The following is a 72,089-nucleotide window of genomic DNA, read 5'->3' on the forward strand; positions in this document are numbered from 1 at the left end:
ATATTATTTTTTACTATTTGTTACTGAAGTTATAAGAGATTTTATATCATCTTATATTACTAAAAGATTGCCATTTGTATCATATTCTAATGATTATGATTCATCATCGCAGAGTATCATTATTAATTTGTTATTTGTTTCTTGTTTTATATCAATAATATTTATTTTTTGTTTTAATCTATAGTTGTTGGTGTAATGACTTTTTTCTCCACAAATATAGCATTTGTATATTTTCTTGCATTTTTTGAATTTCTTTTGTAACCAGTTGGTTCTTTTTCCTTATCCTTTGTCTTACACTTCTTATGTTTTTTTGTAGCATTTTCTTTAAAAAAATTTGTATTTTTTAACCATTTTTTTTCCCTATTGCAAGTGTTCTAAGTTTTATGAATCTAAATTGTTCACACTAATTTTCTAATTCTTTTCGGTCATCATTTTTTGTCTCTTTGGTGATATTACAACAATGGTCAAGATGGGGTTACAACAATGGTCAAGGTAAGACTACAATATTGAGAAGAAGGGGAATACAAGGGAGTTTAGGAAACTAATTTGAAGTGCTGCAGTATTCTCAAGTTGATATGCCCTCCTTAGTCCATCACTTCTCCTTTTATAATTGGGAACACTTCATCTGTTGAAATCGCAACCATTCTTTTTACATTTCTTCTTTTAATCCTAGTCATTATTTTTTCTATTGCTTTAAATATTGTCGGAGCATCTATAAGGCCTATGTTGTTTTAAATCTTGTTGGATCATCGGTTAGGCATCTCTGGCTTTAAATCTTATCAAAGCAATTTTCAAGCATCTTTTACTTTATGTCTTGTCGAAGCATCTTTATAGGTTGACAAATTATCGTCTCGTGTCGATGACATCAATATTGAAGAAAATTAATTCCAAAGCAATTGTCTTCATTGTCCTTAAGATAATTCATCTAAGAGGCGTTTTCTTCACTGGAACAAGTAGACATGGTCTTGTTCAGTATCCGAATTATTTGTTCTTTGGATTTGACAGCAGTGAGCTTTGCTTGCATATGGGTTTTTATCATAAAAAATTCTATTTGGTCATGAGACTTGTTAAACCATGGATTTTGTTCTAACCATTTTTAAATGGTAGACTTTGTCAATTTGCTTAAATTCATACCATTACACCATTAGATTTTTACTTATCTTCCAAAATATGAGACTTTGTGTTGTCTCATAATTTTGTCTTGAATAACATATCTCATCATAACAATCCATGTTAAATCGAAAATTTTGTAAAATATGAATAATGTTGGAAACCCTAACTAGTGGTCAGGAAGATTGATATTGTCACTCCAAAACTTGAAACTTTCTTGAAGTCTATAAATGGTCCAAATTTATCCCTCCGTTCATGGAACCAATGAGGGATGTCAATTGTCATATTTTTGTCAACATATATAAACTATGGAAAAGAATATCTCTTATTTTGTCGAGTTTAGTCATTTTCTTATACTATAAGATTTTTTTTCAGAAATTGAAGACATATTCAAAATAAAACAAACTCTAAACCCAATAGGATCAACAAATAAGGCCACTAACAATTATACTATACCAAAATCTCAAGCAAAAATTTATTATCCTAGATAAACAACCCCATACTTGCAGTTTGAAGAAAGTCAACCGTTTATAGCTTATTTAGGAAATACATGTTATTAGTGGAATATTGATGGACTTCCAGAATATAAAATTTACAAATATTTTCAATAGAGCAAATTTATATTCAAAAACAAAAACAATTTGTCTAGAAGTTATCAAAGCCTTGATAATGGGATTTGAAGGATCCCTCTATATTTGGTGGGAAAATTACCTTGCGGAAGATCAAATAAATGCAATAATTTTCTTTGTAAAGACATAAGTTTACAGAGAAAATGGTTAACCAATTAAGACAAAAACTAGAAATGTGATATGTTAAGGAATAACTTCCTTGTGCATGACTCCCATTTTGATAATGAAAAATATCTGTGTATCTTATCTTTGCCCTGAGTTTGTGTGCAGAATCTCTCTACGCATGAAATGGAAAAGGATCATATCACTTGGTGGTGTATGGAGAGGCTTAAGGAAAAATGAAGACAAAGTGTTTACATTTGTATTTTATATTTATTCATTTGGGTCTGTAATTATTATCAAAGGTCTGTAATAATTAATGCATGACATATATGGTAGGAACTATAAGCTCAGAGACCTTAGATCGACCCTAGGTCCCTACACATGTAGCGACCCGAAGAATAATGGTATTTAAATAATAAAGAGAGAAGAAAATGGAAACAGAAATAGAAAAAGGCAGTAGACTTCGTCGACGAACGCTTTGCGTTTGTCAACGACGTTACACTTTGGGTGTAATAACCCAGGAATTTAATCAAGGACTCGTCGACGAATACAGGGGATTCGTCGACGAGGATAACATAGGGTCTCGTCGACGAGGGCATGTTTCGTCGACAAGAAGATACGGAGAGACTGTTTTCTTAATTCTAAAATTCATCAACGAGGAGATGGTGTTTGTCGACGAACCTTCTTTGTGACCTCGTCGACGAGATGACGTGGCTTGTTGACGAAGGCCGCAGTATAAATAGTGTTTAAACTTAAATTTTATGCAGAAAACGGCAGAAATTCTCTCTCTCTCCTCCCGACCGTTCCTCTTCCTTCTCTCTTCGATTTCGGACCTTCTGTTCACCGGATCGACGATTTGAAGCCACCATGACGCTCCTGGGAAAGTTCTCCCTATGTCTGTCAAAGCGGATCGTAAGTGGGATGAAGTTGGATTTCATCCCAGATTCAGGGCAAGGCCTTCTTGTTAAAATTAGGCTTTCCAGCAGTTGTAGAGATTCTTGTAGACGTAGAAATAATAATATTTTGTTTTGAGATATTCGGTTTTCAGGATGTTAAGTGGAGAACCCTGCGGGTGTAGGATCTGTGTCAGTAGGGGATTTTAGCATGAATCAGGCAAGGGAAATATGCTATGCTAGGCAAACCTATTATGATTCAGTATAAATTATATGTTTTCAGAAAATTATTATTTAGATTATTTATACAATTTCAGAGCTTGATAATGTTGATATTTAATTGAGTGGCATGAGTTAGTATTAGCAGTTCAAGGTTTCCATAATTTTCAGAATATCGTGATTTTCACAATACGCGCAGAAACTTGTATTTTGCAGTATTTTCAGAATATTATGATATATCTATTTCAAAACCATAACATTCAATTCATACAGTAAATTAGATATTTCAGTTATACAGTTAAGCAGATATCTCAGAAACTCAGTTATTACAGTTTACTCAGCAATTTATATGATGTTATGGTTATTTCAGATGTTACACAATCATGATAAAAACAGTATTTTAAAAATATCAGTTACGTATATAGTATCAAACCCTGATGGACCATATTCAGTAGCAGAGCATGGTAGCTATATACAGTTTAGAGTGCAACCCCTATTCATATAATAGGTGGTATTCAGAAGTCGATCGTACCTATGTTGTGGACAGACTGCCCATCAAATATGGGTTGAGGGGGCCAATCTGACTGTTAGAGTTCAGTTCACTTACCTTGGTCGGCCAGCCAGGTTAGGTCCCGCCTTCGGGCCACACAACCCTGTCATGAGGGATTAATTCATGACTTCAGTTATCCATCTAGGAATTTTCACAGTTATTATTTTTATATATTATGATCAGATTTACAAACGACAGTTATACTTATAAGTGTTATTAGTATTATGAATATAACATTTTGAATAATCTGTTTATGTTAAGCTACATAAGCATGTTTTATATGATAACAGGTATTCAGGTTTTTCTCAGTTTTGTTATATATGATATCTTGTTTCAGATCAGATTTTTCCAAGTATATGACTCACTTGCTACACCCTAGTAATAGTATGTTTCTTCTTACTGAGCGCCGCCTCATCCCATTTAATTGATATTTTTCAGGTGATCCAGTTAGGCGAGCGGAACAGGCTCGCAGATAGAGGGGGCTACAGTGCTACCTTGCCAGTAGGGTGAGTGTTTTTAGGAAAGAGGGGTATTTTTGTGTAGCCCTAGTTCGGTTATGTGTGTATATTTTGGTAGTATTTAGCACTCTAGTATTGTATTGTATATGTATATGGTTGTGGATACTCGACTTCAGCTTCTCGTTGCTTAGATTGATGGTTTTTATTAATTATAAAATAACGGAGCAGTGGAATTTCATAGTATTTAGTAGTATAAAAAAAAAATTAATACGACGCTACACATCACTTGCACAAATCCCCTCTATCCTACAAATCATACCATGTGTATTAGGGGTAAACTCTAGCAATAATCTAGACCTAAACTAAAATTTAAAAGGGGCTCGGTCGACCGAACCTAGCTATGTATATTCAACTCAGTCAACTAAACTAGTCAGGGGTCAAAAGTTTGACCAAGGTTTAGCCGACCAAATGGTTTTTGAACATATCTTCCACAGTCGACCGAACTGACTTGTGTCTGACTCCCAATTATTCAGTTGAACGAACCTTTAGTTCATTTATGATTGAGTCGACCAAACTATATGTTTAGCAGACAGAACTTAAAATATAGTCGACCGAACCTCGAATGCCTTCAAAATCACCTTAATTAAGTCGACCATATCTGTAGTTCAAAAGTGTCTCAGTCGACCAAACTTGGAAATTGGGTTGACCGAACTTAAAATGTAGTTGACCGAAACTCTCAGGTTGCCAAAATTGTTAACCGCGGTAACTGAGGTTAATTAAGGGTAAATTGGATTAAAACCTTTTTAAACATATTTAATAATCCCCTCTATGTCCCAACGACCATTTTTTTTTTATAGTGTCTATATATATACCCTCATTTGCAAAGATTAAGAGAGGATTAGCACTTTGATTAAAAAAAAAATTTCTCTGAAATATTTTGAGCTACACATTCCTATACAAGCCTATATACCTCACCTTTTACTCATTCTATTGCAAAATCATATTTAGTGAAAGTATCTTGAGATTACCTACATTTGTGCTACAAGCTTATACTCTCTTGTTTGTGATTGCTTATTGATTTTTTAAAGAGAGTTAAACACAAAAGTTTTCCCCATAGATTTAATTCATAAATCCGTTTTGTGGGGAAACTTTTATTAGCTTGTAAGTTTTTGCATTTTTATTGCAAGACTCTTGAGCTTGTCTTGAGTTTTCTTTGAAAAAAATATTTTTGTGACAAACTTGTATTCTAAATATCTCTTGTGCTTGATTTTATGGAAATCTTTTTGAGATATTTGATTATACTTTTGAAATCTTTGAAACCCCAAAGATATTATCATAGCACACTCTCACATTTTGATTGCCACACTAACATTATCTCAAGTTGTAATATTGTCTTCACTAAGCTTATAGATCTTTATCATTGTGAAGTGCATTGGTTAGACTAGTACAAATCTACTTATTGGGGAAGCACCTATTTTGGTACATAAAATTTGTACTAATCATTTGCTGTATTCTAGACGTGGCCTGAAGGTGTGATAATCTAGCCGGAAGGATTGTATATAAAGGTTGAGGTCAGCCCCAATAATTGACCTGGTTGTAACTGGTGTCGCTCCACCCGTTAAGTAAGTCGTAGTGGAATCCTTAGGCTTGCGAGCCGAGACAAAGACGTAGGCACATTTGCCGAACCTCGATAACATATCTGGTGTTATGTAACATTCACAAAATTCTCACCATTATTATATATATATATAACCATATCTACGCAGCGGATATACAAGTCATACAAACATATATACTTAACAATATCAAAATTCAGTACATTCAAACTATAGCCATATACAATAATTCCCTCCAGTATCATCTACCCCAAAAATCTAAAACTCTGTCACAAACTTACCCTATAACTAAGGTAATCAAGTTAACTCTCTATCCGCAAGCCTAATCTACTTGCCTGGCTAGCTCACCTGAAAAGTGGTAAAGTAATAGGGTGAGACGACGCTCATTAAGTGAAAATATGCTATTACTAGTGTGTGGCGACCGAGTCGTAAAACTATAATATTAATATTTAAAATTGCATGATCTGGAAAATCTGTAAAACACACGTATAGTAGCTTAAAAACATTTGTATCATCTGAACTTTCTATCATTCATACTGCTATATCATACTATATACGACAAAAGCTGTAAAACTGTATACATATACATAACTGTGTTCTTTCCCTGAGACTCTGTATGTCATGATTTGACCCCTTACGATAGGGTTGTGCGGCCCGTAGGCGGGACTTAACTCTGGTCAGCCCTCCAGGTAAGTCATCATACTCTGCACTACTTCAACCCGGCCAAACTAAATCCACTCCTAAGTTTGGGACTGGCTGCTACCTTGTTAAACTAGCCCCTTCAACCCAGCGTACCGGCGAGTTGCATCCTCTCCGAGCACAGTTTGACGGTACCCACACACTATCTGAGATATATGGTTGCACTATATTTATATTAGCAACAGTACCGTACTCTATAAACTGTATCTGCATATAATCTTTCCATAGGAATATGATACTATATATATATACTCTTTTTACTGTTTTCATTATGTTCCCAAAATAACCATAACATTAATAATCTGTACTGTAAATGCTATAATATCTGTAGCATCTTGATGCTATAACTATATAATCTGTCTGTACTTTCTATCTGTGTAATCTGTCTGTATACTTTGAGTGTTATGACATTTAGGAAAACATAACATTCTGTAAATACTATGTATTCTGATCTGAATAAATATTTGTGTATATATATATATATATATATATATATATATATCTGTGAAACTATTTAAATAAAAACTGTATATATACTTATATCTGTATATTCTGTATAACATCATATACTAGAAAAACAGTATAAAATTCTACATTAAATAATATCTACTCAGGCCACACATACTTTAGAATTTCATATTCTATAAAAGTTACATAATAACTGGTATACATGCACATATATAAAATTCCTGTTAATATAATCAAATCTCCTAACATAGCATATTTCTCTTACCTAGTTTCTGAAAAGTCCTCACTGAACTCTGGCCCTACACCCGCAGGGCTCTCCACTCAACACCCTGAAAATGACATCCCCCAGAACAAAACATCAATATTTTCCTACATACAACATTTTCTATAACTGCAAGGAAAGCATATTCTGAATAAAACACCTTACCCTGAATTTTGGACAAATTTCAAACCTTTTCCATCGACGATCCGCTCCTCTGGCAGACTTACAGAGAACTTTGATAGGAGCGTCGTGGTGGCTTCAGATCGTCGATCCAGCGTGAAACGGGGTCGGGATCGAAGAGAGAAGGAGGGGTAGGCGTTTAGAGAGAGAAAGGAGGTTTCTTGCTCTAAATTTTCATAAAAAATCTGAGTTTTCACTATTTATAGAGCCAAATTTGTCGACGAGACACGTCATCTCGTCGACGAGTCCTTAAGTAATTTCGTCGACGAACCCTACCTCCTCATTGACGAAATTCAGACTGCCCAAAAACCTCCTCATCGATGAAATTCCCTCCCTCTTTATTATTTAAATATCATTATTCTTTGGGTCGTTACATGTTATCTCTACTTTACTCACTTTACTATTCTGTGCATGCTTGATTAATTTATTTGTACAAATTTAATTTAGTTGTATTTATCAGTTTATTTTATATATGCTCTAGATTGACCCTAGGTTTTTGAAATACTGCTGCTGACTATTTGACTTAAGAGAGAAAAATTTTAAAAATCCAATTCACTCCCTCTCTTGGGATTACAGTATAGTCACAAAAAATTATATTACAATTTATAAGAAATCAAGAAAAACAATCTGAACTATTACAAAACCTCGGGTGTAAAAAATCAGTAGAGTTTAAGTGGTACAAAGATGTTTTTAACTAGAGTAATGCAACGAATTAATTGCAGAGCCTTATATTGGAAATACAACTTTATTTTAGGATTATCAACTTTTTTTGCTATTAAAGTAAGAAATAAAATGAAAGATTATAAAAGAATTAGTGGAAACACGTATGTGCAATTAGATTATAAATTTATGTTGCAGTTTCAAACTATCATTAATTTTATTTATGAGTCAATTTTAGAATATTTGTCAACTTAATAAATTATAATTTATTGGAAGTTTCAAATCTTAAAATCACATTAATAAGCATTTTATGGTTGACCATGTAACTAAGTGATGTTTCACCCTCAAATTATGATAACAATAAACATGTCAACTAAAAGTTAGTTCAACATATCCATTTTACAATCTTATGTTGTGGTTAATTAGGTCTAAAAATTTGTATATATTTTAGTTCAATTATGATTTTTTTAAAAATATTTTCATTTATTTATCATTAGTTACAATAAAATTATATTATAAATTCATCATACATTTTCAAAAATTATATAAATTTGATGAATTGGTTTTGAAATAAATTCATTGTATTTACGAGTTAGGGCGACTTCAAGATAATATTTATGATTGAACTTATGCTTCTACTAATTAATAAAATAAAAAAATACATATAATAGCCCTTGTAGAAATTAATTTATATTAGTAGTTATAAAAAAAATTAATTCAATTATGATTAGTGGTTGTAAATAATTTTAATTTAATTATCATTAGCTGTTACAAGCATTAACTTACAAATTTATCTTGCAATTTCAAAATAAGAATAATTTTATATAAGGGTTAGCTTCAAACTATTAATCAACTTATTAAATTATAATTTGATGGAAAGTTTTAAATTTCAAATTCACATTTTGAATAAGTATTTTAATAATTGATAATGCAACTAATCATTAGCCATTCATCTTAAAATTATTAGAATAACAAACACATAAACTTAGAATTTGATCTACATATTCACCTTACAATCTCATATTGTGGTAATAAAGTCTTAAAATTTGTATGAATTTTAATCTAATTATGATTTAATTATATAAAATTTGAATTAACTTATTATTAGTTGATATAAAAATTTATTTTTAAAATAAATATATTTTATTTATGACCCAAGATGATTTTAAGGTAATAATTATGAATAAACTTATGCTCCCACTAATTAGTAGAATAAAAATATATTAAGGATGAGAGTAATCAATTTATGTTAGTGACTAAAATTTTTTTTAATTCAATTACGATTTGTCATTACAAAAAAAAGATTAGTTGAATTATTATTTTTTTTGTCAAAAAATTTAAATTATAAATTTATGTTAATGTTTCAAAATATTAATAGTTTTACTTCATTTTCAAAATATTAATCAACTTATCAAATTTTAATTTATTGGAAAGTTTTAAATTTAAAATCACATTTTCAATAAGTATTTTCATGGTTGACTAAATAATTAATTGGCCTTTCAAACATTGATCTCCCTATCCCCCTTACAAACTCATGTTGCAGTTAATTAATATTTAAAATTTGTATTGATTTTAATTATAAAAAAAATTAATTAATTTATCACTAGTTTTTACAAAAATTAAATTATACACAATTTTAAAATATTAATAACTTTATTTATAAGTCAATTTTAAATTATTTAATTATCTTATTATATTACAAATTTTATTGGACAACTTGAAAGTTATAAAAATAATTTGAAAAAAAATAGCTCGACACTTAAGATCTTGTTAGATTAAAATTTTAATCGAAAAAAGAAAGAAAAATAAGAAGGAAACATGTTTTCCATTATTTTTTCTCTATACCAAATTCTATTTAAATAAAATGTATTCTATTATAATTAAAAATTAAGAAAAAATAATATTAGTGATGCGTAAAATAAAAAAATTTTCCATGAAAAATCTATTTTCCGTTATATTTTTTTTTTCTCAAATCGAAAAAAACTAAAGTAGAAATTTGTTCTAATATGATTAAATTTAATAAAAAATAAAAATTTTGTGATGCTTAAAATCAAAGTTTTTGTTAATTAATTTGGTATATATATATTTTTCCCTCGCCCTCCTTTATTTCATAACTTAATATGAAAAATTCGATTCTTTCATATTTATCTTTATTTGTTTATTTATTTAATGTTTTCAAGTTCTAAATGGGAGCTTAAGATTTTTTACAAAATATGAATTTAATGAAAATATTTAAAATGCATAAAAAATGTTGCCGGAATTTTAAGGATTATATTTAATAACATGATTTTTAATTTAACACATAAAATTAAAATTTTTTATTTTCTATTAACTTATAATTTAATAATTTTATACATAACCTACTAGTATATTAATAAAATAAATAAAATCAGAAAATTTAATTTTTAGTTTTTTGAAAAACAACTAAAAAAGTAACAAGAATAAAAACTCAGCTATACAAATAAAAATATTTTCATAATTTGTTTTTTCAGAAATTACATATCATCGCGAAAATACACGTGGATACTATTAAATAATATATGAGCTGCGACACTTGCTAATGTATTTTCGTTGGATGGATTCAGAGGAACTAATTTTTTCTTATATTTTTAGGGGTGGCAAAACGGATCGGATCTCGGCGGGTGATTTGTGACCCGCATATTTAAATATGTTTAAATCGGGTTCGAGTTTTATAGAAGGTAGCTCATTTATAAGCGGGTCAATTCGAACCCGATCCGTTTAATAAATGGGTTAAGCAGATTTGAGTTGGGTACCCGCCTAGTAACTCGTTTAATTTAATATATATATATATAAATATAAAATATGTATATTATATTAAAAAAATATTTATTAAAGAGATATGTTATTTTCTACATTTTATATTTTTTTGTTAAGATATTAATAAATAAAATAAAATAATAATATTATTTTTTTAAAATGTCACTTTATATGAAATATTTAAAAAAAATAAAAATAAATAAATTATATTTTAAAATGGATTCTTAATGGTACACCTTTATAATTGAGTTTGGATTTATATATTAGTGACCTTAATAAACGGATCAACCCGAACCCGTTTAATTTATACCCGTCTACGACACAAACCCGACCCGATAACCCGTTTTGCCAACCCCGTATACTCTCTCATCAAGAACTCTCTCTCTCTCTCTCTCTCTCCTGTTAGGGTGCCTTCGCTTTTCCTTCTCAGGCTTCCTCGAGCTCGCCCTCCTCCGCATTGCCCAGGCCGCTCTCTTCCACTGCAAAACCAACTCCCGTTCTCTGAGTTAAAGTACTAGCTCAAAGTTCAGAGGTGGGTTTCTCTGGGATTGATTATCTTCGGCTTCTGCCTGCCCGAGCATGTCGCCCTCATCTTCATCCCAAGTAACTTGGTCCTGTGTGATGTTAGGTTATGAACAAAGCTAATTTGTTTATCTGGCTAAATGCTTTGTTTGTTCGCTTAGAAACCATTGGGAAAGAAAAGAAATTGGAATTTGAATGATGCTGTTTTTGTTTATCTATCTTATTTTATTTTAGTTTTTGGCAAGGCTCCTGTACAACGTGCAATGCATGTTTTGAATTAGTGGTGAACTGGTGAATTTAGAGCACTTTTCATATGAACAGGGATAAATAATTGTTCCGTTTTTAGATGATTCTGGAAAGAGATGTAAGGAAAACCTTATTTTGTTATAATTTCTACATTAATTTAGAGTGAAAAAAAGGAGAAAAGATAAGATTTTTACCCACTTCCTGTTTTGCGTTGGTTGTGTTTGAGACTTGTAAATTTTGCATTAATGACAATAAAATTCTCAGTAATGTAAAGGCCAACTGTTACTACAATGTTAAACTTTGTTTGGTTAATACATTTCGTGTGATGTTTGTTAAGGAGTGTATAAATTTTATGAGGATGTTGAATCAGATAAGTGGTGGGTGAAAAATGATAGAATGTTTGTGTTTCCTTGGTGGTGGCATACATTAGGAGGTTGAAAAACCTGTGGAATGAATCAGCATAAAGTTGCATGTGGCCGTTGTCATTTAGAAGCTTATTATGATTAGAGTATGTCTGGGCATCTTTCAATATTTGTATTTTTAGTTAGATTTTTATTAAAAAGGGGAAATAAGGAAAAAAATGTCTACCAAGTAGAATTGCCATGCAAACTCTGGTGATTGTTTACTTTGTCTGATGAAGATTTCCTATGTGTTGATCAGGATGATATCAATAGCATTTCTCTTAGGCAATATTTTTCGAGGGATCATTTTTTCTCTGCACTTCTCAAAGGATGGTTCATTGTCTAAAGTGCTTACCACCTCCAATGGATATATGCATTCATAGGCTAGTAGGTATTTCTTCGATCTCAAACAATCTTGAGATAATGTATTCTCTTTGTTGGTCTTCTAATGTTTCCAACAAAAATAAATATTTTCTTTGGAGAGTGGTTCAATGTATTTTTTTCGATGCTTGCTGTGACATCTGTGGGTTCTAATTGGGAAACTTTGGAGCATGCTCTGTGGTCCTGTGACGCAGCTTTTGTTGTCTGGCCTAATTTGGGTTTTCAAGTTCTTTAGTCCTTTCTTCTACAATTTCTGACCTGAACTTGGGGCTGGGGGGGAGGGGGGGTGGCGGGGCGGCTACATGTTTGGTAATTTGAGCAATCATTCTTAAAAGGTGCTGGGTCATTTTGTTTCAGTTTGTTGGTCCATTTGGATTCACAGGAATAGATATAGTTTCAGAAAGGCTATGCAGGAAGACAAGATGGTGTCAGTCTTCATCTTCTTCATGGGGCTTTCTGGAGGACAATTGTGTTGAAATTAACTTGGATATGGCATGAGATTCTTCCTGTAGCATTGGTTGTGTTGTTGTGATTCTTAGGTATAGCAGAGGAGAGTTTGCAAGAAACACCAATAAAGTATCTCTTCATTCCAATGCAGTGCATTGGGAAGCTTCAGCTTGTTTTTATGACCTTAAACAGGCAATGAATATTAGTTTTCAGAAGGTAGTTCTCAAGGAAGACTCTGAATGAGTTACCAGCCTGATCTATTCAAATATGGTCTGTAGCAAGCTCACTCCTGTGGTTTCACACATAGATATGAGGATATCATGGCTGAGGCTAAGACCCTGGATGATTTTGTGTATGCATGATAATAGGTGGCAAAGGAGGTGGCAAACACTTAAGTATTATGCAGAATCTTGTGTCATTGTATGGTTGGTGTATCCTCATTCTGTTGAGAATCTGTTGTTTGCAGGTTCTTGCTTTCTTCAATAAGATTCCATGTGTTCTTATCAAATAAAGAAATATCTGATCCTTTTTAGATGGAATTGAGATTGATATTTCAATAGAGTTATTTGTAGTTATTGGTATCTAGAAATGATTTGGTACCTAAGTTACATAAGAATGGACACTGATGAGACAGGACTTTGCAAGTCTAAAAACATTAGGAAATGGCATGGCGAGGAGACTATTATTTCTCTGTCTGTATGCATATAACAATAGGTTGCTTTAATATTTATATGATGCCATAAATCTTAGAAATTGAAGAGAAAAGTGTATAATGGTAATATCCTTTGCTGAGTTGGGTTTGCAGTGCATAAACAGGAACTGGGATGAGAATATGGAATGGCTTATTGGTCTCTATAAGTCACGTTCAAAAGACATTCAAAGGATGGCTTGGGCTTCTGCGGTTTATTCAACTTGGAAGTCGAGAAATTCTGCTATTTTTGCTGGAAATGAGCTTGAGTTGGAGATAATCATAAGGCAAGCTGTTGTGGATATAAAAATCAAATTTAGGTTCAAAATAAGTTGATTTGTATCTTGTTTTGAAGTTGTAATATTCAGTTTGTGTTAACATCCTGAACACCTATAGTCACTTCGAGGTGTTTCTGGAACACTTTTGGCACACTCCTGGTCTTTAGTTTTCACGCATTTTGTTGTTGGAACAATGTTTTTCATGCTCTGTGTTGCTGGACTTGTGTTATATATTTGATGGTACTTTGTCTAGCGTGAAACTGTGAAATGTGAATGCAGTCAATGCACATGGATGAAAGTTTTTGTAAAATGTGCGTTGAATATAATGCCTATAATTATTATTGACTTTATTTTACCTGATATTTTACATCCAAAAGGTAAAATCTAGTACTGAATATGGCTATATATATTTACATGCCTAAGTATTTATATGTAAAATTAATTAATGATATATCCCTGCCTTATCATATCCTACTTTTTAAAAAAATTGCTTATTCCGTGTTGGTACTGTCTTATGTAGATGTTGCACGGTGGTGTTCATGATTCTTAGGTTACTACCTATTATGAATGTAACTAAGTTAATTACACTTCTAAATCAACCATTATTGTGGTTCTTTATTGCGAATAAGATGAATGAAATTATTTTGCATGGAAGGTTTGGAACAAATTATTTAATTACTTTGAAGAAAGCAGGGTTTGTCCTAGAACAGTGGAGGAGTTCTTGGCAATATCTTTTGTGGGGTTTGGGACTAAGAGGGAAGGAAGCGCGTTATGGAATTGTGCTTTATTTGCAGTATTTTGGGGCTTGTGGAAGGAATGTAACATGTGTATATTTTCAGGGAAGAAGTTACCATATTGATTGGTGTGGGAAAAAGGTTCTTTTTATGGCTTTTTTATGCTGTGTGGGCAAAAATAAATTTCAAGGGGATGTGAATTTCAGATATTCAGCGTGGTTCGCAGTCTCTTCTTAGGGCATGTTCATTTTCTTTTGCTGTCGTTTACTTTTTGCTTTTTTTTTTTCTTTTTTTGATTTTCTTGGGGATTCCTAGATTTTGTTAAGGAGACATATTCTCTCCAGATTGTACATTCTTTATTTATCTATAAAAAAATGAATGAAATTATTATTATAATATGTCATTGATGTGTCTAAAGCGCATGTGCTCACACACACACATATATTCTTGAATAAGAAAAAATATTAAAGTTACAATCAATTACAAAAGAGCTGCTCTCCAATCCCTAGGTTGGTCCAACACTATGTAAAAGTTAAACTCAATTACGAAAGAGCTGTGCTCCAATCCTTTGCAGGTTCGACACTTACAACCCTCCAAGAAAACCCAAATGAATGGGCACAAAGAGGTTAGAAGCACAAACCTATCACACAACAAAGGAGGAGAGGTTGTGTGATACTTGAAGGTTCTTGAATTCCTTTCAATCCAAAGGGTTCATAGGATAGCAAATACTGCATAGCTGCATAAAGCTCTTCTCTTTCTGCTCCTTCCAAAATCCCAACCTTTCACTAGCGAGAAATCGCCCTGGACTTGGGGCACCACTCAAGTTTCACCAAAACAAGAGAAAAGAACAATTCAAAGTTAGTTTGCCGCCCATCAATGAAGGAGGTGTGTATTCTTTTATTGGATTTGTGGCACATCAAACACATATCAGGATTGAGCGCCTTATAGTGTCATTAATTCTGTACCAAGTCATGCGTATTAATTCTATTTAGAGTCACATTAGATGAATGTCCTAATCTTAAAAAGAACCTTTGCTTTCCAAATGATGTGGCTCCCAGGAAAATGATAGGGGGATGGAGTTTTTAAGAGCTGAATGAAAAAGGATTTAGTAGAAAAGAGACTTAAGGAGTCACCTTCCCAAACACTCTCATCACCCCTATTTAAAGGAACAAAAAGTTCTAAAAATTAAGCAAGGTGATGAATACTCCAATCTTAATTTCATTGAGATTCCTAAAAAAAAATGGAAATCTCTAGAAAGAGAACCCCCTCCGAAGAAAGGAAAGAGCTGATAGGTGCATTGTGAAGAGTAGAAATCTTAGAAAGGCGAGGGACCAGCAACTCCAACGATCTCTCACCCGCTCAAACCTCCTCCTAATCTGAATACCATTACCATCATCCATTGTGAAATGGGTGAGAGGAAAGAACAAACAGGCAACCTAGGAAACAAACTTCTAGAGGCTTGCATGAGAAGCAAACTTCTAGTGTTCCATCTATTCTGATGAATCCCAATTAATCTCAAAAGGCAACCTCCACAATCGTTTTCCAATTAGAGAGATGTTTTTATACCACATTGCCAAGGCCTAGTCCACCTTGAGAATTGGGTCTTCGTACAGCCTCCCAGCTAAGGAGGTGATCTCTCTTATTAGTTATTATCCCCAAAACTGTACCGAATAAAGGCATGTATCTGCCTCTCAAGAACCCTAGAGTCACTTAGGGGCACTCTAAACAGAGTAAAAAGTAAATGTGCATGTTGGAAAGTGATGCACTAATTGGAGTAATACGCCCTCCTGGAGATAAGTATGCCCTCTTCGACCCCAACCTCCTACCTATCCTCTTAATCACAGTGTCTCAAATGACCTTGGAATTAGTATTGCCTCCGAGAGGGAGACCTAAATAGGAAAGCAGCCAATCCAAAGAGATGCAGCTCGCCAAGACTTTAGATAATAAAATAAGTCTATTAAAAAGAAAACATAATTACAATGAAATGAGGATAAGAGATCCCCCAAGAAAATAGCACAAAAGAAACAATTTACACCAAGCTGCCTTCCAATCCCTTTGAATATCAGACAGCAAAAGATCCTCAAAACCCCTAAAAGAATGAGCCCAAAAAGAAGCAAGAAAAAAAACTTTCTCCCAAAGCAATTTTGGAGAAGTCTTCTTTAAAAACTCTGGCATCCCTTCCTAGACAAAGCAATCAAAAGATTTTAAAAACAGTGCAACCTCAATATATCCTTTCTCTCTCCTTCTTTTGAAACCCCAAAATTTCACCTTAAAACAAATCCTGAATTGTAGCAGGAACCGCCTAAACCTCACCAAAGTATGAAAACAAATTGTTCCACATGCACCTTGCTACCTTGCAATGAATGAACAAATGACTATAATAGTCTTATTAGACTCATTGCACATCATACAAATGTTTGGTCTAAAAGCTTTGTAAGGCCTCTTTAGTAGCATATCATTTGTATTGATCTTGTTAAGCATTAAAGTCCAAATGAAGGCCCGGATTTTAAAAGGAATCTTTGCCTTCCAAACAACTTTGTGTAAGAGGAAATGGCTAGCATTTGTGGATTTTATGAGATTGGAAAACAAAGACTTCGAAGAGAAAGACCTTGAAGCATCCCCAATCCAAAGCCTTGTATTCCCCCCCCCCCCCCCTAAAAAAAAAACAAAAAAAAGGGGCACAAAAGAATCCAACACACCTAGAAAATGAGTTGACTCATCAATCTCTCTTTCATTGAGACTTTGAAAGAAGTGCCGCCCTCAAAAGAATAAAAAATGCTGAAATTGGTGCATTGTGAATAATGGAAAGTCCTAACAGTGCGGCACCAACAATGCTAACAAAGACTCACCAACCCAAATGTCCCCACAAAATTAAATTTTATCCCCAATACTTGCTTTAAAATGTGTGAGAGGAAAAAAAAAAGGCTAGCAACTTGGGAAACAAGCTTCCAAGGACTAGCATGAGTGGCGTTACCACTCCTTTTCACTCTTTATTATCTTGTGTCATAGGGAATTAGATTCTAAGTGAAACCACATTAACTATTTCCTTGTTAATGATATGTTCTTAGACTTTAATGCTTAACTTATGTATCTCCTAACCAATAAGCCTCTAAAATCACTCCCACACTTTTGGTGTGCGAAAACATCCTACTTAAAACATCAATCACTAGAGTACACTAAAACAAAGACTATAGATCCTCTTGCCTAAGCCCTAAAAGCCAACACTCTTTAGGCTAATCATTAACAATAGCTGACAAATTGGTCGAACTCAAGCAACCTCGAATCTACTTCCCTCCACCCAGCCTCAAAGCCTTTCTTGACGATCACTTTTTTCCCAAGAAAACCCCAGTTCACCATATGATAAACTTTCTTGAAGTTCAACTTAACGATTAACCATGTGCTCCTTTATTAGCCACCAACACAACATCTAAGATTTGTCCATCCTTAATGAAAGCAGACTAAATCATAGTCATTGTATCCCTTAAAGCCTTCTCAATCTTTTAGATAAGACTTTTGAAAGAATCTTATAGAGGCTAGTGACCAGATTGATAGGCCTATGGTCCTCAATACTCGTTGACCTCTCTTTTTTAGAATTAGGCTTAAAAGGGTACCATTCACACTATTACTCACACCCCATTACGATGAATTTCTCAAAAAACCTCAAAATGTCCTCGTGAAAAAGCTCCTATCTTGAAAGAAGGCCATTGTGAAACCATGAAGTCCATGAGCTCCTTATTCATTTTAATTGCCATTTTTTTTTAAAAAAAATTTCATCTTTGAAAGGTCTTAAGTGACTTGAATTTGCCCCAAAGGGACTCCAATCGAAGTTCTCTAACATCAAACCATTTTGACACTCCTTTGATACAAATGCTAGTAGAAGCTCGTGATCTCATCTCCAATCTGTATATAACCCCTCATAGAGGTCCTTGAATCTAATTCCAATCCAACATCAATCTATTTCAATATTCCTCTATGTACAAATGCTTGTAGATGCCAATGATCTTGTCTCCAAAGTGTATATAACTCCTTAGAAATCTCCCACTATAATTCCAATTCTTTGATAAAATCTTTCCTCCTCCCACTAACTACCCTATAAAAGATGCCGGAGTCACATTCCCCTTGCCTCACCCACTTCACTCTCAATTTCTGGCGCCGACTCATGTCCTCCCTCAATATCAACAACTCCAAATCATTACAGAGTAGCCTTTCTAGTCCTATGCTCCTCATCTAACATGCTATAGTTCTCCAGCCTATCCAAACCAGCTATTTTAGAGAAAATACTATTTTTCATCTCTTTGACATTCCCAAGAATCTTTTTATTCATCTTTTTCAACTTAATCATTACAAACTCCAACTTTTTCATCCGTTTAAAACCCTCCTAGCCTTGGACTGACCCCCCTCCCCCCGCGTAACAAAAACGTTAAACACTTCCTGGACGAGGGGTGTGTCAGTCATGTGTTCTCAAATCTAAAGTGATCTGATCCTTCTACGCTAGGCCCCTCTGCATTAGGTTAGAATCTAAAAGCACAAGACAGATTTGAGACATGCCTAAAAATGGTTTCTTGCACCACATGTGGAAAAACTTGTTCCAGTATATTGGCAAATAGGAATCTATCAATATGAGAAGAAGCTTGTCTATCTCCAAGCACCAACTAGGTAAAGCAATCATTACTTAAAGGAATATACCAAAGCTTGCAATTCCTGATCAATAAGTTAAAAGCCAAAGAACCTTAATCGCCCAAATCTATTTCTAGAGTTGTGGATAACATTGAAGTTCCCTCTGCCACCCATCATGGACCACAAAGACCAAAAAGGCTACCTAACTCATTGAAGAAAGAATTCCTCAAGGAGGATGAATTTAGGCCATAAACTGATGTGAGACACCACTTTCTAAAACCCCTAAGCATAGAGCAAACTCGACAAAGAGGAATACCCTCTGGCCAATCCTTAATAAAAGCTACACTAGTGTCCCACATCACAGTTTGACCCCCAAAATCGCCTAATCTCTATTCCTAGAATCCCAAATACTTATGATAAAAAAAGTATCTACTTCTCCTTAGTCTCGTGTCGCAACAAGATGGCAATATTAATCTTGTTAACTAACTCCTTTACCATTCTCCTCTTACACCCTTTAACCCCTAGATTTTCCAAGAATCTTCATGGATCCCAAGGACTTGCCTTCTTTGTCATAATTGATTGACAAAGCTAACCGATTCCCCTCCCTACCTAATTTCTTACTTTTTTCCTTTCCCCACGATCCTCCCCTCAACGTGACTCTCTCTCCTCTAGTATTCACCAAAGTTAGACCAAAGTTGTCTAGGATATCCTGAGTACCCTGTTGATCACTCTCATCATATAAAAAGTCCAAGGTTTTGAAAGACCCCTTATTTGCTAACTCCCTGTGGCACAAAGGTGACTTGATTAAGTTTGTTTGAGACTTTGAGGCAACATGAAATATGGGATAACACCTTTATAAGAAGCATTGTTTACTTGTAGGGCACTTGTTTGGTCGTTTCTGAGGTCCCTTGTCACTGTATTTATATTGGAGGTTGAAGCAATGGAGTTGCTAGAAGAAAAATGTATTGAGGAGTGGATCCAGCAGGAGTTCGGTAAAGTTCTTCTTGACTGGGGATAATGTCAAAAACTATGCATCTATGAATAGTTAGGGCTGCAAAAGAACCAAGTCGCTCACACGTGGCTTGGGAGCTTGGCTTGACAAGTGCTCATTTAGGAAAATTCATTATATAAATCAGCAATTCTTAAGTCCAATTTCAGGACTCGATTAAAAAACAAGATGAACCTAAACATGAACAGGCTTGGCTTGTGAGTGGCTGAGTTACATGCTTGGTTGGGCTTGTTTCATGGGCTTGTATAAGGATTGCTTCTAGCCGCATTTAATAAGGTTGAATTAGACTTTATAGAGTGCAATGGACTTGAAAGTGGGGGTTGTCTGGGCATAGGCTTGTTTAGCCAAAACTTTATAACCTGAATTTAGTGATAAGTCTAGTGCCCAAGGCCTTGGTGGGGCAAAGAAACCCTAAGGCAGTACTAGTAAGAGTCCCTTTGCACCTCTTATCTAACAAAACTCTAAGTGCATGTCGCCATTCATATTGAGAGCGTCCAAAAGAACCAACCTGTTTGTGAGCATCTTGAGAGTTCGGCTTTTTAAGGGCTTGTGATTGTTCAATTGCATAATAAACAAGCTTGAGCAAGTATATTCAAGCTTGGTTTGAGCTTGGCTTAGGCTCAAGCTCAGTTAAAAATCTAATAAACAAGCTTGAGCACAGTAAAGCTCAGCTCAGGCCCAGCTCACTTGCAGCCCTATGAATAGGACTACCACAGGTCCACAGCCTTTGCCTGATTCCGAATCCTCTGTAACACCCTTGGCCTCTACCTCGTGATATACCTCAAGTCAGCCTTTATATCATCCCCTTGTCTTCGCAATTGTTTATCAATGACCTTTCATTCTCAGTCTTGTAACAGGAAAGATAGCCGTACTTCTCATCTTTGAAGCCCGAAGAAGACTCAGCACAATCTGCTGTCCTTTGTTTATTAACACTTGTTCTCCCAGCTGTCAGCGTTGATTTCACCCTCTTGTGGACCTTTGACAACCTTTTGTAAAGTTTGGCCCGGAAGGCATGAGTCTCCCTTCTTTCTATTCTAATGAATTCATCTTCCTTTGTTATAAAAAGACTGGAAACTAGTCACAATTTCTAACAACCATGTAGATTGAACTTGGAGTCCTGGATTTGTGTACTTTGGATGTGGGTTTTATTTTCAATGTCCAATGAGATACTGATGTGTACACATTTTGGTAGTTGTATTTGGATCTTTCATGAATTGATACTAAGAGGTTGAGGAGCTTGACGTTGTCATATCCCATTATCTTCGGGGTTCATATCTATTTCACACCAAATCGATTTGATCTTACTAGAGAACTGAAAAACAACTGAATCATTTTCGAATCTATTGGTTCAGACTTTGAATATGACAAATCGAATGAATCCATTGATTTACATCATATACTATCAAACCCGAACACTCCAAAAACAACCTTTCTTCCTTTTATTGCTCTCCCCCCCCCCCCCCCCCAACAAAAAAACACACACAATTCCTTCCATTCCTAGTCTGCTTCATAGATGATTGTAAAATTTATTTATTAAATAATGTTGCAAGCATGGTAATGAGGGAAAGGGAAGCTTGGCTTGTAATTATTTTTTATTCTTTGAGAGTTTTTCCCCATATTTTTAGGAGAAGGGAGCAGGAAGGGTGTGGGACTTGAATTTTAGTCCTACCACATTTTCCCCCTTTCTCAAGGTCAGTGCAAAAGAAGTAAATATTAGTCACATACTATTCCCATGCATGTCGTAGCCAATCTATTAAGCTTGGTGCAGTGAATTGCCTTGGGCCTCCAACATGACATACTTGTGTTAATGTTCCATCCATCTAACAACCTATAACGCTAATCATTATTCCCTTTGGGCTAGGAAGTAGGCTGCTAAGCTCCACAACTCAAAGTGACAAAGAACAAATAGGATTTTTATGAATTTGGGCTAGTGCAGCTCGCTATGAGTATCTTTTCCCCTTTATTTGACTAACCTCCTACTAGATATTCTGCATTGTCTTCTTGTAGGTAGAGTAATCTACCCACCAACTTATGAAATGTAAGCTGTCATTTACTTTTAAAATTTGTTGCATCTGTATCATTTGGAAGATTCTGATATCTACAAGTGATCATTTCTCAAAGTTATTAAAATTTATGAAGCACTTTCCTTTGTATTCTTTTGGGTGAAGGCTCTACATTTTGCTTAACCATTTCCTAGCTCTAATTTCTCTTCCAAAGAGTTTATCATACAACGCATTATCTATTTTTATTACTTTATTTTCTACAATGTGTAATTGTCACTGGATTGAAATTATTTTATTTTTTTATTATTGGAATAATGTGTAGAAGCTGTTTCCGTGAAGGAGATTGTACCAACCATGCAAATGGCTTCTTTTCCAAAACCTAGATGTCTCTCTCTCTTACAGTGTAACACAAAATCAATATGCTATGTGAAGCAGCTTCATGCCCAGTTCATCACCCATGGCCTTAAATCACCTTCCATTTTTGCCAAATTGATAGAGCACTATTGTGCAGTATCATCTCCAGATGGCATGTACCATGCCCATAGAATTTTCAACCATTTTGGTCCGCCAAATGTCTTCCTATTGAATACCCTGATCCGATGTGTTCATCCCAGAGACTCAATTTTCATTTTCGCTAATTGGGTCTCAACTGGAGACTTGGTTTTCGATGATCACACCTATATTTTTGTTCTTGGAGCTTGTGCTCGATCATCTATGGTATCGACATTGTGGGTAGGGAAACAAATGCATGCTCAAATATCAAAATGTGGTAGTTTGGCAAACATTTTGGTGCAAACTACCATTGTGCACTTCTATGCAAGCAATAAGGATGTTGGCTCTGCACGGAGAGTGTTTGATGAAATGAACCTGAGAAGTAGTATTACATGGAATGCCATGATAACAGGTTATTGTTCGCAAAAAGAACCAAGAAGTAATTATGCCCGTGATGCATTGATGTTGTTTTGCAGCATGTTGGTTGATGTTTCTGGGCCAAAACCAACTGATACTACCATGGCTTGTATTCTTTCAGCAGCTTCTCAACTGGGTGTGCTAGAAACTGGTATTTGTGTTCATGGGTATGTAGAGAAGACGATCTATGAGCCTGAAAATGATGTTTATATTGGCACAAGCCTTCTTGACATGTACTCCAAATGTGGGAGCCTTGATCATGCTTTATCCCTGTTTAAGAGAATGAAAGAAAAGAATGTCTTGACTTGGACGGCAATGATGACTGGCCTGGCCATCCATGGGGAAGGCAAAGAAGCCTTGGAGTTTTTGGATTCCATGGAGGCTTATGGCATAAAACCTAATTCAGTGACTTTCACTAGCTTGTTATCTGCTTGCCGTCATGCAGGGCTTGTTGAAGAGGGCCTTTGTTTGTTTCTTGACATGGTGAGAAAATTCAACATCACTCCTCGCATGCAACACTATGGATGCATTGTTGACCTTCTTGGCCGAGCTGGGCGCTTGGAAGAAGCCTATCAGTTTATCACAGGTATGCCTGTGGAACCTGATGGCATTTTGTGGAGGAGTTTGCTAAGTGCGTGCAGAGTTCATGGGAATGTCTCCTTGGGTGAGAAGGTCGGGAGGTTGCTTCTGCAGCTTCAGTCACAGCAGACTTCTACAGATTTAACAGTTAGATGTGAGGACTATATATCACTGTCAAATGTTTATGCTTCTGCAGAAAAGTGGGAGGATGTGGAGATAGTGAGAAGGGCAATGAAGGTCAAGGGGATAGAAATGAAGGCTGGTTGTAGTTCTGTGCCTTTTAGCAACTCTCTTGGATGATTTGTAGGGTTGGACCTCAATGGAAGTCAACTATATGGAAGTGAATGAATTTGGTAGAGCTGAGAGGAAGTGCAACTGCAGCCATTGGAAGTCACATTCTCCTGAATTTGGTTTTGAAGACACTGTTTAGAAGGGGCGACGCATGTTTGAGTCATTAGTTATAGGCTTGGAAGGTGTGTCATTTTTTATAGTGTTTTGTAAATGCTACTAAAGATTTTCGAAGTTTGTTTTTAAAATACCTTTTTTTTTGGTCACTGCATTTAGCAAATGCTATGCAACTGCAAATCGTTTACAACATTAACAGTGTGCTGCAAATGGTGAATCATTTTGCAGGGAAAGAAGTTTTCCCTTGATGCTCACCATTCTTAACTCAAACAGCTGATTAGAAGATTTAAAAAATTGCAAATAGCCAGAGCATACACAGCCTGAGGAGTTTGTAGATGTCCTAATGTCTGATCATGAAGAGTCCTGCGGACAATGGGCACATAGCTTGATCCGTAAGTGATTCACTTACTGTTTTTGATTCACTTGTTCAAATATACATATATAATTTGTTTCGAGAACACTGTTTGTGAGTGCAGTAATGCACATTTGTTTACTATCAACCTGCATCATGGAACACTTTTTTCATGGTAATCTCATTTGTCCAGTTAAGAAAATGGAGGAAAAGGAAATATATGAAGTTGTAGTTTGTGTTTTCACCCCTTCTTGGTACTCACACACTTGATGCGAATTTTTCATTTTGTACAACTCAATTTCTTTGATATCTTTTCCCCCCTCATTTTCTAAGCATCCAAATGAGCTGTAGTAGCAATGTTGTGACCTTAAACTACACAAAATGGTGGCTGCAGGTAGTTAAAATAGGGTTGATTGTTTGCTCATAGATATTTTTTGAAATTTACTTATCATTAATCCATGTGTTACATTGTCAATTTCTCTACATGGATGTGATTCAATATTAGCTTGTTTGCTTCTGTTTTGAATCTATCATCTGATGTAGTTTCTTTCTGTGAGTAGGTACCCAAAAGAGCAACCTATTGTTTGATATTCTGATTGTTGTGAAGAAAAGAGCCATTGCATCCAAGGGGAAAATCCAAGGAATAGGAGAGGGGGGGGGGGGGTTGGTTTGCTCTTGAATTACAGCAATACTTTCCCATCATCTTAGCATTCCTTCTTTTATTTAATATTTCCATTTTAAATAAAATGAGTAGATTTAAATGTGGATGTTTTTTTTTTTTTTAAATAATAATAATTTCGGGTGTTGTTTGTTCATTTAGACATTTTTTTTAAATGCCCCCGCTCTTTTTGTATGCATTTACGGCATGTTTGGTTGGGCATGTGTTGGCCTAGCATGACATACTAATCTTATTTTGATGATAACAAATCAAAGGTACTTTAACATGTTTTGGTGAAAGTGATGATACTTTAGGAATCAGGTTTTTTAAACTCAAGTTCAAGTAATCACGAAGCTCATTTCAAGACTACATGAAAAGGAAATGAAAGTTTAAAGGACATAAAGACATGAATTCCAAAGATGACTTGATGAAAGCTTAGAGAATTGAAGCTTGAAGGCAAGATGGACTCAGCAAATGACAAGTATGAAGACTCTAAGCTTAGAATATGTTTAAGTTTTAAGAGGGTCTCTATGTAAGTACTTCATTCAAATGATGATATTGTTGGATTTGAAGCTTATTTAGAAAATCATTGACTTAGAGACCATATTTTGAAAAACCTCGAAAAATATTTTTCAAAAGTCTTAAATTTCTTTGGGGAAAACAAAAGAGCACAAAAGAATTTGGAAACAAACTTGAAAATCAGAAAAGTTGTCTGTTTAGGTGTCACGAGCTAAGCTTGTTCAGGGCATTATGCTTGCCTGTGACCGCTTATCTCGTGTGCTTAGGGTGGGTTTCCATCATGTAAATACTAGTGTAGGGTTAATTTCTACTAGTAGAGTCTTTGTAAGCCAAATAAGGCAGTATGACTCCTCGGTCACTTTGATGTTTCCTAGTGCCAGGATGATAATTACATAAAAACCTCTTTAGGGGAGGGTGAGTGTTCATCAGTCATTGTAAAACTCACTAGCAATTGTCAACGTGCGTAGCCTACTTGCCTCCCTCGCTAAGTACAACATGTCAACGGAGGATTTGTTAATGAATTACGTTTGCTTCAATGTTTACTGCTTGGTTGCCACGACTTTCATGAATTGATTACTATTTCTGCTGCTATCTGATTGAATGTTAATGAAAGTGCTTCGTGGATGAATGTTGGTAAACGATAGGCTGGCTAGTTAAGCAAAAGTGCTTTAGCTAGCGCCGCACGGCCCTTCACAACGGTGTGAAAATAGGCGGACCGTGACATTTGGTATCAGAGTCAAGTCGGTGACACTTGGTGAGAGCCTAAGGTTGAGTTGCTACGTGAATTCGATTGCCTTCGTTGTTGGATTTGGGAAGCTTTGGTAAGTGACCATGACACCAAACAATGCTGAGAGGATCAGCATGCTGGAAGCACAGGTTGAGACAACAACCAACACTATGGCCGTGGAGGTGGCCCAGATGACAGAACTTGTTGATGAGGTGATGGGATCACAAAAACATCAAACAGGTTTGCTAGGCGACTTGTCAGAGGACTTTCGCCACACATTGGAAGCTTTGCAGGCCCGGATGGCAGATCTGGATGCAAAGATGAACGTGATGGTTCTTGCTATGGGGAACTCCAACACTCCGGGAGTTAGCAAGACCAAGGTGCCAGAACCTAGGACGTATGGGGGTGCCCGAGATGCCAAGGAGTTAGAGAACTTCTTGTTTGATGTGGAGCAGTACTTTCGCGTTGTGAGGATGGCCTTAGAACAGGCAAAGGTGGATACTGCGACCATGTACTTGGTTGGTGATGCCAAACTGTGGTGGCGTACCAAGTACAGAGAAATTGAAAATGGAAGCTGTGTAATTGATAGTTGGGCAGACTTGAAGAGAGAGCTCAAGGCCTAATTCTTTCCTGAAAATTAGGCCTGGCAAAACGGGCGGGCGGGTCACTAACGGGCCGGGTCATTAACGGGTCGATGTTAAATGGATCACACACATGCCAACCCTAACCCGCCCATTTAATAAACGGGCGGGTAACGGGTCACCCGTTTAAAAAATATGATTTTTTTATTTTAAAATTTTTTAAATTTTCATATAAAATGACATTTTTTTTTAAAAAACTGCATTTTATTTATTAATTTCTAAATAAAAAGAACATAAAATGTAAAAAAAAAATACATCCCTTTAATGAATACAATTTCTAAAAAATGTAAAATTAAAAAAAAAACACACATAGCACTGGTAGGTCTGCTGTGGTCCGTGACTCCGTGGAGCCTGGAGGAGACCTAGAGACGACGACTCAAGGTGTGGAGTGGATCGATTGTAGGCTCACAGCACTGGCAGGTCCGCTGTGGTCCGTGGAGCCTAGAGGAGACCTGGAGACGACGACTCAAGGTGTGGAGTGGATCGATTGCAGGCTCACAGCACTGGCAGGTTCGGCAACTCTGCAAGTGGCAGCGCACCAGAGGAGAGGAGAGGACAGGTCGGGGCCGTCCGGCACGTTGCAGGCTTGCAGCGCACCAAATCCAGAGGAGAGGAGAGGAAGAGGCTGAGAGCTTGAGACTTGAGAGCCGCGGCGCGGGTTAGAGACTTAGAGCCCTTAGGGTTTTTTTTGTGTTGATTGAGTCTCTTGATACTCTGAAAATTACTGAAGCCAGGCCCTGAAGGCATGTGCCATGTCTGTGTGCCGTGTACGTGAGTGAGTCGTGAGTCGTGACTATGAAGCTGGCGCGGCGCCTGGAGTGAAGAGTGGAGGCTGGAAATGGAATTATGCATTAAGGCAAGGATCCAAAATAACAGGTCACCCGCCGGGTGACCCGCCCAAACCTGGAGAACCAGTTTATAAACGGGTTAACCCGTGACCCGCCCAAATATTAAACGGGTTAATTTCTTTAAGACCGAACCCGTTTTAAACGGGCGGATCCGGGTGACCCGACGGGTCATAACCCGTTTTGCCAGGCCTACTGAAAATGTTGAGTATAATGCAAGGAGAAAACTGAGAGATCTCAAGCATACAGGGTCAATCAGCGAATATGTGAAACAATTTTCTGCTTTAATGTTGGATATTCGGGATATGTTGGAGAAGGACAAGTTGTTCTATTTTCTAGAGGGGATGAAACCGTGGGTAAGAACTGAACTTCATAGGCAAAGGGTTCAAGACTTGTCAACTGCACAAGCGGCTGTAGAACGCTTGACAGACTACGCTGGTGATGAGATCGCTTCGTCCAAACGGTTTGGCGAAGACGGAAACAGTGGAAAGTCTTTCAAGAATGGCAAACCCAAGAGTGGGGGAGCCAACTCTAAATCATCAACTTCAAAGGAAGCTTCGTCGTCTCAAGGGTTCAACACACCCAATGGAAAGGGAAAAGGTAAACTTGAGTGTTTCTTGTGTCGAGGTCCTCATAGAGTTTTTGAGTGCCCTCACAAAGCATCACTCAATGCTTTACAGGCTTCCATTGCAGAACAGGCAGTGGAAGACGATGGGGAAGACGATGATGCCCCGAGGGTGGGTTCAGTGCGGTTGGTGAACGCATTGGAAAAGCAGGCAAAAACACCGAAAGTTACACGAGCAAAAGGGTTAATGTTTGTGGACTTGAGGATAAATGGAAAGAGTACTCGCGCTATGGTGGATATGGGAGCTACTCATAATTTTGTTTCGCAGTTGGAAGCAGGGAGACTCAACTTATCCTTAGAGAAGGATACAGGACGCATGAAAGCAGTTAACTCTGTAGCCCAGCCTACTCTGGGAGTGGCCAAGCAAGTGGCTATAAAGTTTGGACAGTGGGAAGGTCATGCGAATTTCACAGCGGTGCCATTGGATGACTATCCAGTCATTCTAGGAATGGAGTTCCTAATGGGGACGAGGGCAGTGCTGATGCCTTCGGCTGGTTCCCTGTGTCTGATGGGAGATCACTCGTGTATGGTGCAAGTCGTTGCAACGAAAGGAGACGACGGGAAGTCCCTTTTAGCCATACAACTCAATGAAGGATTGGGTCAGGGTGAGCAGACATGTCTAGCCACGGTGGTGGTAGACAAAGAAGTAGGCCAAGAGCTGGACCCTACGACCATCCAAGCGGTGTTGGATGAGTATAACGAGGTGTTGCCGGATAAGCTGCCTCACAATTTGCCTTCACGATGGACTGTGGAGCATGAGATCAAGTTGTTATTAGGAGTGAAACCACCTGCTAAAGGGCCATGTCGGATTGCGCCTCGAAAGATAGTAGAGTTGGGGAAACAGCTTGATGAATTGGAAGCGGGATGTGTTCGCCCTTCCAAAACTCCATTGGGAGTATCGGTGTTGTTTTAGAGGAAACATGAAGAGCATCTACGGAAGGTGTTCGACAGGCTGAGGGGAAACAGTCTGAATGTGAAGAAGGAGAATTTCTCTTTCGCTCGGCGGAGCAACAAATTCCTTGGTCAAGTGGTTGAACAAGGTCGTATCCAGAGGGGTATGGAGAAGGTAAGGATGATTCAAGAACGGAAGATCCCCACGATAGTGAAGGAGTTGCGTTCCTTTCTTGGCCTTACTAAACTTTGCAGGAAGTTCGTTAAGGGGTATTCGCGGAGAATGACTCCAATGATAGGACTACTGGGGAGGTATTATTGGCCGCACACGCGGGATGATGTGATTGATTATACCAAAACTTGTCTCACTTGCCAACAAGAAAAGGGGGAGCGGAAGAAGTATGGTACTTTCATGGCCGCACCAAAGTATTGTTCGGCAGAGGGGACGACACAATTGTTCCTTGTGACTATTGTGAGATATTGGGGTGTTCCCCAAGTTATTATTTGTGACCAAGATTTAATGTTCACTGACAACTTCTTAACGGAGTTTTTCAGGATATTCAGGTCACACCTTGACATCTCTTCGAGTTATCATCGACAGACAGACGAACAGATGAAGAGATTCAGAGAGCTGCTAGATGAGTACTTGTGCCATTTTGTCAACGACAATCAGAAGAATGGCGTGCAACTACTTGATGTGGCTCCGTTCTGTGGCAACGCCCAAAGGTGCTCAACAACCAACAAGAGCCCTTTTGAGCTTGTTATTGGCCAGCTGCCGCTGTTACCTCACATAGTGGGTGAGCCGTACAGACGAAAGAGTCCTAGGGCGTACATCTTCACCAGTGAAGGGAGACAGAATGCAGACTTTGCCCAAGCCTATCTGGAGAAAGCTTCTAAGCAAGTGAAGAAGTGGGTAGAACAGGAAAGAAGACCGCAGTTTCATGTCAGCTGCCTCAAGCCATTCAACGCCAACACCAACAACCTGAGCAGAAGTCAGTCAAACAGCGCAGAGTTGAAGACAGTGCAACCTGACAGACATGATTTTGAAGGGATCCTTGTAGACAGAAAGTTCATATCCTCAAGGAAGAAGCGGCAGAAGTTCCTAGTGGAGTGGAAATGCCTTAATGACAAAGAAATCAGCTGGATTTCTGCGGAAGATTTGAAGCCATTCGTGGACAAAGTTGAAGTGTGCCTATCGCCAAAAGTCTACGAGGACGTCGACCGCATAAGTGGGGGAGAATGTCACGAGCTAAGCTTATTCAGGGCATTATGCTTACTTGTGACCGCTTATCTCGTGTGCTTAGGATGGGTTTCCATCATGTAAATACTAGTGTAGGGTTAATTTCTACTAGTAGAGTCTTTGTAAGCCAAATAAGGCAGTATGACTCCTCGGTCACTTTGATGTTTCCTAGTGTCAGGATGATAATTACATAAAAACCTCTTTAGGGGAGGGTGAGTGTTCATCAGTCATTGTAAAACTCACTAGCAATTGTCAACGTGCTTAGCCTACTTGCCTCCCTCGTTAAGTACAACATGTCAACGGAGTATTTGTTAATGAATTACGTTTGCTTCAATGTTTACTGCTTGGTTGCCACGGCTTTCATGAATTGATTACTATTTCCGCTACTATCTGATTGAATGTTAATGAAAGTGCTTCGTGGATGAATGTTGGTAAACGATAGGTTGGCTAGTTAAGCAAGAGTGCTTTAGCTAGTGCCACACGGCCCTTCACAACGGTGTGAAAAGAGGCGGACCGTGACATTCTAGGCGACTGACATGGTTGGCCCAGGCGATTGACACTTATACAAAATGAATTTGGGAAAACCCGAGAGGACCCAGGCAACTGACTCTTGACAACCCAGTCGACCGACACCTTACTGCCTTTGAATTTTCAGTGTTTTTAATGACCTAGGCGATTGACCCTTCGTGATCCAGTAGACTGACTCTTCGAAAATTCAAATTTTAAAGTTAAACGGGAAGTTTCCAAAATTGAGTTTTTAAAAAATATTCGTTATGAAAACTTGGGAAACACTCAAAGTCACTTGGGGAACACGAAATTAACCTTTTTTACGTCTATAAATATCCCCTAAGGCAAAATTTTTGAATATACCAAGCAATACACAGCAATCAAAGCTTTCTTGCTTACAATACTTTCAAAGTTCTCTTGCTCACATACTTGCTAAAGTTCTCTACTGAGTTTTGCTGTGAAATCCCACAAATCTATGAGCATATACTGAATTCTTTCCATCAAGAAAGAAGCTCACGGTGATATACTTCTAAAGCTTCAAATTCTCTCTATTGTTATTTTGAATTAAAGTATATAGTTGTGCTTTATTGTTGTACTAATAAGCTCTTGTAGAGAGTGTCTTTGTACACCGAATTTGTTTTTGTAGATGATTCAGGTTTTTGAATCGTTGATTGGACCGAGCGTGGGGTATCGCTTGGAGAGGAGAACTCTATCCTATTGAAGGAGGGATTGTAAGGTTGCTCCTACCTGTAAAGGAGTTGAATAGTGAATCCTTGGGTGTGTTGCCTAAGGCGAGGACGTAGGCGGGGATAGCCGAACCTCGTAAAACTCGCGGTGTCACTCTCTTCCCTACTCTCATTTAATTTTCTGCTCATATAAACTGCGTGGTTGGATATTTAATTTTCTGCTCATATAAACTTCGTGGATTGAATATTAAATAAGCTGAAAATTAATATTGGGATTACGGAAACCGAAAGGGAGTACGTTGGTTGATCAATACTTATTGCGGAAACCGTAAGGGAGTATGTTGATTGATTAACACCCAAGAGTCATTAATTAATCGAAAGTGGTTTGTTTAAATTCTGAGTTTTGGAAGAGTGGTTGGAAATTTCTATTGTGCTTCATATTGAGATGTCAAGTCTATTAATATAGGGCATTTATCAACTACATACTTAACTCAACATTGACTTACTCAATTGCTGATTCTTGGAAGCATTGCTGGAATTATTTTATATTGTGAATCTTGTCTTGGTTATCTTGGTTGGTTGAATTAAATTGCTGAAAGAATTTTTTTAAAATTCACAAAGCATTCAATTTGGTATACTCATACTCATTCATAGAAGTTATAACTTAATTAGTTTTCTGCTGTACTTGTTATTAAAAATCAATCTTGCATGAGTGGTTGCTGAAATCAAACTAAGTTGAGAAAGAATTAATTAAAGAAGCTATAAAGAAATTTTAAAATCCCAATTCACCCCCCCTTTTGGGAGTACACTTTCCTTTTCAGCATGAGTCAAGGCTGGAACCCAATCATGATTCTAATCTGGATTCCTTTCCCTTGTTTGGTTACAAATATGTTTTTGGAGCGCTGATTCGTTTGGAATAAGCATTCCCCTTGTCAGAAGAATGAACATTCCAGTGATTTTTCATAAGAATGATTATTCCATTTCTTAATTTTCTTGAAGAGAAACAGCCCTTCCACAGAGTCTTCTATTGTATACCCATGTGCCCTGCAGCCCTGGTAAAAGTTTGCCACTTCCCATCTTCCTCTCTCTCCAACTCTCCTCTCTTCTGACTCCATAGCAATGCTTCTCTGCATGTGCAATTCCAGGTAACTCATCTCCACTCTCTTACTCTCTTTGTTGTGTGGATCTTTCCCCTCTTCTCTCTAGCTCTACTCATGTCCACTCTCATTCTCCTCTCAACATCTGCAGGTACTGCCAGCCCTAGATCTGAAGCTGGCTTTCCCCTCTCTGTCTCTTCTAAGTTGGAAGCACCATTGGTTAATTGTTCGCAAAGTAAAGATGTTGAACCAAGAATAGCACGGAACCCTAGGTATGTTTTGCAAAAGGAAATCCTAGATATGCTTGAGGAAAGATTATGTTGGTGTAGGTTTTGATTCTTTGAACATGATCCTTGCATTTTTTTTTTTTCATTTCCTTGCAAGATATAGTGTAATGGTTATGCTTATGCTTATCTATTTCATGAGTAAACTTTTGATATGGTTTTATCCATTGAGCATTTAAATTATGACTGAGAATAGAAGAAAATGAACATTAAAATCTGTCATTAAAGATATCCAACCAAACATGGTTTTTTTCAGACATGATTGTGAAAATGTTGCTTAATCGCCAAATGTCATGTTTTGCCTCTCTTTCCGGATTAATAGCCATTAGTTGCTTGTACCTACACCTGTATATTTGAGTAACACACATGCCCCATTTCTCCCGATAGGCAAACAGCACAATGCACAAAGGCCTTAATTGTTACGTATGATCTTTATCATCTTCTTCATCACGGTCATTTGCCACTATGATTTTTAAGTTTCAATGAAGTCAACTTGAAATTCATGCAAATGCAGAACACTGCGTGAAGACGTTAAATACAGTTGTTTTAATCAATTGAACAAATGCATTGAACAGATCGAGGATCTATATAGCTGGAATGAATATTTTTCCCACCACCACCTTTAGCTTTTTAGATATTATCAGCACCAAAAATCCTTGTAGAGTGAGGCTTAGACTATAATCATGGTTGGCAAGTCTTTGCTCCATACTGTGACAAAATAAAAAATACATAAATTTGTAAACAACAATGAAGTGCTGGCGGTAGATCGAATGGTTTCGTGGCGTTCAGAGGGGGATTCCACAATTTAGCAACATCAGGTTGCTAATAAAACAGTATTTCAAACAAAATATTCTAACTAACCTGAGTATATAATTAGGAATCGAGCCTTATTCCAGCTGATATGAGTTGTTGTATTGAGTTTCTGGGAACCTACTCTATTTAGGGCCATATCTGATTTTGGACTAGATGAGAAGTATACAAGTAGTTGGATTTATGTTGAGGGAGTCTTACTTAAGGATGATCTTTTTGGAGATTTCTGAGCTTAACATGCTTAGAGACAGTACTTGGGTTGGTCAAGGCTTTATTAGAAGAGTCTAAGCACAAATTTGAACACATTTCTGACTATATCATGTCCATTTAACAAGGATACATCCCCTATGCCTATTGTTTCTCCATATACCTGCAATTAACAATTTCATGTATATCTCTCTCTCTGCCCCTCTTTCTCTCCCCTTCGGCTTTCTTCACCTTCTTCTGCTCAGAGTTCTGCAAGTGGCAATTTCGACAAGCATAGCTCTAAATTCAGGTAAAATAATCAATAACAGTCTTCTTATTTTTAGCTTATGGGATGCTGCCATGGTGGGAGAGGTATTCCTGTTTTATAGTCATAAGCCCACAGAGCCTTCACCAATGAAACAACAAAAATAAAAAATAAATAAATAAAATGGAATACTTGCTTATAGATAAGAATCCAAAGTGAAACCACATGCCCATTAATTATAAAACAGCCTAGCATGATTGAGAATTCGCATAAAATTATAGAGACATTCTCTTCATTAAACTATAGAGAGAATAACAATTATAGAGTGAAACTACATGCCCATTAATTTTTGGAAATTCTTGGTGCAAATCTTGGTTAACAACATATAATACTGATTGTGTTGGTTTATTCCAATTCCCTAATTATTAGCTAGTATAATTAATTATTATTATGATACTTTATGAATAAAAAAATTATTATTATTATTAATATATATATATATATATATATATATATATGCATTTGCAAAAAGGGTTCTTGGATAATTTTGGCAAGAACAGAGCTGTTATCAATGTATCCAAAAATCTAGGAACATTTCAGATTTATTTGCCTTGAGTTCTATATTAATGGCAGGCTGTGCAAATCTATGAGGCTAAAGAACAATCAGTGAATGTATTATAGAAAATGGAAAATGCTTAGAATGTTTTTTCTTTTTTAACTGATTGAAAAACAAATTTGATAATTAGTGATTTTCTTTCCATATTAATTAATTAATAATGTTGATTTTGAACTCAAAACATTTGCTATTTTAAACTTGACTTTAAAAGCATTATTTCAGTCTTTTGCCTTTTGAGATTAATATGATGTCGTTTTTTAGAAATTGAGTGTGTTTGTGTGTGTGGGAGAGAGAGAGAGAGAGAGGCAATCTATTAGCTAGTTATTATCTCATCAAGTCTTGTAATGTATTTGTTTGTTCTGTATACATATCTTTATATAATAAATATATAGCAAAGTTACTTCTCTTATAGGCCTCCAAATTCCTATTCCTGCACTCTGGTTAAAAGTTGCCATTCTCTTTTCTAGGTTGCATGCCTATAACCATTTTTACCTTTCCCTCCTTTCTTTTTAATAATTTTTTTCTTTCCTAGAAAATTAATTCCTTAGTCAAAACCCAAATAAAACTGATCACTTAATTCACAGATTATTATAGATATAAATCTCCTAGGTAGCATGCCTACGGTGATTCTTACCTTCCCCTCCTTTCTTTTTAATTAAAAAGAAAAATTCTTTCCTAAAAGATTAGTTCCAAAGTGAAAAGGCAAATAAAACTAATCACTCAATTCATGGATTGTTTATAGATACAAAATATTTATTTCTTGAAAAACCAATTCAAGAATCAAAATCCTAAACTAATTACTCATTCTAATTTCTCTCTCCCCTTTCTCACCATCTCTCCATCCTCTCCTCTCTCCCTTAATTCTCACTCTGCAAGATAATATCACCATCTGTCCAGCAGTGGCTCAGAGCCGAAGAGCAGCAGCAGCTGTGGTGGCACCATATTCCTCCTTCAACAGCAGCAGGAGCAGCGGCTTAGTACCAAAGGCCAGCAGTGGTGGCTTAGTCAGAACTTGACAGTGCTGCCACTCTTTGCATTTGGTATGATCTGAATTCTTTCATTTTGTTTTAGTTTGGATACTATGAACTTTGGGCCCATAAAATCTATGCCTGCCTGCATTTACGTGTATTTTTTTTGTTTTTGTTTTTGTTTTTTTTTTTCATGTTTTTACTTTTTATGATTTGTAAAGAGCATGTTTTATTCATGTTTTAGAGCATGGGTATTTGGCTCAAATGCTCATCTCCTAGCCTACCAAAGAGAACATGCATCTATTTGTTTGTAAGAGGGAGTGTATTCACCTTAGAAAATGATTGATTACACATTGCCATGTTTTAAGTTAATTTTGAACATCTAATATTGTTGTGGTATAGGTTATTTTGAACTTACTAATTGTCATGTTTTTCAAATATATATATACATACATATATATAAATTGTTTCGGGGCTTTAAGTAAAATCGATTTTGTTTTGGGGCTTTGAGTTTTATAATTTATAATTTTATACACGAACTGTCCTTTATGTGTGTGTGTGAGCGTATGTATATATATGTGTGTGTGTGTGTGTGTATTGACAAAAGATAAGCTACTTATTACCAAAGAGGGAAAGAGGCTAATAGCCTCATACAAAGATTACATTACATCAACATGAAACCAGAATCTAGTGAAAAACATATTTTACATTTTCAATTATCTGCTGTTTTATGTAACTGATATTAGGAACTGTGTTCTTGTAGATCAAAGCATTTCTCGTTCTCCAAGTATAATAGACTGCTGACGTCCACACAAGAGCAGCTAGTCTCCTTTCTTTAACATCTCTGATAGAACAAAGCCATGTTTGATTCGCATTCCAGTCACTAACAGCCCCGACCATCCTCCATTCACTGGTTATGCTTGGATAAATCTGATTTCTCCAAGGTCAAGTAAAAAACTAGTGGTCTTTTGTTTCATTATCAGTCTTGCATAGCTGACGTATGCTACTCTCAGTTCTTCTCCAAGCAGCAAATCTTGCTAATGTTGTAGGTCTATCAATAAAAAAAAAATAATAGACAACTTATGAAACTACATCTTGGAATATTTGTTTTTGCCCAGTCAAAGAAGCCCATAGCACTTTCGAATTTCTTTTAATCTTTTTATATGCTGAGACTAAAGTAAAAATTTGCTTTTCCAGTTAAACTCCATTCGACAGTATCCTCAACATCAGAGTTAGGAAAAAAGTTAATCTTGTTAATCAAATTTTGAACATTCCTTGTAATTCTCCTTGGCCATTTCCAAATGCCATTATGAATAAACGTTTCCAGTGTATCAAATTTTCGTATCAAATTTTGAGACATGCAGATCATGTTGAATCTGAGGTCCATAATAATCAAATATAGGACTATTCACATGGCAGTTACCAAACAGCAGGCATATTGTTTTACCAGAATCAACCTGGTAATTTATGAGTGGATAAGCTGAACTCCTCTCTTAAGATCCTCTTCCATAGCCAGGTATCATTTGGAGATTCAACAATTGCCCATAAATTTTTGTTTCTAATTTTATAAAAATGAATCCAAGACACCCACAAGAATTGTTTAGAGAAACAGAATCGCGTTAGCAGTTTAAACTTTAAACAAAGTGACTGTTCCAATCGACCAAAGATTTCAAATCTAATTTATCTTCATCGTAAAGAAAGCATATGTCCTTCCATTTGACCTTACAAGAGCCAGTATTCCTGTCATTTCCTTCCAAAGAAAGGATTTGAATTTTCTTTTCAAATATTTTATAACAGGGAGGCGAAATAACAGCAGAAGACCAATAAGTAAATAACATGCTCTGTAAAATTGACTTTACCAACTGTAGTTTGCCAGTGTAAGACAACAGTTTAAGAAGACCATCTGTTTATTTTGCTAGAGATTTTATCTGAAAGCATTTCACAATCTTGCTTACTTATTGACGCAGGGGCAGCATCAAGGTTCTGCAGCCATGGGGAAATTAGAGGAGAGGAAGGAAGGGGAAGGGAGGAGAGAGGAGATACCAGGGGAAAATTCACATTCAATTCCAATTCACACTCATCAATAACTGCCTACAACATGGCTTTCACACACTATTTATAAGAAAGCCCCTTTACATGAAACCACACATGAACCCCTAAAACTTTTACATTACAAATATACCCCTACTTTACACAAATATTACAAAGAACCCCCAAATACACATAATCCTATACTAATACTTTTGAAATGTTGGAGAATCAAAAGGGAGAAGCAAACTCGGATTCTTTGAAAGCCAGCTCTTGAGTGATACAAGAAACAGTGATCTTTTGGCAGCATCATAGACTTGAATTGAAAGTTGGCATCAATAAGCACATTGGGAATCACCAACTCAACAATTAGAATGTCTGAAGGACTTTGTGTGTCTTCAAACAAATTTATTTCCTTCTTTTATTGTCTTCAAGCTGAGTAATTATGACTGATTCTTTGTCTTCGTTCATTGGTAGAGCGGACTTCAAATTGATTTTCTTCCCATTATATTGAAAGACGTGTGTTCTCAAGTCCTTTAGTCACACCTGAATCATCCAACCAAGGAGAACCAAGGAGTACGTGGCCAATCTTCATAGGTAGGATACCGCACCAAAGATTAGCCAAATATTCACCCATTTGGATGGGAACCAAACATCTTTCATAAACTTGTAAGGTAGTGTTATCAATCCAAGATATGTTATAAGGCTTTGGATGGGGTTCCAAATAAAGTTGTATACGAATGACTCCATTTATGGAAATCAGAAACTTAATCTGAGATTTAGCCCTCCTCTCTTTAATAGCAGCAGAAAAAAAATGGTTGTTCTTAGCCCCTAGTTTTGGCCAATTTTCTTTTAAGAATCTAAAAGGAATACCCACTGACCTATTATTTGAAGAACCCAACTTGACAATCATTGGAGAATGCTCTGAAACTCCACGAGAAAGAAGTTCAGCCTGAGAGGAAGAACAAATTTCCATAGCCGTAGGAGAAAATAGAATTCTATCAAGCTTCCTTGCGATATAACCTTAATTCCTTTTATTAGACTTAGTGAACCAAGGGCCTGTAGCAGCATAGTCCTCCAACCCAGTGAATTGAAGAATACCCTGAAATCCTTCATAGCTGAGATAGAATTAATAGGAGCTTCAGAATTACTTTTATCATCATCTTTTATGATATTGAAATCCACCATCACAATCCATTACCCTGAATTAGAGAATGAATTTCTTTGAGATAACTCCACGACTGACTTTTTTCTTGACTAGAGTTTGAACCAAAAACAAAGGTTATCCAAATTTGCAAGTTCATCAACTGAGCAAAGACCAATATTGCTTGAGCATGTTTTTAACATCCCTCAACATGATGGAATTTGGATTTAATCCAATCCATATCCTAGCCATGATTCCACATCCTGCATAGTTATGAAGAAAAATCCAGTTCTTATTTAAAGGATTAGTGATATTAGCATACTTACCAGATTTTCTTTTAGGCTCTAACAAGCCCAACTTCTGAACATTTTTTCTGACAGATACTTTTTTGACTTCCTTGATTTTAATGGGTTGTTTAAACCCCTAATTTTCAAGACTTAATGGAACTCATCATTTAATAATCAACATGCTTGTTTCCTCAGGCTGGGCCTTCTTCTTTGGAGGCCTACCCTTTTTCCACCCTTTATTTTCCACTTCCAAAATATTCTCTTGTCTTAACTTGTACAGCATGGTCTGAAGTACTAAAACTTAATCCCTTGATCAGAAACAACAACCTCAGTTTGCTTCCTTCCTTGGGATACCTCATTTAAAACTTTACCATCTCTGAAGTAAGAACCTGAAGGGATAGAATCAGCTTTATCTGACAAAGCTATAATTTTCGCCCCCTTTGACGTCGATGAACTATCACTTTGTTCTTGTACTTGAACATGTTCTGCCATACTATTCTCTGGTATCTCCACTGATGATCCAATCTGTTTCTCTTTAGTTCGATTTCTTCTGCTTTTTGACTATCTTCTTTAACAACCCTTGTTTTCACTGCATTACAGTTATTCTCCATATGTCCTATTTTCAAACATTTAGCATACATACTTTGAAGGCTTCCAATAGTATTCTACATCAATTGTAAATCAATCGATCCACCAATAGAGATTTTCAAACTTGGTTCTGATAAATGGAAGGGCTCTATCATTGGTAAATTCCTTGGTAAGTCTCCTTACTCATATATACATACTATAATTGAGACTACGTGGAAAAATATTGAAGGCGTAGAAATCTTCTCTCTCGATAATGGTGCTTATATTTTCAAGTTTCTGAGGAGGTTGATATGACTTGGGTTCTAGAAAATGGTTCCTGATTCATAGGGAACCATCCTATATTCTTCTTTGAATGGCAGCAAACTACTGGAATGGAGGAATTAAATGTAGAGAAGATACCAGTTTGGGTAAAATTCTGTAAAATTCCCTTAATTTATTGGACTACACAAGGCTTTAGTTGCATTGCCCATGCCATAGTGAGGCCTTTATATCTTGATTCTGTTACAAAGCTAATGAGAAACTTGACATTTGCAAAAATCTGTATAGAGATCAATTTTACTCAAGTAACTCCAAGTTCTGAATGCCAAATAAAGAAGTAGTTCCTGTTTCCTGAAGCAACAGGTTCGAAATACTCCAACTCTGAATTTCGAATACCTGAATTTTTGAAGAGATTCTTCCAATTACAAGATGTAGAAGCTTTAGAATTGTCATTTTCTTTCCCCTTTCTGATATCTCTATCAATTTCTCCATATCTATGCCAGTGGGAATCTTCAAAAAACTAGAAGAATCACCCTTATCGTGCAATGAAGACTTCAAATTCATCTTAAACATTGTTATTAGGGATAAAAAAAAAAAACGACAAGATTGTTGAACAGAGATAAAAAATCTGCACTTAATTTGTCGAAGATCTTCAAGATGTGCACGATATCACCGAATAGTAAAAGTGCGCTGAGAGGAGTCCTTTATTATTAATATCTATATTTATATAGTGATTAGGGTGTTCATGAATAATGATACAATTCAAGGAGAATCTCTGTTAGTCAAGTAGCACTCTTGCATTATTATCATTGTTTCAGTTTGTTTTTTTGTTTTTTTTTAAAATTTTTATTTTGAGCCCTTGATTAGCATGTGAATGGGCATTGGTATCCTAATATAGATAGTAGTTGCAACTTTAACCTAGATAAGTTCAATAAAACAAATTGTCAAGTTTGTTTCTTAGAAATTCATTATTAGCTTTTTGTCAATTATAGTATGATGGATTATTATGGTTGTTGTTTTTGTTTTATGTGGTCTACACTCATAAGTCCTTCAATTTATGAGTATTTAAAAAATCTAATTTTGAGCTTAATTAACTATTCAAAATTGAGGCATGTGACATGCATTTCTTCTTCCTCTTGATGAATATTTATTTAATAGAAAATTTGAATCTAATTTTGAAATTTTTTTGTTTACTTTAAAATTTAAGAGTGATGATGTTTACTTTATTATTATTATCATTATTTTGGCAACATATAAACTCTTATTTGAATTTTTGGGAAATTTTCAATATGTTCAATGCATTGTTATCAGATTAGGATTTAAAATAAAAATTCAAATTCAGATATAGAAAATCTGAATCTGATTTGAGAAAATTATTAATTTATTTTAAAATTGATAACTACGATTGTATTATTATTATTGTTTATTTTTGCAACATTTATAGAAAAAAAAAATATGAATTCAACTTTCCCAATGCAACACTAACAAATTTATTAAATAGAAAACTTGAATCTACTTTTTTTAAGTCAATTTTCCCGAGGCAACACTAAGGACCATGATCTTTACTTTATTATTATGAAACTTTATTATTTGTTATTTTGGAAACGTAGAAAGTTTTAAAAATAAAATTTCAAATTCAATATTTAAACTCAAAATTTCAATATAACATTGGATTTTTTTTTATTTAAATTGAAAATTCAAATCTAATTTTGGAATTCTATTATTTACTTCAAAAAATTCAAATTTCCCACATAATACTGGAATATTTATGTAATAGAAAATCCGAAACTAATTCTGAATTTTTTTAATTTACTTTGAAATTATTTATTTTAAAAATTTTCTATGTCGTGCAAATAGTAAATAATAAAAAATCTATAATAATAAAGTAAAAATCATGGCTTTTAGGTTTGAAAGTAAATAAATAATTCCAAAAAAAGATTCAGGTTTTCTATTTAATAAATATGTCAGTGTTAAATCGGCAAAAGTGACTTTATATATATTTTTGATAAATGTTGCAAATATAAATAATAATAAAATTAAAAATTATAATTGTCAATTTGAAAATAAATTAAGAACTTCCCCAAATTAGATTAAGATTTTCTATATTTGAATTTGAATTTTTATTTAAATCATAATTTGTAACAATGCATTGAAAATAAATTGAAAATTTTTGGAAAATACAAATCAGATTTTTTATGTTGCCAAAATAATGATAGTAACAATAATAAAGCCAATATCATAATTCTTAAATTTAAAGTAAATAAAAAATTCCAAAATTAGATTTGGGTTCTATTAAATAAAGATTCATGCAAAGGAGAAGAAGAAATGCATGTTACATGCCTCAATTTTGAATAGTTAATTTTTTAAATACTCATAAATTGAAGGTCTTATTATTGTAGGCCACATAAACAACAACCGTAATAGTAGTTCATCATACATATAATCGACAAAAGGTTAATAATGAATTGTTAGAAACTAACTTGACAATTTATTGTATTGAAATTTCTAGGTTAAGTTGTAATTATTATCTAGATTAGGACATAAATGCTCATTTGCATGTTAATAAAGAAAAATGAATAAAAGAAAAACTGAAACAGTGGTAATAATACTTGAGTGCAGCTAGACTAATAGAGATTCTCTTTGAATTGTATCATGAATGCCCTAGTCACTCAATTAAAACATAGATACTAAAAATATACATAAAGTGCAGTTCGTATATAAGTTATAGAGCTTAAAGCTCCAAAACAAAATTGATTTTAGTTAAACCACCAAAGCAGTTCGTATATTTTTTAAAAGAACATGACAATTAGTACAGTTCATAATAAACTAAATTACAGCAATATTAAATGTTCAAAATAAACTCAAAACATGACAATGTGTTGGAGAATCGAGATGAGCATCTAAGCCAAAGACACATGCTCTTACAAATTGTAAAAAGCGAAAAGATGAAAAAAAAAGGTACACGCAAATGCAGGTAGAGATTTTATGAGCATAAAGTTCCAGCATCTAAGCTAAAACAAAATGAAAGAATTCAGATTTTATTTCCATGGAAAGAAAACCAAATGTGAAGAGTGGTGGCATTGCCTAGTTCTGACTAAGCTGCCGCTGGTGGTCTTCAGCGCTAAAAAACATGGAAAAAAAAATAGTACACGTAAATGCAGGTAGAGATTTTATGGGCCCAAAGTTTGCAATATCCAAGCTAAAAAAAAAAAAAAGAATTCAGATTTAATGTCCATGGAAAGAATTTAGATCATACCAAATGCGAATAATGACAGAGTTGCCTAATTCCGACTATGCCACAATTGCTGTTCATTGGCGCTAAGCTGCCGCCACTGCTACTGTTGAAGGACGAATATGGTGCCACTGATGCTACTGCTGCTGTTGAAGGGGGAAAATGATGAGAGTGATGGAGATGATAGACAGATGGCGACATTGTCTTGTGGAGGAGGGGGCATTTAGAGAGAGGTGAGGATGGAGGGATGGTGAGAGAGGGGAGAGAGAAATTAGAATGAGCAATTAGTTTAGGGTTTTGACTCTTGAATTGGTTTGTTAAGAAATAAAATATTATATATATATATATATATATATATATATATATATAAATTATCCATGAATTGAGTGACTAGTTTTATTTGGGTTTGACTTTGGAATTAATTTTTTAAGAGAGAATATTTTTTTTTTCATTAAAAAGAAAGGACTGGAAGGTAAGAGTGGTTGTACCACCTACAAGATTATATCTATAATAGTCTATGAATTTAGTCATTAGTTTTATTTGGGTTTTGACTTTGGAAATAATTTTTTTGGAAAAAAATTTTAATAAAAAGAAAGGAGGGGAAGGTGAGAGTGACTATAGGTGTACCACCCTAGGAAAGAGAATGACAACTTCTAATCAAAGTGGGTAGAGATTGGTATTTGGAGGCCTGTAAGCAATGTAACTTAGTTACACACATGAACAAACAACTACAACAAAAAATCAAGCCTTAAGTTCCACTAGGTGGGGTTGACTACGTGAATCCTTTTCCACAAATTCACACAATTATGGTCAATACTTCTGACGAATTCAAGACTTAAATTTCTTCTCTCTTAACTCATTCCCAGTTATTTTAGGTCTATCGATGTCCCTTCTACTGCCCCTCTCAGTAGCTAGCTCACTTCTCCTTACTACCGTACTATTTGGCTTACATTATAGTTGCTCAAACCATCTGAGCAGGTTCATCCCTTATCTTATTTTCTATAGGAGCTATGCCCCTACCTTATCATGATTTTATTTATTCCTTAATTTATCTTTTAATGTTATACCATTCATCCTCTTTAGTATTCTCATCTCGGCAATTTTTAATTTTTGATATGTTGTTTCTTAGTTCCCCAACATTTTGATCCCTACACTATAGCTGGTCTTACAACTGCCTATAGAAATTTCCTTTTAATTTTAAGGGTATTCTACAATCACACAACATTTTTTCTCCATTTTAGTTAACCTCCTTTAACTCAATACTTCTTCAATTTCTCGTTCAGCTTGCATGATAGATCCAAAATATCAAAATCTACTAGTGCTATTGATTTCTTGATCATCAAGTTTAACCTTTTCTCCAATATCCCTCCTACTCAGCTAAAATTATATTTCTTATATTTTGTCTTGTTTTTACTTATCCTAAAACTTTTAGATTCTAAAGCTTCTCTCCATAATTATAACTTAGATTCTACTCCACCTTTAATTTCATCGATCAAGACAATATCATTTGCAAACAGCATACACCATAGTACTTATTTTGGATACTCCTAGTAAGTTAATCCATAACTAGAGCAAAAAAGATAATAACTCAAAGCAAATCCTTGATGTATACCTATTGTGATTGGAAATTCCCTAGCCTCTCTATCTGTAGTCCTAATGCTTGCCATTACTCTATTGTATATATTCTTAATGACATCAGTATACCTACGATATACACCTTTTTTTTCCCCCTAAAACCCACCATAGAACTTCCTTAGGCACCCTATCATATGATTTTAGTATAATGAATACTTGCTTTAAAAAGAGATAAGAATGCTTAATACCTTTAAAAATGGATGAAATAGAAGTCAAATAGATTTTTTTTTTAACTAGGAGGGTAGATCGTTTATCATGCAAGGATTGTAAAGTTATTCTAGGTGAAAGCCTAACCCCACAACATAGAGTCTTAGTGTTAGATATATGTATTAAAAAATGTAAGAAAAATGATAAAATAAATCAGTGTAAGAGAACTAGGTGGTGGAACCTAAAAGGAGGAAATATAATAAAATTTAAAGATAAAATGATTAAAGATGAGGATTGGACTATAGAGGATGGGATAGATACAAATACTCTTTGGAGTAGATTAGCTAGCTCTATTAAAAAGATAGCAGGGGAAGATTCTTGAATAGCTATGAAAGTTGGTGGTGGGATAAAGATGTACAAAAAGCCGTAAAGACAAAAAGAAAATTGGTATAAAACGTGGCAAAAATGTAGAAACAAGGTTAACTTTGAAAAGTATAAGGAGGCGAGAAAAAATGCCAAAAAGTTCGTCAGTGAAGCTAAATACAGATCATTTAATAGTTTGTATGATAGATTTGATACAAAAAAAGGGAAAAAATATATATTTAAACTTGCTAAAGTTAGAGAAAGGAAGAGTAAGGACTTAGGAAATAAAAAAAGGCTATACCCAGTGCACAAGGGTCCCACTTTGAGTGGGGTCTGGGAGAGGTGGATGTCGGCAAGCCTTACCCCTATTTTTGGAAAGACCGCTCCCAAGTCTCGAACCCGAGACCACCTGTACCGAGGCGGAGGCACTTACCATCGCACCAAGGACTTAGGAAATGTAAAATGTATAAAAAATGAGGATGATATTGTCGTGGTTAAGGGCGAATACATTAAAGAAAGATGGCGAAGTTACTTTAGTAAGTTGTTTAATGAAAACCAAATTGAAGGCTTAAACTTAGAATTGTCAAATAAGGAAAAGACTAAAAATATGAGATTTATTCGCAAAATTAGAGTTAAAGAAGTTAAGTTTGCACTAAAAAAGATGAAAAATGGGAATGCTATAGGACCGGATAACATCCCAATTGAAGTTTGGAAATGCTTAGGTGATAACGGAAATATATGGTTAACTAATTTATTTAATACAATTATAAAAACTAAGAAAATGTCAGATGAATGGAGGAAAAACACTTTAATACTTATATACAAAAATAAAGGAGATATTCAAAATTATAATAACTATCGTGGTATTAAACTTATGAGTCATACGATGAAATTATGAGAAATGGTAGTTGAACAAAGATTAAGGTTAGAAGCGAAGGTCTCAGAAAATCAATTTGGTTTTATGCCTAGGAGATCTACCATAGAAGCTATATATCTTTTAAGAAGATTAATGGAAAATTTTAAGGAAAGAAGAGGGACTTGCATATGGTATTTATTGACCTAGAGAAAGCATATGATAGGATACCTAGGGAAGTTCTATGGTGGGTTTTAGAAAAAAAAGGTGTATGTCGTAAGTATACTGATGTCATTAAGGATATGTACGATGGAGTAATGACTAGTGTAAGGACTATAGATGGAGAAACTAGAGAATTTCCAATCACTATAGGTGTACATCAAAGATCTGCTTTGAGCCCTTATCTTTTTGCTTTAGTGATGGACCAATTGACTAAGAGTATTCAAAAGGAGGTTCCATGGTGTATGTTTTTTGCAGACGATGTTGTATTAATTCATGAAATTAGGGACGGAGTAGAAGCTAAGTTAGAATTATGGAGAGAAGCTTTGGAATCTAGAGACCTTAGGATAAGTAGAAATAAGACAGAATATATAAAATGTAAGTAATGATAGGAGGAATATTGGAGACAAAATTAAACTTGATGATGAAGAAATAAATAGCACTTGTAGATTTTGATGCCTTGGATCTATTATGCAAGCTGAAGGAGAAATTGAAGATGATGTAATGCATAGAGTTAAAGTAGGTTGGGTAAAATGGAGAAGTGCTTCAAGCGTGCTTTGTGATCGTAGAATACCCTTAAAATTAAAAGGGAAGTTTTATAAGATGGCTATAAGACCAGCTATGCTATATGGATCAGAATGTTCGGCAACGAAGAAACAGAATGTCCAAAAAAGTAAAAGTTGCCAAGATGAGAATGCTTAGATGGATGAGTGGTATAACATTGAAAGATAAATTAAGGAATGAACATATTCGTGGTAAGTTGGGTATAGCTCCTATAGAAGATAGGATAAGGGAGGGACGACTTAGATGGTATAGACACTTGCAACGTAGACCACATAGTGTGCCAGTGAGGAAGAGTGAGTTAGTTACTGTGGGGCGCAGTAGAAGGGGTAGGGATAGACTTAAAATAACTTGGAAGGAGATAGTGAGTAAAAATTTAATATCCTTGAATCTGTCAAAAGAAATGGTCCATGATCGCATAAATTGGCGGAAAATGATTCATATAGCCGACCCCACCTAGTCGGACTTAAGGCTCGATTTTGTTGTTGTTGTTGTTTTGTTATACACTTGCCTTGAATGTTTGAGTGCATTGGTTAGGAGTTCCTTACTATAGTTGCTTTGTTTATCTAAAAAAATCTGATAGTCTATTTTAAAATTATATGTTCTTTGAAAATTCTGGAATGAACACCATATCCAACTGCACAACTAAAGCATATGACCTTAAAGATAAATAAGATATGTAATTTTGTTCATTTCTATGAAAAACTAAGACAGCTGATCAAATAACAAACTGAGTGGGTACGAAGCTACATGGTTCTGTAGTAAATCATAGCCCTAGCAATGCCACATGATCCTTTTTGTATTGCCTGGGTAAGGTTGATCTTGTTTGATTTGTTCTTTTATCTTGGAAATAAAATTTTCTCATACATTTTGTATTTTTGTAGGTTGCTTTGGTAATGCAAGTGTTCAGGATGTTTGAAAACAAAATGTTCAGTTAATTGTGTTAATTGCACCTTTTCTATTGAATCGACATTAATTGGTTAATCAAACCAATCTGTGCCAGTTGAATTTGATCCAGAAAAAAAATGTGTTATTTATGTTAATTGCACATTCACACTCAAATTTTGGCCAACTGGCTCAAAAACTGTTTATATCCTATACTGTAGAACTTAATCAAGATGCTCTTTTTAAGACCCTAAACACCCTGGACACTGCCTTTGCCAAACAAATCCATGCTGGCTATTTTTTTTCAAATAAGTGATGTTATCACACATAACTCTACTGCACCATTGAAAAACCCATGTTGAGTAATTCTAGGGAACTTTTATAAGAGCTTGTAAATGTTCTTATAGTTCTGAAGCAGAGCACTTGGTGAATGCGTCTTTTCTTTCTAATTTAAGAGCTCGCAAATGTTCTCATCAAAAAATGCCCTGGTAGCTCTAAAGCACTAGCTCCCTTTAGGAATATTTTCTTTTAGGTTCATTATAAAGTAGGGATTACTTTGTTATGCAAAAGAAAGAAAAGGTAGCATAATAAAAACATAATGAATTCAAATTAATTGATACAAGGAAATAACGCGTTTGAAAAGGAAAAAAAAAAAAACCCAAAATTTTTATTTTGATGGGTTGCTTTCTGGAATTTGGTGGTGAGCTGGATTATTGAAATGGGTTTATGCATGGGTTTATCGAAATATTCATTGCTCTAGTTCTTAATTAATGTTCCTACATGTTGCTACTTTTTTTTATTCTATTTACTGGTAAATGTTTAGCTATCCTTTTATATTAGCTAGTTTGGTGGAGGAAACTAGTTCAATTACAAGAACTCCTTTATATTAGGCAAAAAAATTTATTGTTGCTGATCCCCTTTTAAGGAACATGAAGATTCGTAATTTTGAAGGGTTGGATAGGATAATCAGAACCAGTGCCAGGAACATTGCCAACCAAAGTATGTTATTTTATTACATTTCTTCCAAAATCCATGGTCTTGCAGTTGAAGACCTGGGGCTACATGCTGCCAATTAACTGCAAATTAATAAACTTGTTTTCAAGATCATTATCCTTTGAACAATTCTGTTTGGCAAGCATGTTAACAGATTATGTAATTTGGGCTATTTTCATGAGCCCTTGCTCAGCTTATGGCTGAATCTGAGCATTCTGGTGAGGCCATTGTTCGTGTGCTCGTCCCAAAACACTCTTGATGGGACAAGACAGTTGAAGGATTGCATTTTGGGGAGACCCTGCCCTATTACCTGCGGGCTTGGAGCCTTGGATCCTAATGGTCTTAGCATGTTAGGCTAGTCCGCTGCCCTTTATTAAAATGACCTAGAGAAAAAAAAAAAACAATAAAGGAAAAATAGAAGCAAAAATAGGAACGTAGGAAACTAAGGCATGCATGTTAAAAAGTATGCAACATTAGTATCCTCTGCATTCATTTAGAACAATATTTATGTGTTCTTCTTATTGGAATCATGATTGCAGCCTTTGAACTTTGAAGTTTGAACCAGAACCACTCCTACTCCCATTCCTCTGCTTTCCCTCCCCCGTGATATTTCCAAACATAAGATATTTGTTTATCATACTGCCGAATGGTTTGAGTAATATGGTTCAAAGGTTCCAACTAATGCATCCCAGAACCAGGGCAGTCACTTTTCTTTTAGTTTGGTAATTTTCAGTTTATTAATTCCAGCCGAAGTTGAATTAGACCCAAAGCGTATAGCAGAACTCAGATGCAATATGGCTTGCTCATGTGATCATTCATTAATTACAAGTAATGGGTGCTTAATCATGACTTGCATAGTTGCATGCATGGACTAATCAAGAAAGACATTTATTGTTCTGGTTTCATTTTGATGGAATTTGCTGGAATAGAATGAATTCTTGTATTAATTGCTGGCATAGGGCAAATTCCAGTCAATTTGCTGTATTAGTTATAAAAACATTCTGTATCAATTATGTTTTTATCAATGTTTGAAAGAGTATTATAACATAAAATATTACAGATTTTTAAAGTGATAAAGTTATAATGGTTGAAGAATGGATGGGCTATATACTCATTCCCTTTTATTCATTTACCAAGTTTAGTAATTAAAATATTTTGTTGTTTTAATCAGCACCAGAGTGTGCACATGCTCAAATTGTTCCTTATCATGTTTAAGCATGTAAAATTGCTAGAGTGATTGATTCCATGGATTTTTTTTTTTTTTGGTTTCTTCCATAAACTTATGAGTTTGAATTGATGGGGGTATTGAAATGGATCAAATTGTTTCTTCCATGCACCTGCTTTGCATAATATGCCTGTCTCATTTGAGGCGCACTATGATTCTTTTAGTTAATTCTAGTATTTACTTTTTGGCAGCAATATATATCCCATAATCTGCCTACTTCTATTTTAATTAGCTTTATTTAGTTCTTAGCATCGCCCTTTGCATGAGCTGAATCAGTTGATCATATCCTTCTCCATTTTCCCTGGACTAGAAATCTTTGGAACGTTGCTTTCAACTCTTATCTGACAAAGGTGGGTTACCGCTAGATCTGTTGGAGGGGAGCTATGGGCCTGGAGAGGGATTCGGGCAACAAAGTAAAAGAGGAAGGCTTTGTCTGCTGTTCCTCTTGCAATTTTCTGGTGCGTATGGAAAGAGAGAACAAAAGCGTTTTCAAAACATTCAAACTCGATGCTTCAATTCAGCAAAGGGCATTGCTTTGCTGTGGTTACTAGTTCGCATAGTGGACTTGTATTAAATGATTTCAATGTGTTTTTTCGATTTTTGTGACATCTAACAGGGTGGTTGATTTTATTTTATTTTTTGATTACGTCGGGTTCCTCTGCTCCTTATTATGAAAAGCCAGCAACAGCAACATTAGTTAACTGGTGCAGTAGCAGCCCAACAAAAAAGTCAGCCAACAGCAGCATCAGTTAAACTCGTGCAGCAGCAACAGAAAATCTGCTTGTATTTTTTTTTAGTTAATTAATTTTTCTTTCTTCACCAGATTCATACATGAATCTGTTTTTGGTTGTTAAGCTGAATGTGTGTATATATATATATATTGTATTGTTAACATTTCAATTTAATGAAATCAGTTTCTTTTTATTAAGATTGATTTCTTATATGGTATCAGAGCATCTTGTTCTCCATTGTCATCTACTTCTTCGAGCTTTTCACATTATTGTGTTCTACGAGCTTCTTCAATGGCGGAAACAACAGCTAATACTTCCAACACAGAGGCTTCATCTTCTTTACAAGATTCATATGATCTTAGTGATCCTCTGTTTTTGCATCCTGGCAAAAATCTAGGAGCAATTCTCACTTCTCAACCGTTGATGGGGGAGAAAATTATCCTGCTTGGGCAAGATCAGTGAGGAAATCTCTAATTGCCAAAAACAAGTTAGGATTTATTGATGGATCTTTAACCATATCTTCACCATTGGTGAATTCTCCAAATGCTATTCTAGCATGAGTTCGTGCTGATAATATGGTAGGTACATGGATCATTAATTTTGTATCACCAAAGCTTTAAGGTAGCATTATCTATAGAGATACTACTTTAGAAATTTGGACTGACTTTCGAGACACTTTCAGTCAAGGATCTTTAATATTCAGAAGCAAATTGCTGAGATTCATCAGGGAGAGCTGTCACTCACTGATTATTTCACTCAGTTCAAGATTTTGCAGGATCAATTGCAGAATTTGAATCCATTTCCTCAATGTACTTGTGGTCAATGTGTGTGTGGGATCGATAAAAAATTACAGAGTCTTCAAGCCAAGGAGTCCACTATGAAATTTCTCATGGGAATGAATGATGTTTTCTCTCAAGTAAGAACTCAAATTTTGTTGATGGATCCTTTGCCTTCTGTCAATAAGGTTCATTCTTTGTTCATTCAAGAAGAAATGCAGATGTCTGTGCATAATGTTGTTAGAGTTGAATCCACTGCTCTAGCAACCAAAAATTCCGGAACCAATGTTAAAGGCAAAGAAAGGCCTTTATGCACTCACTGTGAAAAGTTAGGCTACACTATGGACAAATGCTATAAGCTGCATGGTTTTCCACCAGGTTTCAAGTTCAAGAACAATAAATATGCCACTACTCATCAAGTTTCATCTAATATTGAACTCATTCAAAGAAATAATTCTACTGGAATTACTGATTATGCTTCATCAAATCTGTTTCTCAAGCTCCAACTTTCACTCATGACCAATACCAACAACTTTTGACATTAATTGGTTATTGTTCTACTCCACAATTGCCTAAAGATCAAGAACTCCATGTTGCTAATGCTGTGGTTGGTCCATCAAATGTTGTTGCAGGTAACTACAAGCATTCTGTCTTTTCTGCTAAAGCTATTAACAGAAAAGCATATGATCTTCATACATAGGTTATTGATACTAGTGGAAGTGATCATATAGTGTGTTCCATTCAGATGGTAATTTCCTATACTGAGATCTTACATACTACGGTGAAAATGCCTAATGGAGAAGCAGCTATTGTTACACACATTGACACCATTCAACTTTTTTCACACATAATCCTTCACAATGTTCTTTGTGTACCTTCTTTTGATTTTAATTGTTTATCAGTCAGTGCATTAACCAAATCTCAACCTATATGTTTTGTTTTTCTGTCACAATTTTGTTTTCTACAGGACCTTACATGTTGGAACACGATTGGAATGGGCAAAATGCATGATGATTTGTACTTATTACAAGATTCGAGCCTTTCTCAAGCCACTGCATCTTTTTCTAAGTAGAATCTTAAGACTTTCTCTGTTGCTTGGTCTTCTTCTCTTTCTTCAAATGTATTTTCACTTTGGCATTCAAGACTTGGACATCCTTCTGATGTAAAAATTCATTCTTTGGGCAGTGTTTTACCTTTTCTTAAGAACTGATGTAATAAAATTTGTACTGTTTGTCCTTTGGCAAAACAGAAGAGAATTCTTTTTCCTTTCAATAAAAATAAATGTACTTTTCCTTTTGATCTTGTTCATATGGATGTTTGGGGTCCTTTTTCTATTTTAACATCTAATGGTCACAAATATTTTCTCACTATTGTTGATGATGCTTCTAGAGCAACTAGGGTTTTCTTGCTCAAAAATAAATCTAAAGTCAAATCACTTATTGTATCTTTCTATAACATGATTCTTACTTAATTTGGTACCAAGATTAAATCCATTAGATCTGATAATGCCTTAGAATTTTGTTTTAATGATTTCTACAATTCCAAAGGAATTATTTATCAATTGAGTTGTGCTTACACTCCACAACAAAATTCAGTTGTAGAAAGAAAGCATCAACACATACTTGCTATTGCTAGAGCATTACAAATTCAATCCAATGTTCCTCTCTCCTTTTGGGGTGATTGTGTCCTCACTGCAATCTATTAAATAAATAGACTTCCATCCCCTTTTCTAAATCATAAAACACCTTTTGAACTTCTATTTCACAAACCTCCTTCTTATTCACATCTTAGGATTTTCGGTTGTTTGTGTTATGCTACCAATCTCAGTCCTCATAAACACAAATTCACTCCTAAAGCCAGAAAGTGTGTTTTTCTAGGATATCCCTTCAACGTCAAGGGTTATAAACTCTTTGATCTTGATTCTCATACAATTTTTTAATTTAGGGATGTTGTGTTTCATGAGTCAAGTTTTCCTTTTTCTTCAAATAACTCTTTTAAATGTGACAATCTTATTCCTTTACCTAATTTTCCTTTTATTCCTTATTCTGAGTCTCTAGCTGTCTCTTCTTCTCCTTTACCTATTTCTAATGATTCCATTGTTCACATTCATCAAGACTTTGATGACAATATTCATGATTTTCCTGATACACATGGTGTTTCTGATACATCTAACTAGCCTATTATTCTTAGAAGGTCTACCAGGCATACTAAACCACCATCTTATCTTGAGGCTTATCACTGTAATCAAGTCACATCAGCTGCCATTCCAAAATCTTCCATACATGATTCAGGTACTTTTCATCCCATTCAATCTTATTTGTCTTACAATAATCTGTCTCCTTCATATAATTTTTTTTGTTGTGCCATCTCTTCCATTCTTGAACCCATTTTTTTATCATCAAGCTACTGGTAATCCCAAGTGGCAGGCTGCCATGGATGCTGAGATTTTAGCTTTGGAAGCTAATAATACTTGGACTGTAACTTCCTTGCCACCTGGTAAGAAGCCCATTGGTTGTAAATGGGTATATAAAGTGAAATGCAATTCAGATGGTTCAGTTGAGAGGTATAAAGCCAGGCTGGTTGCCAAGGGTTTCACCCAAAAGGAGGGATTGGATTACATTGACACTTTCTCACCAGTTGCTAAGATGGTCTCTGTCAAAACTATACTTGTTGTGGCTGTTGTGAAAGGTTGGTTTCTCGGCCAACTTGATGTCAATAATGCATTTCTTCATGATGATTTGAATGAAGAAGTTTACATGTCTTTTCCACTAGGTTTTCACAGCAAGAAGGAGCAATCTCAGGTTGTTCACAGCTAGGGGAGCAGCCTCACTTGGTTTGTAAGCTCAATAAATCACTCTATGGTCTTAAATAGGCTTCTAGAATGTGGTTCTCTAAGTTCTCAAATGCCTTAATTGATCTTGGCTTTGTGCAATCCAAGGCTGATTACTCTTTATTCACTAGGCAATAAGGAGATTCATTTATTGTGTTACTGGTGTATGTTGTTGATGTTCTAATTGCAAGCAATGATCAAAAGGGAGTTGAAGATTTTAAAATTTTGTTAAATCAGAAGTTCAAGTTGAAAGATTTAGGGAGTTTGAGGTATTTTCTTGGTTTGGAGGTAGCAAGAACAGGTAAGGGCATTTTCTTGTGTCAAAGGAAATATGCTCCAGAAATTTTGGAAGATGTTGGCTTACTAGGATGCAAACCAGCCAAAGTTCCTATGGATCCTACTTTAAAACTTAGCAAACATGAAGGTGATGTGCTAAATGATCCAAGTCTATACAGAAAATTGGTTGGCAGATTATTATACTTAACTATTACTAGGCATGACATTACATTTGTTGTTCACAAGCTCAGTCAGTTCATGGCAAAACTTATAAAGCCTCATTATGTAGCTGCTCTTAAGGTACTTCATTATATTAAAAATGAACTAGGGAAAGGAGTATTTTTTTCTGCAAAATCAGAACTACATGTCAAAGGATTCAGTGATGCAGATTGGGCATCATGCTCAGACACAAAACAATCTGTTACAGGATATTGTATATTTCTTGGAGATTCATTGATCTCTTGGAAATCAAAGAAACAAGCTACTGTGTCAAGATCTTCAGCTGAGGCAGAGTATAGAGTTATGTCTGTAGCAACTTGTGAAATTGTGTGGATTCTTTATTTGCTAAAGGACTTGCAGATTAGGCATGATAGAGAAGCAATATTGTTTTGTGACGGCCATGCAGCCTTGCACATAGGATCCAATCCAGTTTTTCATGAAAGGACTAAACATATAGAGATTGGTGTCACATTGTAAGGATAAGGTATTGGCTAAAGTAATTAAACTGAATCATGTGAGAACTCATTGTCAATTGGCAGATTTATTAACCAAGGCATTGGGTTATAAACAATTTTCATAGTTATTATCCAAGATGAGACTGATTAACATTTGTTCTTCATCAATCCATCTTGAGGGGGAGTATGAAAAGCCAGCAACAACAACATCTGTTAACTTGTGCAGCAGCAACCCAACAGAAAAGTCAGCCAACAACAGCATCAGTTAAACTAGAGCAGCAGCAATAGAAAATCTGCTTGTATTTTTTTTAGTTAGTTAATTAGTTTTTCTTTCTTCACCAGATTCATACATGAATCTGTTTTTGGTTGTTAAGCTGAATGTATATATATGTATATTTTGTATTATTAACATTTCAATTTAATGAAATCAGTTTCTTTTTATCAAGATTGATTTCTTATACTTATCACCACCAGCGGACACTCCCCTTCAGGGCACACAACCTGGTGGGACTGGCGAGAGAGACTAATCCCACGCCTGCACGCTTGGCACCCTCCACATGTGCAGAAGTAAATCGCGGATGTGCACTCGGAATAGTAGGGTTCGAATTTTCAACCTCTTCGTCAAGCAACCTGTGAGACTCCGTCCTTACCACCTGAGCTTATGCCCGGGAGCAGGGTGGTTGATTTCTTGTACTTGGGTTTGGCATCCCCTTGATGCTATATACTTTTTTCTAATTGATAAAAAAAAAAAGTAGTTCTTAGCATACGTTCTTTGCTAGTTGTAATTATTGATTCTTGTTGGTAAATAGAATGTAGATATTCTTGGGGTAGTTAGCTCCAATGTAAATAGAACATTACTTGGGAACTTGGGATATTTCTTATAGGAAAATTTTGGATATGAAGTCATGTATTATTTTAACATTTATAATGTATATTTTAATCATGTTTATTTATTTAATTTTTTTAAAGCAATTCTTAGTTGGTGCGGCAAAGTTTTTTTACGATGACTTTGGCCCTTATCGGAAGATGTTTTATGAAGGGATTTTATTGTGAACTATGTAAGTTGTGTGGGTTGTAATGATTGTTTTAGTAGATAAACATGATTTGATTAAATCTAGATTTATGGACTTGAATAATTTTGGATGTAATGTAAATAATGATTATTATGGTAACGAATGAAGTATTGACTCATAGTTATTTAATAAATTGCAGTTAAAATTAATTAACTTTTTATATTTGATTCTTGTTGGTGCTTTCATGTTGATATGAAGGCAAAAAATAATTGCATTTTGTGGAGAGAGAGAGAGAGAGAGAGAGAGAGGTGTATTGGGTGGTAAATTTTATATGGATATAATTCTATTCTTCTAGTTTCATTACATAACAATGCAATGGAGTTGGCATTCCATTCACCACATTTGATTGCATTCTTCATTCCATTTTATTATACACATAAAAAAAAAGCCTTTAGGAAGGAGAATTGACATTACATTCCCATCTTAATTCTATTCCTTCCTCGACTTCATCTGTAGTTAATCTCTTTTAAGGAGTTTTAATTGAGATTAGCCTAAACTCCACGTTGTGGAGTAGTATCTTCAAAAAACATACTTCATCAAAATTGAAAATCAAAACATTATTTTTAGAAATCTAAACAAAATGCTATGATATTTAAGATTATGACTTTTTGGCCTTAGATTTTGATTTATGTGGATTTGGACAAAACTTAATATAGTTTTATATTATATTTTATCCAAATTTAATACCTCTCCCGAACACAGGGTAAAGATTTTTCATCCAAAGTTGAAGGTTATATATATTCAATTCATGAAAACTATTTCTTTAACAAATATGTATTATTTTGTGAAATAGAATGGGATAGAAAAGAAGCTAAATGAAAATTTAAATAGAAAGTGCAGTTAAATTAAGTTTTAAATTAGGCTTTATTTCTTTCAATTTCATTTTATTCTTACATATATAAGTAGTAAATGTAAGGTGTCGAGATGAGATTGTTTGCACATTATGTCTTCCCTACAATCCCCTTCCTCCAATAATATGGAAAGCTTTGTGCCTGTGTGTGTGTATATATATATTAATTAGAAAATGCTCTCGCACACACATTCTATATTAATGTGAAAGGGACTCCTATGCGTGGTCTCTTTTTTAAACAATATGAAAAAAAACCTTGATTATAATGTAGAGAATGTAGATGAGAATGTTTGAAGAAGGAAAAGAAAGAGTAAATGCCTAAAAATTGACAAATTTGCAACAACTTTCTCTAGTAATGAGTACTTATAAAGGCCTAACATAAATTATTTCTTGAGAAGTATTCTCCTCCCCTCCCCTCTCCCCCCAAAATTTTCTAATAAATACTTGTTGTTATACAAGCCAAACTCCTCCTTTCATACAAAATACTTATATTAAGTATTCTTTTTGCAAAAAAGTGTTTTTTTTTTGCACTCTGGAGGGTTGAGCCTTGTTATTAATTTGGTGTCCAAAGCTTATAGAATCTGAAAAAGGCTGTAGTCTATAATCTATAAGATTTCCCTAATCCTCTCTTCCCAAAAGGAAGAACGTGAAATTATTTTTCCTTTCCGTAGGGACTAGAAGATTGGATCTATTCGTAAGAAGAATGTTTGTTATAAATAACTTACTTCTTGGTTTTCGATCCCCTCAATCATTACAAAATGAATACCCTCAATCAGTGCAATTAGATGTGTCTATTTTATCTATCTGGTGATCTAAAATGGGGAGAATGTTTAAAAAATAATCTTAAGAGTGTTTATGATTGGGCTAGGAGGGTCTCTTAACACATCTTTTTTCTTCTCATCGGAGTTATTTCACAAAGACTTCTTCACATGGGATTTAAAATCCACCGGTTACAAAATGTCATATATATTAGCAATTAGACTAACATATACAAGTGACTAAGTGAAGGAAATGGTTTGGTGTGGATCACATGATGTGGGCCACACATCATTTTAATAGGTCCAAATATTAATATAGCATGTTATGACTAGAAAATTCTAAATGCTATATGGAGGAATCATCACTTTTTAGTATTTCTTGATAGTCTTGTTATTAATTTGGTGTTCAAACCTCAATAGATGGTTCTTCTTTGGATTAAAAGAAGGATATAATTTTTATTTCCTTGGACCCCAAACCTTAATCATCGATAATATTCGAGTCTCAAGTATGATTCTTGCCACAATGCACAAGATTTGTTGCCCTTGAATAGCGCAAAATACAAAGTGAATTAGGGTGATAAAAATTATTTGCGAAGTAATAATTGAAGCAAGTATAAATAATAATTAAAAATATAAATAAAAGAGATAAAGAGACAAGAGAGTGATGAGCTCCATTGATACTATTATAATTTTTTCTTGACATATGTCAACTCAAAGAGAACTTGCTTAGGAATTTCTATTATCAAAAGAACTTGTCAACTCAATATATGATTCCACAATTCATTGTACAACATTAGGTTTTTGACCTAATGCTAATGTTGGAGGATCTCTCTCTCCCTCTCTCTCTCTCTCTCTCTCTCTCTCTCATACACACACACACACACACACACACACATATATATATATATATATATAGAGAGAGAGAGAGAGAGAGAGAGAGAGATGATTAATCTAATGAAACATTTCTTTTAAAAAGCTCCATTTGCATGTCGGAGGAAATTTCAAAAATTAAAAATCAAACAAGTGAAGGGCACACATTCTTTGTCTACCTTGGGAATAACTTATATGTTCTTATTACTCTATTCCCACATGCTCTATCACTAATGTAAAGACCGTAAATTTTTCACTATATAAATATACTCTCATACCATAATGAAAACCACCCATCCCCAAGTGGGATACCGGGTACACCTGTCCATAATCCAGACTATAAACCAAATAGCAGAAGCATAATATACAATCTTCAAATACAATACCAAAGTTCTAATATCACCAAAAATTCATACATATTCCCCCAAAGATCCATAATATATCCCAAGATACACAAAGCATAACCCTGTCTTACAAATACTTACCCTGAACTACTGTAGCTAACCCTCCTCTCTCTCGAAGCTCACTAAGCTCGGCTTCCTGGATTTCCTAAAATATTAAAGTTATTGGAGTGAGACACTTTTTAGTAAGATAGAATAAATTATTATCATTGTGTGGCAACATGAGTTTTAGTGTAGTACACATATCCATCAATTTATCAACTTTAACTAAGAAATCACGTAAATTTATGCTCACACATATATATTTAGAAAATACGTACTTTTCTCAAAGCATGCTTTGTCGTAATAAATTTATCTGTGTACGTAAATTATCATATAAATAAATAGGTAAGAGAATTTCCCTAAATGGATAACCATATAACATCATGTAATAACCGCACATGATCGGGTTGTGTGGCCTGAAGGCGGGACTTAGCATTGGTTGGCCTACCAAGTTAAGTCAAACTATATGTGTCTGTAAGTATGATTAGCCTACCCAACTTGGTCTAGACTGCCAGGGGGTAATCTACACTCCTCTAGGCTCAGTCGACTATCCATTGACCAACAGTCTTACTATAGTGTGGTTGCACTGATATAAGATAATAGCTATGGTACCGTGCTTTGTACATAATTGGTCGATCAGGGTTCTTATACCATATAGTACTATTTAGAACATAAATAATAGCATGTTTTCATTTTCACATTTTTATATAAATCTGGTCATGTTCATAATCCATATAAAACCTGTCATATTCATAATTCTGAATAATACTATTGTATCATGATCTATATAAATCTATCATATCACGATTCTATATAAATATGTCATATCATGATTTTGTATAAATCTTTCATATCATGATCTGTATAAGTCTATCGTATCATGATCCGTATAAATATGTCATATCATGATTCTGTATAAATCCGTCATATCATGATCTGTATAAATCTATCTTATTCAGTAACAAATTCATTTCTCAGGCTACACAATTTGAGTAAATATTTCATAAAATAATAATATAATAATCTACCTGGGAAAAACTATATTATTCTGCTGTAAATAATGGTATAATCATCCCTAGGGTTTACTCTAACTCAAATTCCAAGTTTTTCCTCAAAACATACATATAATAATTCAAAATTTCCATTCACATATGCCTGAATACTCAGAAAATCATATATGTTATTTTTGTAATCAAATACTACAATTTAATCGATATTTTTTTTAAATAACTGACATAATCTATTCTCCTTACCTTAACCCTGGAGTGGTGCCTACGACGTTCTAATGACGAATTCACTCCGGTTAAAATATTTAGGAGCAGAGATGGGACCCGAATTTGGTGTTCGTTTTTCGATTAAGCTAAGAAATTCCGAGAAATTGAAGAGAGAGAGAGAGAGAGAGACAAGAGTTTGAGGAGAGAGAGAGAGTGATGGCCATAAAGGGGGGGTTCTTCTCACGAATTGTAATTCCTGAAGCTTGATATAATAATAATAATAATTATTATTATTATTATATTATATTATATTAATATATTATTATATTATATTAAATTATTTAGTTAATAATTATTATTAATTTAATTTAATTAATTTATTAATATATTTTTTTTGGATCACTACATCCTCCCCTCCGTATAAAAATTTCGTTCTCGAAATTTGTTAACCAACATTCAACCCAAATTTTGGAAATCACTAAAATGTTTACCCGACTCTAGAAAGAGCCGATGGCCACCCACATATCGGCCCCGTCCCAAATTTATTAATAACCCTTACTTATGGTAGAGGAATACCGTTGTTACATATACAACCTTTGGGAGATTACAAATATTCAAAATATAAAGTCTCCCAAAACCACTCATAACTTAAAACAATAACAGACAAATTCTAACTAAACAAATTACTATACTATCTACACTGACCATGTCAACAACCAAAACAACCAAATATTTACTTTAACCATCACAATTATCTGATTAATATTGGGTAAGGTCTGGGTATCTCTAGCGTATTTCCTCCTCTAGTTCCCATGAAACTTCCTCAACTGCATGATTACGTTAGAATATTTTCACTAATGGGATTTTCTTGGTGCGTAGTTCCTATAACGCCCCGAACCCTTAAACCCGGTCTGGTGCATTATACTTGATTAAATCCTGATAATCCATAAATCAATATGCAGCGAAAAATATAAATATAATCCTCAATCATATAATACCAGAGTTTACTATTTCTACCTATAATCCATATTAACCATTCATCCACTTATATTCACAAATCTACATACCTCCAAAAACTCAATCCACAAAACCACTATTCACAATCATTCCTTTCTCAACAGACTTAAAATATAAAAACATAAACATAAACTTTATACAACCCAACAGTATTATCAAAATATACTCTTTCTCTTTATAATTCTCAAAAATGCTATAAACCCTTAAGCTCTCTAAGCCCCGACTTCGAGGATGTCCTGAAAAAGAAATATTCATATTCAGGTGAGACACATCTCAGTAAGGGAAGAAACATTATATTAAAACAGTGTGTGGCTAACATGAGGTTTATAAATATCATTTTAATAACATTTGCAAAACGTTATCAAAAACACTGAAACCATTCTCTGAGCCTAACCAAACACATGCAAAAGATTTAACCCACCAAATCACCCAAGAATAGGGGTGATTACCTGCCCATACAAGTAGTACCCCTTTGCTCTAATACTTAGACAACTCGAAGGTCACTACTGAAGCATATTAGGGCACTCACCTTACTCAGTAAGCCCTCTAGTGTTAGATTGATCTAGTACTCACACAGTTCAAACAAAGGTTTACCAACGAAGACCCCAATGATAGGGAAATCTACCCACCCATACAAGTAGGTTCTCTCTGCCTTAGTACATTATGCAACTACTGCCACATATGAAATTACTAGCGCACTCGCCTTTCTCAGCAAGTCCTCAGGCGAAGAGTATGCTCCGCCCAATCGTAACATGTTCTACGAGCATAGATACTTCTAATATCATAATACATTATTCTTTCTGTCATTATTCAACCATTCACATCTGTTCATGTTCATAACTTAAACATTACATTGCATTTCACTTCAAGTAACTCTTTCTCATTTACATCGTTCACATTTCACATTTCATTCAATTGTCATTTCATTCCATTTTCATTTCATTCATTTGTATTACAGCCGCTCTTTAGCCGTCATCAGTTAGTCCACATAGAAATGAGTTAGAATCTGCTAACACAGCTCCTTTTAGCTATCATCAATTAGTCCACATATAAATGCCCTAGAATCTGCTAACACGACTTTCGGTTGTCATACACTTACATGGTTGCATTAACATACACAAGCAACATAGTTCATTTCATATTTTATTCTCAATGCATTACTTACTTAGTCTACATCTCATACATATAACGTACATTTGCACAGAACTTACATTTACTCATGCCACACAATTTAGCAATAAAATTCATACATATTCCTTGTAAAATAAGCCAACCCACATTTAACATTTAAATACTGAAAATATAATTTTCATTTCTTACATAATTTCCTAGAAAATACCTTTCACTTTCATCAGTTCATTTTCACATATACATAGCTAAATAAGCGGACCTGGGCTCAAAAAACATAATTTACATGGTTGGCATTTTTAAACCCATCCCAAAAACATATACATAAGTATAACATAATTCATTATCTTTATTTCACAAAACCAAATTTAATATATAATTTCCCTTTATGTGACTTCTAAACTACGCCGGCAGGATCCCCAAGCCGATACTCGTGATGTTCACTTGGACCCTGAATCAAAATCCTAGTTTAGTTAAATAATCCCAAATAAACTACTATTTTCAAATTTTCTCAACTTAATAACCTTAAATAAACTTATAAAAACCCAAAATTAGGAATTCAGGCCCTTACCTCAACTTAGGAGCATTCCCCAAAAAGCCCAGTTTAAGAAACTAATCCACTAGATGTCTAGAAAATCCTCCCTAGAACATCATAGCGGCTTCCGTTCAGCAATTTGGGCTGAATCCGGGCCAGATTTGAAGAGAGAAGGCAGAGGAGGCAATTTTTAAAGAGAGAAAATGAAGATTTTCTGAATTCTTCGCGTGGAAGCATCCTTAGATCCTTTTATAAACGCTGCTGCCGCATGGATTCATCAATGAGAAGGCAGGGTTTGTCGATGAGCCAATGAAGAGACTTCGTCGTTGAGAAAAAAACATTCGTCGACGAAATTCAAAGTTTGAAATTATTCTCTTGGGATTTCTTCATCGACAAGGGATTGAAGTTCATCCACAATCTCTAGAAGGACACTCGTCGATAAAGACAGAACATTCGTCGACAAGGCCTATCGTTCCTTCCTCTAAAATCTTTCCTTTTTCCTTATTATCCGTTAATCCATTTCATTTATTATACTTCCTAATTATTTTAATAGTTTTAATTTCTAGGTCATTACAGTTCCTGCTCTTTCTGGTCCAGAAGTTGAACTGGTACTTCTTTATATGATAAAGTATCTTTAAACTCCAGTGATTCATAACTTATCACATGCGATGGATCTGGGATGTACTTTTTCAGCATGGATACATGAAACACGTCATGAATCCTAGATAACGCTGGGAGTAATGCTATCCTCTAGGCAACCAGACCAATTCTTTCTAGTATCTCGAATGACCCAATATTGTAACGCCCTAGAACAAATAATATGCATGGAAGTGTAAAAATAAAATAAAATAAATAATTAATTAAATTATATAATATAATATATTAATATGTTAATATAATATAATATATTATTATTATATAAGAAAAGAATAAGCTTCAGGAATTCAATTTGGATTTTGAACAATAGAGGCCCCCTCAACGTCTCTCACTCTCACCAACTCTCTCTCTTTCGCCACTTCACTCTCTCTCCTCATTTTCTGGGCAAATACTCAGCCGTTCGGAAAACAAAAAATACCTCTAGGTTCCATTCTCCGCCATCCTCAATTTAACTGGAGTGGATTTTTCGTAGGAGCGTTCATCGTTTTGGGGTCCCTGTTGGCGTAGTTTCTAGAAACCAGGTAAGGGGAATAGATTAAACTAGTAATTTTGTAATTCAACCATTTAAAATGGAAATTATATGTGTATATGTATATATGATTATCATGTGAGTTTTGAAAATCCAATTGCTTGAACTGTGATTTTGAGCCTAGGGCTGTGTTATTAGTTATTATTTACGAAAATGGAATGATTAAAGTAATGAATTTTTTGGATAAATTGTAGAGATAATTTAACGTGTATTTTCAATAAAACAGATGATGACCATGAGTTGGTTTATTATTTCAGATGATATAATTATGTGTATTATTCAAATCATGTGGCATGAGTAAAGTGAATATATTGTGTTGAATTATGATATATTTATGAGATGTTGGAAATACTGAAATGCATTGAGAATATATATTATGTGTGATTGTTTAAAACATAACTAAATGTGAATGTTAAATTGCAAGTTATGGTTTGACAACTCCGGTGGACCATAGTAGGCACAGTACTATTACGCATGATTTTTGAAGAGCTAGTGCACCCACATGTCTTAGAGAGAGTGTGGAGATGAGATGGTCGATTGTGCTGAGAAGGGTAGAGTCCCCCTAGAGTCTAGACCAGTATGGGAACAACCAATCTAACTTACAGACTGAAGAGGTTGTTATTAATTTAACTCTAGTGGGCCAACCAGTGTTAAATCTAGCCTACGGGCCACACAACCCGTCATGGGGGGAAGTATGACAGTGTTTATCCATTTGGAAGTGAGTTCTAAATGCATAATTATAAATTTAGCCAATGTATAACATGAGAACAGTGTATGTGAAAGCAGACTATGTGATGTGGAATGTGAATACAAATTATATGATGTGAAATGTGGGAATAGATTATGCGATGCGAGATATTATGCAATGCTACATATTATGTGATGAGAAATATTATGTGATGTGAAATACTATAAAATGTGAAAACTGAGATTATGAAGAGATAAGTATTACAGAGATAACAGAGCGCAAAGTAGTGTAACAAAGTAATAAGTGTATTACATATTGTAGTATTATATGTATTTGAGGCGAGGTAAACTCTCTTCCCGAAGATTTATTGAGAAAAGTGAGTGCCTTGATAGGTATCAGATGTAGTCATACTGGGTTGCATAACATATTAAGGTAGAGGGAAACTACTTGTATGGGCGGTTAATCTTCCTTATCCTCGAGAACCTTCGTTGATAAATAATTGTGTGAATGTGTGTGAATACGAGACAAACTATCCACCTAAGGGCTTACTGAGTAAGGTAAGTGCCTTGATGAGCATTAGTTGTAGCCATACCGGGTTGCATAAGGTATCAGAGCAGAGGGGTGCTACTTGTATGGGCAAGTAATCACCTAAATCCTTGGGAAACTCTCATTAATAAAATACGCTGCATGTGTGTGAGTAGGGAGAGATAATGATTTCATAATTTTGGATTAATTTGTAAATGATGATTATATTTTGTACACAAACCTCATGATAGCCACACACTAAAATTAATCTATTCCGTCTTACTGAGATGTGTCTCACCCGATATGAATTTCATCTTTTTCAGGACCTCCGCGTGATCGAGCTCAGTGAGCTCGAGGCTGGCCTAGCAGTTTGGATATATTTTTGGGCTGTATTATATTTATGATTCTGAGTTGTATATTTGTGAATACTGGATGTTAGAGAATATTTTTTTGGGATATATATACAAAACTCTGGTATGTTATAAAGGATGTTAGTTTATTATTCTACTGCGTGATTGAGGTTATGGTATCAGACATAGGTGATTGGATCACATCACACCCCGGGCCCACTTGGCTGGTTCGGGGCGTGTTGACTTTTTGAGTTTGATCCCTGGTTTTGATAATGATAAACCACAAGTTACTTATGTGTGTTTCTAGTGGTTGAACATGTTATAATTTAATACACACATAAGAGGTCTGAGATGGAAGCCAGACGAAGCTCAAAGAACACATTATTTGGCATTTTCCATGATGACAGAAGAGCAAAAGAAGAAGAAGACATGTTTTCTATTGTATATGCATTTAATTTTTCTACTTTGGTCTGTAATAACTGCATACATTTTGCATGATATGTCTTAATGCTTAGACAGAACCGTAGACAGACCTTAAGGCTGACTTCGGTCGACCTTCGGTTGACTAACATTAGGTTTTTTTAGGGTAAATTAAAATGCCTAGACCTTAGAGAGACCCTACGACCCTACACTTCACTTAAGGAAAATAACATGGGTAAAATATAACCTAAGTTGAAAATTGAATGGGATTCGGGCGACCGAACTTGGCAATACATTTTGCCTCGATCGACCGAACGTTGGACTAAGTCAATAAGTTGACTTGAGTTCGGGCAACTGAACCGAATTGGCCGTAGTGCCTTCGGTCGACCGACCATATACTAAGACTTGACTTAACAACTTGGGCGCCTGAATTCTTACGTTCAATATACCCTCAGGTGACCGAATTGGCAAGTTCGGGCTACCGAACATACGAATGGGCGACCAAACCTTGAGCGTTTGGAAAATCGCCTAGTTCAGCCAACCGAATGTATTTTCAGGCACCCGAACCTTGAAAAATTGCTTTTTCTCATGTGTCTATTTGGGCGACCGAACCTTGGCCTCGATCGATTGAAACTCTCGGGTTGGGGTATTTTTAAATGCTAAAACGGGTTTAAAATTTAATTAAACTTTTTTAATATTACCCAACGTATCCCCAATGGTAAAAAAATTCTCTGACTCTATATATACCACTTCATAAGCCAAGATTAGTAACTTTGATTTACTCCTAAATCCTCTCAAATTATTTTGTTAATCAAAGTTCCCCTAAACCCTTTTCAATGCAAAAATCTTTTCTTTGGGGCAAAATGTTTTAATCTCTCCAACTCTCTTTCATTCTTTCTTTGAAAATCATTTTTAAAAAAAAGTGTTTATTTGGACATTTAGTTTACATTCAAAGCATCAATACTCTCATTTACTCTTTACTTTGAAAATCTCCTTGAGAGTAAGTTTTGAGATTTCTCCACATATTTCCATGATAAATATGTTGTTGAAGAAATATATTTTTGCATCCATGCCTTCATTGGAAAAAATCTTTATATTGCAAAAATCATTTTGAGAAACACACCCTTTCTCTACTGAGCATTAATTTCATATCATATTAGAAAGTGCATGTTTTATTGAGCTTTATTGTGTACATCTCTGCTTGTATTAAGAAGTATGTTTATATGTACGAAAAATATTTTTAGTATAATGGTTGGGTTCAGTCCGGAATTGAATTGGGGAGTCTCAGCCCTGTAAGTGAGACCGGTTCGGTTCAACCCAAAAATTGAACTGGGGAGTCTCAGCCCCGTAAGTGAGACTGGTTCGGTTCAGCCCGAAAATTGAACTGAGGTTTTCCTCGCCCTGTAAGGAGAGGATGTAAATGGCTTCTACTCTACCCGTTTAAGTGAGCAGGTTTAGTGGAATCCTTTGAGGGTATGCCCAAGTCAGGGACGTAGGCTAGTTTGCCCGAACCTTGATAACAAATATGTGTGTCACACTCTCTCTCTCTATCTTATTTAAATTCCTACACTTTAATTCCAGCATGTGTACGAATGTTTATTTGATGTCATAATTATTTGCATACACACATTTGATTTAAATAAGATATACTGCACACGTGTATGTCTTCATTTATTGTTTTATTATTTTACATGCATGCGCATATATTAGATGAGATATGATTTGTGGTGAATCAGAAAAATACTTAATTTAGCCAAAATTTTTAAACCCCAATTCACCCCCCTCTTGGGATTATACCAATTCCAACAAGGCGTGACAAATATACCTAGGGCTTACCTCACCTTTCTTCCCAAATCTTATAACTCCCTTCATTGGTGCAATTCTCAAGAATACATTATCTCCTACACCAAACTCCAACTTCCGTCGGCGGGTATCTGAATAACTTTTCTACCAACTTTGAGTTGTTTTAATTCTTTCCTGAATAAGTTTGATTTTCTCAAAAGTCCGCTGTACAATTTCTGGCCCTAAAATTTGCCTTTCACCAACTTCATCCTAATATAGTGGAGTTTAGCACCTCCGACCGTATAATTCTTCATACAGTGCCATCTCAATATTGGTCTGATAGCTATTATTATAAGAAAATTCCACTAGTGACAGATACTGAATCCAATTTCCCCCAAAATTTAGCACACAAGCCCGCAACATATCCTTCAGTATCTGAATTGTCCTTTCTGACTGTCCATCAGTCTGAGGGTAAAATGTTGTGCTAAATGTTAGCTGGGATCCCAAGGCCCTCTGTGAGCTCTTCCAGTATTGGGATGTGAACCGTGGGTCCCGATCTGATAAGATGGACACCGACATGCCATGAAGTCTAACTATCTCCTGAATATACAATTCTGCCAACCAATTCATGGAGTAGTTAGGCTTAATTGGAAGGAAATGGGCAGTCTTTATTAGTCGGTCTACCACTATCCAAATGACGTTTTGCCCATACAGTGCTGGTGGCAATCCCATGACGAAGTCCATGGAAATGTGCTCCCACTTCCATTCTAGAATGTGAAGTAGTTGCAATAGTCTTGTCGATCTCTGATGCTCAGCCTTTACCTACTGGCATGTCAAGCACTGCTCTACATAAAGAGAGTGATGTGTCTCTTTCAAAATGGTTCTTTTAATCTCAGCATCATCAGGTACACATAATCAGGCACGGAACCTAAAAATTCCATCCTTTGAGATATTAAAATCTATATTCAGTCCACTCTGTACTGTACGCATAATTTTTACCAGTTTTGGGTCTTTCATCTGAGCAGTCTTAATCCTCTCCAGTAAAGTGGACTGAATTACCAGACTCGCAATGATGCTTGATGACTTCCCTCTACTAGTTCCACACCAAGCCTTTCTAGATCCATCATGATCTGATGTTGGGTTACCATTGCTGATACTGATGCACTCCCTGACTTCCAGCTCAAGGCATTGGCTATCACATTAGCTTACCTTGGGTGGTAACTGAAGGTACAATCGTAATTCTTTATCAATTCTAGCCATCTCCTCTACCTCATATTTAGTTCCTTCTGCGTGAAAAAGTACTTAAGACTTTTATGATCTGTGAAAATTTCACACCTTACACTATACAGGTAATGCGTTCAGATTTTTAATACGTATACCACTGCCGCCACTCCAAATCATGTGTGGGGTAGTTCTTCTTGTACTATTTGAGTTGCCAAGAAGATAAACCACCACTTTTACCTATTGCATCAAAACACACCCTAGCCCTTTCTGAGATGCATCACTATAAATCACAAACACATCATCTCTTGATGGAATAGTCAAAACCGGAGTAGTGACAAGTCATTGCTTTAATTCCTGGAAACTCTGTTCACAATCATCAATCCACTCAAACTTTACATTCTTCCTCGTCAACTGTGTCAGAGGACCCGATAGTTTAGAAAATCCTTTCACGAACCGACGATAGTACCCTATCAAACCCAAGAAACTCCCAATCTCCTGAATAGTCTTCGGTCTTACCTACTCCACTACCACCTTTATCTTACGCGGGTCTATAGAAACACCATCCCCGGATATCACGTGTCCAAGGAATGCAACTCTCTCCAGCCAGAATTCACATTTCCTGAATTTAGCATAAAGCTTCTTTTCCCTTAGCAACTGAAGTACCAGCCTCAAATGATTTTTGTGCTCCTTGGGACACCTCGAATAAACCAAAATATCATCTATCAATACCACTACAAATTGATCCATATATTCATGGAAGACCCTGTTCATCAGGTCCATAAATGCAGCAAGAGCATTAGTCAATCCGAATATATAATGACCTGATTTAATAAAGATATTTTTCCCTTACATATATATATATACCGTGAAATTCCATTGCTCCGATACCTATTATTATAAGTCAAACCCTTATCTCGGTCTAGATAGGACCCATGTAACTCGTGCTACAACTAACAACCTAAGCAGCTCGAAGCTGTATGCATGAAACATATCCACATATATTCACAATACCAGAGTGTCAGAGTATTCCCAAAAATATCCTCAACATAAGACTAGGGCTATACAAAAATAAATTCCCAAAAATACTCACCCTATAGATAGGGCAGTACTATAGCTCTCCTCTATCTGCAAGCCTGATCTGCTCACCTAATTGGATCACTTGAAAAAATATTGAATCACTGGGATGAGACAACACTCAGTAAGACGAAACATGCTATTGTTAGTGTGTGGAAAATGAGTTACATATCTTTAAAAATCCGATTTAAAAGTATCATGGATAACCGAATCTGAGAGTATAGGTAAAAATAACATATAGTATGGCTTCTGTCTTTATAAAATTTCTATTCATAATACTTCTAATATTCATAGATACATCTATTGTTCCTAGAAATCTGGTTATACATATAATAATTAATAAAAATTCTCTGGACGACTGTATATCATGATTTAACCCCTAATGACAGGGTTGTGCGGCCCGTAGGTGGGACCCATCACTGGCTGGCCTACCAGGATAAGTCACTATGCTCTAAAAGTCTGATCGGCCTCCTCAACCCTAATTGACGCGGAGCCTGTCCACTACATAGGCACAGTCAACTGCTATAAATCCACATACTGTCAGAGTTATGTGGTTGCACTCTGAACTGTAAATAGCTACGATACCGTGCTCTATAAACTGAAATGTAAATGTCCATTAGGGTCTGATGTTGTATAATATGTTACTATATAAAATCTATCTGTTTTATCATAATTTTGTAACAACTGTATTAACTATATTTCTATATCAATCGTACTTTTGTATGTCATGGTTTCATAAAACTGTATAATCATGATACTTTGACAAAAATTGTAAAACATCCTCCTTTCTGCAGATACTGTAAATCATACTCCTGAAAATACTGTAAAGCATCTTCGATATATAACTGTAAATCATGATTTTGTATTTACGGTAAAACCATAACTTGTAATAAAACTATATATCATGATACTGTAAAAACTATATACTTGTAATTCTATAGAAAGTTGTATTAAACTCTGTACTATATCAATATTCTCATGCCACACAACTGAAATTCATTTAACAACTGAAATTCATTTAACATAATTTATAAACTCATGAACACATACTATATTTTATTGGTAAAAATCTCTACTTTAACTAGCATAGCATATTTCCTTTACCTGGTTTCTGCATAAACCCCCTACTATGATTGGTCCTACACCCGTAGGGTTCCCTACTCAACACCCTGAAAACCACATCCCCTATAATAAAATATCATTATTTCTCCATGAACAACATTTTATATAACTATGGAAAAGGCAAAAACTGAATAAAATGTCTTACCCTGGAATTGGGATGGAATTCAAATCACTTCCACCAACGATCCACTTCGATAGATTTGTAGAGAACTTTCCCAGGAGCGTCGTGGTGACCTCAGATCATCGATCCAGGGAGCAATGAAGTCGAAATCGAAGAGTGAAGGGGAGTGGAACATTTAGAGAGATAAAAGAAGGATTCCTGCGCCAACATCTCCTAGAAAACCCGGGTTTTAGCTATTTATAGC

General features: G+C 35.2%; 1 protein-coding gene across 12 annotated transcripts; it reads left to right on the plus strand.

Moving 5' to 3' along the window:
- Positions 1-11,010: 11,010 nt before the first annotated feature.
- Positions 11,011-52,815, plus strand: LOC131152645 (pentatricopeptide repeat-containing protein At3g18970). 12 transcript variants are annotated; one of them, XM_058104412.1, is made up of 6 exons: positions 11,021-11,156; positions 12,053-12,184; positions 22,273-23,911; positions 24,072-24,235; positions 35,693-35,832; positions 50,489-51,010. In XM_058104412.1, the coding sequence occupies exons 2-3, from the start codon at positions 12,124-12,126 to the stop codon at positions 23,736-23,738; spliced, it is 1,527 nt and encodes a 508-aa protein (XP_057960395.1). In that variant the 5' UTR covers positions 11,021-11,156; positions 12,053-12,123; the 3' UTR covers positions 23,739-23,911; positions 24,072-24,235; positions 35,693-35,832; positions 50,489-51,010. The 12 variants fall into 12 exon arrangements, 8 of the variants coding, with proteins under 8 accessions (XP_057960395.1, XP_057960396.1, XP_057960399.1 ...); XM_058104416.1 differs by lacking the exon at positions 12,053-12,184 and adding an exon at positions 52,653-52,815 and having other exon boundaries at positions 11,038-11,156; positions 35,669-35,832; positions 50,489-50,636; XM_058104415.1 differs by lacking the exon at positions 12,053-12,184 and having other exon boundaries at positions 11,038-11,156; positions 35,669-35,832; positions 50,489-50,636; positions 50,795-51,010.
- The last annotated feature ends 19,274 nt before the right edge of the window (positions 52,816-72,089 follow it).

The sequence above is a fragment of the Malania oleifera genome, chromosome 4 (assembly GCF_029873635.1).
Source record: "Malania oleifera isolate guangnan ecotype guangnan chromosome 4, ASM2987363v1, whole genome shotgun sequence".
Taxonomy (NCBI): Eukaryota; Viridiplantae; Streptophyta; class Magnoliopsida; order Santalales; family Ximeniaceae; genus Malania; species Malania oleifera.

Bases quoted from the DNA above. Each gene is read 5' to 3' on its own strand.
- LOC131152645 (XM_058104412.1), top strand. From the start codon at position 12,124: ATGGTTCATTGTCTAAAGTGCTTACCACCTCCAATGGATATATGCATT. The intron at 12,185-22,272 runs GTATTTCTTCGA...AATAATGTGTAG, and splicing joins ATGCATTCATAGGCTAGTAG to AAGCTGTTTCCGTGAAGGAG.